The sequence below is a fragment of the Drosophila montana genome, unplaced genomic scaffold (genome assembly GCF_035044405.1).
Source record: "Drosophila montana isolate Dmon_TW-CO22-7 unplaced genomic scaffold, ASM3504440v1 contig_3733_1, whole genome shotgun sequence".
Lineage (NCBI taxonomy): Eukaryota > Metazoa > Arthropoda > Insecta > Diptera > Drosophilidae > Drosophila > Drosophila montana.
The window spans coordinates 5,217,699-5,278,646 of NW_026998620.1; the positions used below are offsets into that span (position 1 = coordinate 5,217,699).

The window sequence follows — 60,948 nt, forward strand, 5'->3', positions numbered from 1 at the left end:
CTAAACTTTGGCCTTGTTTTAAAATTTGCATGTGTGAAGCGTATAATAAGAGTTTGTACAACAAATAGCTGCGAGACATGCGGCATAACATTTTATTATATTTTCAAGCATTTTCCCCTTGGCTAACTTAATTTCTATGCAAGTTTTTAGCTCGCCAGCGACGCTGGGAGGTGGCTTTATGTTCGGCTAAAATTTTAATGCACATACACAAACACAAATACGCACACACATACAACACATACAACCACATACACGGAGGCGCATACATTTGGGCATAATGAATGTGCAGCAACATTTTTGATGGTGCCCACTGACAACAATAAATTACTTTTGGCTTTAAACGAAAGCCATTAGCATAAAACTCGGCATCATCAGTAGGAGTAGGAACAACAAAAGCCAACCAGCAGCATCCTTTTAACGCGCATTCTAGGCGTATGCGCAATATTTATCTGGCTCGAATTTTAGCCGACAATTTGCCAGCACTTACATGATTAAACTGCGTTGCGCTTGTTGGGCGAGGCGAACTTTTCAAATATGTGAACCTTTTAATTAACTCGCTTGGCTCAAAGTGCGCCGCCCACTTTTTTTTTTAATATGCGCACACACTCGCTCTCAGCCATGCATAACCAAATATTCTTTTTAGCGCGTTTTTATTAAGCGGTTCATAATTTCATGCAATAAACTTGCTAATTGCGCCACGCTCGCTTCCTTTCTTGGCACTCAGCTCGACGTGCTGCGCCGCCCTTTCTGTGAAGTGGACAGCCGGCCAAGTCTTGAGCTCACAAAAGCAGCCAAAAAGCAAAAAAGGAATGCAACTAAGATTTAAGAATCGCCGAAAATGTAACACACTTACAGACTTATAGCTGCTGAGTTGAATTAGCTGCAAAACAAATATGGCATACAAGATATATAATCACAAATTTAATACAACATACCATTTAGTGCGCAGACTTAGTATTTGTTCTGAGTTAATCAGCTTAGATACGAGATAAAATAAAGTATATGCTTTTGGTTTGACAATGCGTGTTTTGTGACAAAATCATAATACTTTCGGTAAGGGCATAAAAGATTCAAAAGCTGAAGAGCAGCAAAAAACGAGCAGGACAGTGCCAGAAAATTAGTTGCCCCAAAGTGTTTTCCGTTTTTAATATTTCCTAGAACTTGGTAAAAAGTTTATGCCGACCACTTGGCTACGGCTCGTGCTTGGTCACTTGCTCAATTTCCGTTTTTAATTAAATGAGCCATTAGATTGAGGCTGCACAATGCTATTGCACGCTCTTAGGCATTCACAGACACACACACACACACACGTACATGCACGCATGTGCGCACAAGTGCATGTACATTTTGGCTTAACCAGCCGTTTGAGCCCGACCTGGTTGTGTTTTCACATCGTCTGCTAAATTGCGCGTAAACTGCGCGCCAGTCGGTTTAAAACTTTAAAATTAATTTTCAGGCTGCTTTTGCATGGATGCTCCAGTTCAGTGTTTTAATAGCTGTTAATATTTATGAAGCCAACTATGGAAAAGTGCCAACAAACAAACAGTACGAACAACTGCTGCTGCTGCAGACCAGCCGAACACAATTGGCACGCATTGTTTGCCCAATAAGCAGCTGCCAATATTTAATGATGTTATGGCCATAGCATTTTGGGTTCGAGGGTGTTAGCCATAGTGTGCAGTGTTAAGTGTTCAGGTTTCAACGGGCATCAAGCGCCTTATAATTATTGAATTGCTGTGCATTTATTATGCGCAGCTACAACAAATATAAGCGCAACGTTGCAAAACTTTAAAATGCAACTACCGGCTGATGCGGCGTATGTGCAATGTTCCCACAGTAAATGAATAGCTTTGTAAGTTGAGCTCATGATAATGAGCAATAATTATTGCTTCTATATACTGATAATGCCAATTTCATTGAGCGAGCGTTTTAGCTACAAACAGTCTGTGACAGAGCCTGACAACGACACGGAATTCAATCTCATGAACTTTACGCGTAATACAAAGCCACAGCCACCCAGGCATCCTCCCAGGAGCAGGATGCCAATGGTATTAGCAGTAAGAAGATTGTAAGACGACAAACGTGTTCGTGAACCATCTGGCAGAAAGATTCAGGCCTTTTAATAACACCAGCACTGAGCATGCTGACAAGGTAACCCGCTTGCTGTCAGCACTCGCTCCATCGCTTCCGTTCAAAGCGATCCAAGCTCTTAAGGAAATCTTCAACGGAATCCTATACCTAAGAATACCTAAGCCTAGACGGAGCCAGAAGTGTGTTGATGTTTTTTGCTTGTTTGTTGGTTTTTTGTTTTTAGACATGTTGTTAGTCTTTGCGACGTTGAGCGCATACTTTCTTTGTACCCATTCGGCTTTCACCAATAGGATAGTTCAATTTATTCAGGAAGCTATCAAAGCCAAAATTCAAATTCTCCAATAATTATATAAAACTTTATAAGATATCTGATCTCCAGTCACTCTAGTCGTTACAGCGACCGCTTTGCTCAAGGCAGCTGCTACAAGCGTCAGCTCAGTCATCAGCAGTTAGGACTCCGCGAATATTATTACGTACATGAAATAGGAAATCAATGCAGGTCCAAAATATAATACTGAATACAAATGATTTCTTATGACCGGAGCTGCATTCTGTACCCATTTCTTGATCTCGCAGAAAGTCTACTGACCAACTAGAACATATTTTTAACACTCAGTAGCTCTATCAGGTATTAAAGTTCAAGTAAAAGCGTAGCAACAAATTGAATCCATACAACTTTATCTCACTATTTTTATTTGTGCATCAGAGGCGCGAGCTGCACTCACAATAACGCTACTTTGCATCAGAATCCTTACAGTGTCCTTTTGAGATAACGGTTTATTTGGCCAGCAAATAGGATACTCTTACCAAAAATTTAATATTATTAAAAAAAAAAGTAACATGCACTTATATCAGCAACATGCACTTGCGAAACTTTATTGCGTTTATAAAACTATCCGAAGGTTTTTCTCGCGTCCAGCCAACACGCGTCTATATACAGTCATACGCAGTCTATTAACTACAAACCTAATTGTAATATAGCCAAAGGGCCATTCTAGCTACAATAAAGAAATTAATTCTGTTTTGACTTATAAAAAATAAACAACATGTTTCTTATTTATTGACTGAATAACAATACATATGACAGCATTGTACTCGTTGACAAAATAAACAAAAGAAAAATGTTAATTATTTTGAACTATCATTCATTTTATTTTTGCTTGTTTTTTTTTTTAAATATATTGTTGTTGCTTTTTACTGTGAGAATAATAACAAATTAAATAAACTAGTATTGCTGTTGGTTAAGCCGACGACTTTTCGTTTGGTAGTCTAAGGCTGACATCTTACCTGTAGCGGCCCTTCATTGTTTTAGCTGGTTTTCATACAAACTTTGATCACTGTTTGCATATCCAATTTTATCTTAGTTTTCAATCGCAAGCCAAAAAAAGCTTTATTTCAGCTTCGTAGCTTTCACGGCTTGTATTACGCATTATTATATTGCTCACACTATAATCTCGTGATGCTTATAAAACAAATACTTTGATACCTTTATCTTACAGGTTTTATTAAAAACTAAACTGTAGAAAATTATCATTATATTATGTCCAAATTGCGTAGCATACAAATATAAAAATGACCACATCCAATATTATCAAAATCTTCAGCAGGTTGAGTTGCAGCAAATGCATTTGCCATATATTAACATCTACGGAGAAGTTTGAATAGCTTTTTATTGAAAAGAAACTAATCTGACAGTTGCTTACCATCCTGTTCGAAACGATCTTGCAGCAGCGGCAGTTCCAGCTCCGGAACCAGTTCCCGTTTGTCAGCTAGTGGATAATCCCAGCTCAGAGTGCCAGTAGCATAACCAATCTGATCTACGCGATCTATACCAATTAAAGCTATCTCCAACGGAGCTGTCTGCGATGTTGTTAATTAGTACTCGCCTTCTAGGCAGTTGCTCTACGCTTCGGCACATACCTGCACCAGAGACACGTGCATTGTCAGCGACAACAGAGCTAGATTCAAGCAACACCTCAACATGGCTATCGAAAATGACAGAGTGCTTATACTTAGTCTGATTGCGGCGATGTGAAATATTTTTGGCCAACAGCTGTGTAAATATTTAAAAAAGGTGTTTACCCACGGTCGATGTAGGCTGTGTATTAATTCGAGTAGGTTCTTTTGATAAAAATTTTATAAATTTTAATGAAAGCTGATCTTTTGTTGCGTGTTAAAGTCGAGAAGTTGAATCCAGAACTTGTGCTAGAAGTCATCATGGAAGCGGCGTGCTAAAAGGCGTTTCCAATTCAGTCGCTGGTCGCAAGGTTGTTGGGGTTGTTGTTGTCGGCACAGCTGTTTGTGTTGTTGTTGTTGTTGTTTTGACACGCCAGCTGCTTACTGTCCCCAGCTGCTGTAAGTTACTCTTTGGCGTTGTACTGCGTTGATCAATGTCTATGCTGCCATCATTATCGCCGACGCTAAAGCTGTCCACCAGATTCAGCAGTCCCTGAAATGCACGAAGAGCTCACTATTTACCGGCACCATCGATTGAGCTACTTGCATTACCTGCCTGAATTGCTGCCACAGGCCGTCGAGCGTGTCGGTTGCATGTTCGAGAGATGTTTCCATTTCATCAAAAAATCCCGACGATGATGGCTTCATCGTGGCTGTTGCTGTCTCGGGGCTAGAGCTGCCTCTGCGCTGGCTGACAGGCTTCAGTCTAGGAGCGTCTGCCTTGCCGCCAAAGTATCGGCTTAGCCCACTTATTGCTCCGCCTAGGAAGTCATCGTTAGTACCATCATCCGCTGATGCTGCTGCTGTGTTGCCTGGCAGCTCAAAGAACATGCCACCGACATTATTGGCAACGAAGCACAGCGAACACAACCAGATTAACAGTCTCATGTTAATATTAATTACAAGTGCAGCACAGAATTTGCTGGCTCGTGCGACAGCCGTCAGTTGTATGGCCCAAATGTCTAATGCTTGGCAGAAACATTGAAGTTTTGTTCGAGCGTTGCTCCACTTGTCAATAGATAACGACAATGGCACTAATTGAATGCAGCTGTGCAAATGTGTGCCACAGTCGAAGTAAAATTGGCAACGTTATTTGGAAAGTCAAAGCAACACAATGACTACGGATATTCCAGAATCACGGATGAACAAAGCAAAGAGAAAGCATATGCTCATACATAGACTCAGTGTTAAATTCCTGAATACCTAACCAATTCCACTATTGCGCTTGTTCAATTTTACAAGTCGTACGGTCAATTCGTTGTTTCTCTTGTCTTACCCTAGAATATGATAAGAGGGTATAATGAAGATGAGCAGGTGTAACAGGACATGTCCCGCTGTCTGTCTGATGCTACAAATACTAATTAAAAGTTCTCATAATCATTGAAAATTTTTCCATCTATAAATATCTTTTTCTTTTGGAGATATTTATCTATTTAACACACAACTCAAAAACATATTTTCGATTTTTCTACCTCCCGCTTTAATTAACCTTGAAATATAAGTCCAATATTCACAAGCTTTCTCGAAATTGTGAAAAACATACTGAAATTACCGCTTAACTGTTTTGACCAAAATACTTTTTTTTTACCGATCGTTTATGAAGTTCTCTATGACGTGAACAGTCCTATGCTGATCAAAGTTTGTCATATATTGGAAAAAAGCTTGCTGATAGCTTGAAAATCTACAAAGTTTTTTACACAAAAAATTAATTTTCGATATATTTATTGCTTGATACAAAAAGATGAACCCATGAAAAGAAATACGATGAAGATTTTAAAACTAAGTTTATTAAATAACACATTTGTCTATTTATGTATGTATATAAGAAAGTACGTACTAAAGGCGCTCACAGCTTATTACAGGGTGTCTTCCATTCGGGTACCTTTGACTTATGCACTCTTCGCTGTTTTTTGTTATTACTGTGTACAAAGCAAACAAAGACTAACAAAAGCTATATTTTTCAAATTTAAAACTATATTTAACGAGTAGCCATTGCCAACTAGCAGATTTAATAGTTTTTGCCAACTAAGCTAGCTATTACAATGTGAAACATTAATTTTTGAATGGCTATAATAATATCGAGCTGGGGAAATACAAATTTAATTTTAACAAGCACACACACATGTCGAAACATAGTGTATCTATAGATACACTTTAGTATATGTGGTATATGTGGTATTGCCTCCTCCAGGCCTGCGCACTTGTCTTTTCATAAATAGCATTAATTTTGTGATATCTCTGTGTCGGGCTAATTGCCTCTAATGCCGTCGACAGCCACGCTTATGCGCCACTTAACATAAGGAGAGTGGTAGAGCGATGAATATGACATCGGGGCTTTGATGTGACTTAGACAAATGCATGAGCTGAAGCCTGTGGCTGTGCCAGATGCAACCCGGCTTAAGCTTTGGGGTGTGCCGACAGCGGCTCAAGTGCATCGAATTGTAATCACGAGAAAAGCATTCATTAAATCCAAGCGTGCAGCCAAACGTTTTAATTTACTCACAATAAAGCGGCAAGTGGCAAGTGGCAAGTAGCAAGTGACGGGGCGTATGATAGACGGGGGCAAGCGTAAAAGGATATGCAGTTGACATGTAGAACGGCGAGGGGCTAAAAGTGCATTATGCCCCTAAGTGAATGGCGCTGATGTTTGAGTGAGCTTCAATTCATATGTAATTGCATTGATGCTGCTCATGAGCTGGCGTCAGCAGCTCGCATGTCAAACAAAAGGAAATTGCGCGCGCAAGTGTGTGTTATGTGTGTGTGTAGACTTCCGTTTTAATTAAACGATTGGGCAGCAACATTGCACGCTTATTGAACCTGATGGCATTTGCTCGAGCAAATCAATTGCTCATAAACTGGCTGCAAATACCTAATAAAAACTAAACTCGGCAACAGAAACAAAAAAAACGCAGCCAATGCCATAACATGGCCCGCGGCGCCTGCTACTGATCTATGGTGCTGCAAGTGTCACATAAATTACAACCGGAAGCATCAAAATGCTGTCAAGTCGCGTCGAGAGGAGGGACTCGAGTTGAGTTGAGTTGAGCTGAGTCGAAAAGGATTTTCATGGCGCATTGTAGCAAGTCAGGCCCTAGACAGGCGGCTTGGCGTTTAGTTTTTCCCATTGGCACTTTGTCTTCATCAGCTGGTGGCGGTCTTGGCGTCGGCCAGGGGCAGGGACTTACGGGCGCACGGGTGCACGGGTGCACGGTGGTCACAACAAGCTCATCATTGCCATCGACGGCAACATCATCTAGCTCGTCGTTGTCATCATCGTACATTGCTATAAACATCAATTTAGCAGCGAAAATTGGTTTTTTGATAGCTACACACGCACACACACACACACACGTATAGCATGTGCATGGCATAGCTTCATAGCTGAAGAAAAATTGTTTTTCACGTTAAGTGACAAGCAGCAAAGGCAACGAGAGCTCCGTCTTATTTTTCGTCTTGGCTAGTAAATTTTGTCATGTTAGGGCATTCGACCGGAAAATAATATTCAAAAAATAAGACACAGCATATAAATAGTGTATATATGTTCTCTGTGTAACGCTCTCCATATTATTTGGGCTACTTACAATGAAGGGGTTGTGGACATAGCCTAATAGTGAAAGGGATTTAAATAATTCGCCTTGTTGCTAGGTTCCAGGGATGTGTCCTTTGGAGGCGCCTTTCATTGTCAATACCCCTCAATGTAAATAGAGATAGAGATTAGAGAGATAGAGACAATTCTGGCTGACAATAAACGAAATTGAATTGATTAAAAAAATATATGATTTGGGTCTAATTAAATTGCATTCATATAAACTTTTGAGTATACATTAGTTGTAAAATAGTCTATGGTTGCAGATGTAAGCTTTGATTTGATACTTCACATATTAAGAAAAAGAAGCAGAACAACATGGAAACGAGTTGATGTATATCATAAAGTATATCAGGAAATGGCGTGGAATTGAAACATAAAAATTCGGCTCAAAAGGGTTTGTTAGAACTGAAGCGTGAATGACTAAGGGCAAAAAGTATTAAGAAAATCACAAGCAGCAACTAGTGTATGATAGTTTGAAAGCCCTAAGACTTGACTGACAACAGAAAATCTAGAGTTGACTTGAGTAGGGTGACAACCCTCAAGACCTGATGCCAGCCAGAATGTTATACCAAGCCGCTGTCATCAGATGCCAACTAAAGCAGGCATTTGCCACAAACACACGCGCACTCATACAAACATATATAGATTAGTACCTAGACAGACACATTTCAAAAAGCAAGTTGTAAAAGTGAATGCAGAGTGGAAATTATTTAAATTTATGCCGTAAAAATAAAACCACAAGAAACCACGCACGACGAATGGAGTAAAGTGCACAGCGCGGGCACAGCTATACACACACACACACACACACACACACACACATACACACACACGTACACGTCCACGTTCACGTATGTGTGTCAAGTGAAATTCGCTTCAATTTAATGCAAACCCTCAGCAAATTGTCATTAAAAGGGGCACACATAAACAAACGCACACACACACACACACACGTACACACACAGTCATGTACGGGGAAGACTAAACCGTAAACAGCAACGCCATTTGCCCGGCCATATTTATGACGTGAACGACAAGACAAAATGGACTTCCGGACGGTAAAGGAGGCAACGCGCCGTGGGTTTTTGCATTTTAATAGACTGACCCAAACGCTGTTAAAACCGCATGCAAAACGCGAAAAATGCTACAGCCAACAGCGAGTCACATGTGTGTGTGTGTGTGTGTGTGTGTGTATGTGTTTAGGACATTTGCAATGCAAATTTTTTGTAAAAGTTTAAAAATTTATGCCGCTTTTATGGCACCTGCCGAGCGGCGACCTGCGACCTGCGACCTGCGATCTGGCATCCAGGCAGAGGACCCAGAGTCCTGGCGCTAGCCAGACGGGACCAGGAAATTATACACTTACTAAATAGCAAAATAATTTTTGGCATTTGCGCTCCTCATTTTTGCCCTTTTCATTCTCAGCTGCATTAAATGCAAATTTATGCCTATTTGCAGCAAGAAACTGTAACGGAACTGCCTGTCCCCCCCATTTGGCTGTTTTCGTTCCATGCTGCCTGCTTGTTAAAATGCCATAAATTAGAAACAGCCAAGCACTTCGACTTCCACATCCAGTTCGACTGACTCCGGGTCGGACTGACAGTAAACGGTGCTGACTGTTCGAATGTTTTATCAAAGGGCCAAACGGCGCATTGGCAATGCCAAAACTATTCCAAAACTATCGACTCTTGCCTTGTGCATTCGAGCAAGTTGCCGTTTGCAACTTATTGTTGTTATCGCGCTTTGCACTTGTCTGGTCTTCTTTTTTGGCTTGGAAGGCGGGCCAAAAATCTGAAGGCGACACAGCAAAACTTGGCTAAATACAATTTATGGGCACTGTTTTTATTTCGCCCAAGCTCGACATGTTGCTGTAAAATGAAATGTCAGCTCGCAAGTTGGCCAAGAACTTCTGTCGTTTGACCAAGTGCTGCCAAATGTGCACATAATTAGCCAGTACCAGTTGGCGTTTGGAAATTTCTGTTGCCGACTTATGAGCGCCCGCTAGCTGACCATGTCGGAGGCCGAGTTTATCCTGACAGCTATCCTTCTGGCACAGTTGCAGCACCATTTGCTTAAAACGCTCAATAAAACGATTTATGTTGCGACAACAGAAAACCTCACAGTTTTTGCCGCTTGCCAAAATTTGTTTAAGGCACTTCTTGTCCTTTGCTATTCGCTTCGCTTATTATTTAAGGCAGTTCATTTGTGCAACATTGTCTTAACTTGCCACTTGCCACTTGCCAGTTGCCAGTTGCCAGTTGCCAGTTGCTATTTGCGGTTGGTCTTCGGCGCACATAAATTTTGCAGTGGCCAAGGGCAGCAGCCGCAAGCAAAGATTTGGTCACAGCTCGCAAATAAATGGTTGGATCATAAATCGTTTGCCGCAATATAATAAAACCATAAGTGCAACATAGCTAAACATGACGTGCAACATGCAGATAGATTGCACAAAAACAGCCTTCTGATGGCCCAGTGTAAAAAATTGCACCCAGGCCAGCCCACCCATCGAAGCAGCAACAGACGGCGTCACTTGGGCGCAGCCGGAGTTTGTGGGCGTGGCTAATGCAAATCACGTCGCAAGCAGCTGCGCAAATGTTGCGGCAATTGCTTGCCCCTGGCATCTGTGCTGTCACCTCTTTTCCACACAGAGGCGCCTGGTGTATGCTGCAATTTTTGTGCATTCCCATGCATATTTTATCATTTATTTGCGCTCATTATAAAATATCATTATTAACAGGCTACTGCAGCAAATATGAATAATTAGAACGCTGCCGGCAGCTGACGAGATGCACGTGTTGCGCACATATTTGAATGCGCCCGCAGTGTTAATTTATTTATTCAATTCAATTTATTTAAATAAATAAATATAAATTGAAAAATTGATTTCATTAAACATTTACCTGACATTAATTGTGAGAAATATCAGTGAGCAAATTCCTTTATTATGTCTTTTTAGTCAATTACCTGGTGTAGTATGTTGTATTAAAAAGAACCAATGTTTGAGATGTATCAGATATCCCTCAGGGCTTTAATAAACATGCAGGCAGAACGTTCGCTTATAGAAAATGTTTTCAATATAAGAACTAAAGGCATTTCAAGGAACACATATTCTTTCCTTCGACTGAGTTGCTGACGAAAACAATATTTATTTACCTTATATTCCATTTTATAGGTCTAGGTTTATACAGTTTATTAATGATAATTCCAACATTCAATCATACGTGCTTTAAAATATGTATTTAAAAAAATATAATTATATTCCACATTCAGCGTTTTGTTTAAGATTACGATTTGTTTGTTGTTTTTAATAATGATAGGCTATTGTTTTATTTACCTGGAGTTTGTTGCTTCAATGTATTAACTAATCAAATGCAAAGTTAAATTATAACAATTGCATTATTCAAATGACTGATAAATGTAATTGCATAGTCATCATTGAGCATGTATAAGAGCGACTGTCGAGTCGTATAATTATACGGTATACGCGATATTTTTACGGCCGTCAGCCGCAACGTGAACGCTGCCAGTAGATGTCAGTGTTCGAATTGTGGCGTTTGCGACAATATGTGGGCAGTAGATATGGCAATAACCATGCCCACCGCAATGCCTGCCTTTGCTCGGATGTCATGCGTCACAAAAATCGAACACCGATGCTGGCGACAGGCGCAATTTTGGGGCTGTAGCTGTAATTGCGTTAGGCCGCAACAGCTGGCTGGACGAGTGAGTGTGGGGGAGTGTGTGTATTGGTGTGTGTGTGAGTTAATTGCTATGTTCGTAGCTGCCATACGGCGAAAGGCATGAAGCGCGTTTACATCACGACCATGTCACATTATGTATGTAAAATGGCTATGGCAAGGCAAAGCGTTCGGAGCGCACAATGAACTTATCGCCGGCTTGGACTTAATCAAATTTTCCAGCACAAAATGACAGCCAAGCTAAAATGGATTGGGGCACGTTTTACAGAAAACTCGCTGCATACTTTGGGGCACGCTTCATTTAGCTGAAAACTGGCTGGCAGTTAAGCGAAACGGGCGGCAAAATGGTGAGCTTGGAGCAAGAAGTCAACGTGTTGACACACTTATTTAACAGCTGACCCGCACTCGTCAGTCGCCAGGCCAGGCCCAGCCCACTTCAGCTTGCCCCAGCGCGTGCTTCATGGCACTCCAGCATCCCACTTATTTATTTTTTCGTGCGCTGCGCGTTGCCTTGGCTTGTTGCACGCTTCACGCTGGCGCTGGCACGCGGCGCATAAATCAATGGCAACGATCTTTACGTGCCTTGGCCGCCACTCCGGCAGCCCTGGCCCGCTGTCAGACTGCCCACGCTTTGCCATCTTTATTGCGCATTGTGGCTTCCGCTCGCCGGATGTTTGTATGAGAGTGTACATTGCATTTAAGTTGAAAATGTGGCATTAAAATGCATTTCGCTTTCAATTTTGCCTCGCACTTGCGTTATAAGTATTTTCATTAAGAGTTTTCACTTAAGACATTTGGCCACGTTTTATTTAACTCACCTTCACTTCACCCCTTCACTATAAACGTCATTTACCTAACATAAAATACATTTATTTTATTATTGCTTAAGGATGCTTCCGTCCGACACACACACACACACACATACACACACGCACTCATCATGCAAGGCGAACAAATTCATTAATTTTAACAAGGCGGACGTCCAGAACAATAACAGCAACAACTTGAGCAGCAGCAATTCGGTTTGGCGACATAAAAACAAATGCATTTACGATTGCAATGCAAATGACAATGACAAAAATAAAAAATTATGACAATATGTTTTACACTTGGGCACATGAATACCCTCTACCCAAATGTTAACAGTGTTCTTATACTTGTGTTAATTATTAAACAGGGGCATGAAATAAAAAAATATACACATAATTAGCCGTAAATATATGAATAATCAAGCTGTGGTTGTCTATATTTAGAAAGCTGGTCAACAAAATCCCGTGTTCGAGTATCACGATTATGTTTCTTCATGGTGTTATCTTAGCCAAGCTTTTGATATGTAAGAAACTATGTTGATAGTTTTCAACTTAACCCAATACCCCCAATAATAATAAAATAATGATATGAATAATAAAAGAACATGCCATAGTAGTAACATTAATTAAGTTAGTTTTTATTTATAGTTAAATTGAGTTTATAATAAGCTACAATAATTAAAATAATATTAAAATAAGAATCATTTATGCTTTGTATATATATATATATTAATTTTTTATTAATTAATTTTTAATATTATTAATTTAATTTTTTTATTAATATGTAGTGTACATAAAGTCCTAAATGATTGAGCATTTTTTTACAGGGTACTTTACTCCGATTAACATGAAGTACTCTTAAAAGTATGTATTTGTGGGAATACATATTTCATAATTGAAGTAGTATACTCTACGCAAGTGTATTACAAAACGCTGCGTTCATATGTATGGATGGTAGATCATTTTGCATCCGGCATCCAACAGAACAGAAACATGTGTTTGGCTGACGTTTTGGGGTGGCGTAAGCTGTTTTCACATATACGACTTCCCCACACAGCCACACTCCTAGGCCAGAGCTTCAGCCGCTGCCCCAAACCTCATATTCGATGAAATGCTGCAAATGCGCTTGTCACTGCTGATCCCTTTAGCTGTTGAATTGCAAATTGTTTGTGTATGGCGTCAGGCGTTTTGTTTTTTGTTTATTTATATATATATACTTTTTTTTTGCGTTGTGGAACTTGTTTTTCACTACAAACTCTGTGACAAAATGTCCGCCAATCTGTCACTGCAGCTCCCAATTTTTTTCATGCTGAAATTCGTATGAAATTCAGTTGTAGTTTTTCTCTCTCAGCTGTTGCTGTTTGGGGCTGGTTCTACAAATTCAAAAGCACAGCAATTGCAAAAACTTCATAGTCGACACAAAACATTAAACGGCAAGGGTATCTATAGTACCGCCGGAATAGTTAGTCTAAGAGATGAGTTAAGATCAGGCTCAATTTAATGGTCTGCCAGTGTAATTGGAATTTTTAATTGTTTGCATTGTGCATTAAATACTTTGGTGTATTCTTTTTTTGTTTCTGTTTTTGTGTTTCTTTGTTTTTGATTTTGGCCATCAGCTTTATACCATTTGCATTTACATATGCGCATTGCCTGCAACGAATTGTAATTAATTGAAATTGTGTGTAATACTAAACTTGCCGGAAAATGCTGGCAGAAAATAGATCAATGAGTAACTGCATGGGAATATGTGCGCTACAATGCGTATGTGATTCAGTTTACTTATGCATATATTTGCAATTTCACTATCGTATGACAAACTGCAAATAATGAAATGCAAAGCACATTAATTTATAGCCACGTTTATCTGTTGCAGCTGCTGCTGTTTCATTATAAAAACAAAAATCTGCATAAATAGTTCCTATGGGAGGGCGTGCGTGTCACACTCTCGGAGGCCAAGCAAAAGCTATGGCAAATTCACGTTAAACGAGTTTGATTTTGCCAAAGGCTCATGATGTCCATTTTCCAAATATGTTAGATGACCCAGGGCTGGTCTATTCCTATCGGTAAGTGCAATGCACAAATTGCGTGCCGAAATCAAATCGAAATAAAATCAAATTGCAAATATTTATTTTTATCCGTGGCACATAATTTTGATAAATATTTAGCGAGGTGCGCAGGTCTAGACCAACTATTTTGTAGCCGTCTCCCAGTCTCTTCCCTCTCATTTAGCAAAATTAGCTACATTAAAATTAATGCGCCGAAAAGTAGACTATTAAAAATTCCAAGCCAACTTTATTACAGACACAAGGGCAATGTTGTGTCGTTTGCATTTATGTGAGTTGGTTATTCAAACAGTTTACGTTGGAAATAAACAGAGACGTAGGTTGAATGCACATAATAGTTGGGTTGAAGCAAACTAAAATGAATGATACAAATCGTTTCAATATTAATGAATTGTCGAATCTTTCGCAACTAATTTATGCTAAATAATTATAATCGGCAATATAAATATTGTATCATATATTCTTTTTTGCAACCTTTGTGCATTAGAAAAACAGTTTGATTGGGAGAATATTCATATAAGCCCACAGAGAAAAGAAAACTTCGTAGGAAAAAAATTTTTTTAACAAATATTTTTGGAATGAAAGGCAAAAATCCAACAAAAAATCCCTTTTATTCTTGTTAAATGAATGCCTTTCTGTTGAATACTTCTGCTGAGATATATCTTTTCATATCACTTAAAAATCATGCTCAAAAATATTCTTTTAGGGGGATACAGAAGACTTGGCGTATTTCGGGACCAAAATCCAATTTAAGGACTTTGGACAGTTGTTATTTAATGAATCCCTCCGTGTTCTGGTCGACGCTGACGCCACTGGCCATGACAATTACAAAAAAACACACAATCTCGAATATACAGACGCACAAACACATACACAGAGACACGGATGCACAAACTAACACATTAGACGGCGTTTCCTTTGCCAAAGGAGCGGCATAAAAGTTGCTTGACTTCATTTCGGGTCGTCGACGTTGCCGACGACAACATCAACAACAAACGAACCAAAAGAAACAGGCAGGCAGGCAGGCAGACAGACAAACAAACAAATAAACTGACAGACACTCGTTTCCGTTTTCAAACAAAACAGACGCCATATTTAAAATTCCAAACGGCGCACAACAGAAACAACAACAACAACATCAACAAAATCAGTAAGCAAATGAAATAACAGAGAATTGCCGTTTGCACAAAACTTCTCGCGCTACTTTTCCCAGTTTGTTTTTCCCAGTCCACACACATTTCAATTTGTGGGTCGCGCTTTGATTTTTGAGACGCGGCGACAGGTTCATTGCATGGCCGCGGCGCTTGGGAAATACGCATCCATGCTGCTTGCATAGAGGCTAATTGGTGAATTATTAAAAAAAAAAAAAACAAAACAAAAAAAAAGATGAAACAAATGAAAATCTAATCATGCTTCACGGTGCACAACAATGGAAACACAAAAGTTCTGAAAAGCACACGCATCCGCCACTAAAATGCCGCCCACACAGATCAGAATCAGCATTCGGCTTCAGCTGTTGGCATTTGGTATTTGCCATTTATTCACAACGTGTAGGAGTGAAAACTGCTGACCTCCTGGGCGTTATTTCCGTGGAACAGAAATTTAAGATTTATTTCAGATTTGCATGATGAGATATGTACGAGAAGTGGGCTGGCTGTAGTTCACACAATAGACACGTAGGCAAATAAAAATGCCTCCGGTGTTTGTTTTGCTCTTCAGCTTAGGTTGTATATTAAAATGATTTATGGGCTCCAAATTGCTACACAGGCAGAAGCGTGAAAGTTGTGCACTAACTTCATGAAATATGCATTTCCACAAAAATAATAAAAAAAAAGTTAACCAGAATTCATCGAATACCCAATGCTTTACAAAGGTCAGAAGATTAAAGCTTGCAAAATATTTTCATAGTTTGAATGCCAATTACTTCATCCGTCATCTGCCTACAGCCTAGCTTTGACAAAGACAAAAAGCAAACCTAAAAACATATTCAATTTTATTCTTACTTAATTTTGTTAACTACAAAATCAGCTCAGCATATCATCCGTATGTATGTATATGTAAATGGTTTGTGCTGACTGACTGACTAACTGGTGACCAACGCACAGCCCTGCACTAGTAACCTCTAGTGTGGAAAATCCGTAAAACCACCTGTATAAAACACGTTTTCAAAAAGTTTTAACCGAGTTGAGTTGAGAAGTGTTTCACACTTTTCGCAAAGTTTACCCTTACTTGGGGGAAATGGAAGTCAAATATTTGGTAGGCGCAGTTTCGAGATTAAACTCATCTCAAAGGATCTTCATGACAATTCATTTAGGACATTAAGACTACAGTTTAAAGTTTTACTCAGCAAACAAATTGGTAGTTGTATTTTGGTACTAGTTTCCGCCAATCCAGATTCAAAAGTTAATATTGTACACAAAGGATTTAATTTTAAAAGGCTGGAAAAAAAACAACAAAACAAAAAAACAACAAAAACATATGTTTATTGTGTTATTTACTTACTGAATTCTTCTCTTTTTTCATTCCTTAAGCCCGGATCTCAATATGTTCAACGCATATTCAGTCTTAAGAAGAAATGAACGTTAGTTAAATAAAAGCCAGGATTAAACGCAAAAAACGACAGTCCTACTAAAGTGCCTTAGATCTCAAGATGCGCTTAAACAAATATGAATGATGGCTTAAGTACAGCGAATACTCCTCGCAAGTTATCATATCGCAGTGCGAAGGCATTTAAAAAATCTATAAAATAAATTGACCGACAGGACGGGCGCCACACATGCCAATAAAATATTTTATCAGATGTACGTGTTGCTATTAGACGTTAAAGCATCGACACCATTTTTCCCCCTGGCCAGCACGTCACGCACGCATATCAAATGACGGCGTTGGAGTGTTGAAAGCTGTGACGAGACTAAAAAATGGAGCGACGACGAGGTGGTGAGCTGGGGGCGTAGCTAACCCTTTTTATGGCTGGTCAGTGGAGGATCTGGTCTTTGATTATGCGTCGTGCGGCCATAAATTTATATTGAAAGACGTGCGTTGTTAATCAAATTAAAGTGTTTGATTAAATTTTAAATAGAACGTTGTGAGTGACTGCTGACAAAAACAAAAAAAACGAGAGAAGAATTAATTTGTGAGCACGTGGCGTATACACGATATTCAATTAATTTATGCGAGCGAATATCCTGCAAGCAACCTTTCGACCTTTCTCATAATCCTACATACCTCAAGGATTCGCCATGCACTACAAATATCCAAAACGTGTCGCAAACTGCGTGGTTATTTAAAACACGGCTGGTTAAAGCGTTGCGCGATTTAAAGTACCAAACGGGCAGCCGAAGTTAAATAACAATTTCACTGCTCATTAACCCTAATTTGTATGTAAATTTTGGGGAGCCCTATTCGGCGCCCCTTTTCTCTTGGGGCAAGCAGCCTTGCGTCCGCCATTTTTAAAGGATTTCAGCGACCGGTTTGTTTTAACTAATGCACACGACAGACAGCGGGCACGGGTACAACATCTTTTCGGTAGTCGACTTTAACTGAAACTAGTCGAGACTGCTCACTTACAAAGTATTTCGCTCCAAACTATTTATGAACTAGATCCCCAGATTATAGGGCAAAAGTGTCTTAAGCTCTCCTGGCTTGCAGTTAACCATTTACTTCTGCTTATGAGTGCATATAATAACAAGTAATATTTATCTATTTGCATTAAAGCAGTCTCTTATTAATATATATGTATATTTATATGTATATGTATATGTATATGTATATGTATATGTATATGTATATGTATATGTATATGTATATGTATATGTATATGTATATGTATATGTATATGTATATGTATATGTATATGTATATGTATATGTATATGTATATGTATATGTATATGTATATGTATATGTATATGTATATGTATATGTATATGTATATGTATATGTATATGTATATGTATATGTATATGTATATGTATATGTATATGTATATGTATATGTATATGTATATGTATATGTATATGTATATGTATATGTATATGTATATGTATATGTATATGTATATGTATATGTATATGTATATGTATATGTATATGTATATGTATATGTATATGTATATGTATATGTATATGTATATGTATATGTATATGTATATGTATATGTATATGTATATGTATATGTATATGGATATGTATATGTATATGTATATGTATATGTATATGTATATGTATATGTATATGTATATGTATATGTATATGTATATGTATATGTATATGTATATGTATATGTATATGTATATGTATATGTATATGTACATATATGTATATGTATATGTATATTTATATGTATATGTATATGTATATGCAAGTACAAAATTGTTACTGTGCGATACGTGGTTGGTGGCACGTTACGTATTCTTCTCGCGCCATCTTCCATTAATTCATCCGCCAGCAAATAGACAAAAGGCCTTGCAACAAAATGGACTTGCGGCAGTCATTATTGGGATGTTATTGTTGTTGCAAGTGGCAGAGTATAAAACAAAAGTGAGCATTAAGCCAAACAATAACCAACAGGCAGGATGGCAAATGGAAAAAGACTGAGAGGGGGATAAAGACAGAGGGAGAGAGAGAGAGAGAGAGCGAGAGAGAGAGAAACAAACAAAAAATGGCAACGTTCGCGGCGCTCATGCAAATTCAATAAATTAAGGCAACGGCCATTAATTATATTTTAAATTACAATGGACATACAAACAAACATGGGTAGCTTGTGCTTTTGCCCAGCCTGACAGAGAGAAAGTTGCACCCATTCAGCGGGCAAATTGTCGCTTTTTATCTCCATGCACCACCAGAGCGACAACAATGAAAGCAACAAAAACAACAACAACAACAAACTGACTGTCCAACTGGCAGCCCGCCTGACTGCCACTGAGGCCATTGTTGCCACTGGAAACCACTTGGATGGCGCCATGCAGCCATGCAGCCAAGCAATATGAACAAAAAACGAAAACAAGAAAAAAGAAGAAAGAACTTTAATAGCAACTTCAACTTCAGCTGGGCAAAAGCTGTTGCAGCTGCCACTGCTGCCGCTGCTGCTGCTCCGGCTGCTGCTGCTGGTGCTGGCAGGTTCAGTGTGATGGCTGCTGGCCCATTAGCAGCGCGTAAACAATGGCCAAGGCTGTTGACAATGGCGGCGTGCCATTAAGGCTGACGTAAGCCGTTGACCGCTGACGCGTTAACTGCAGCGAGCCAACTTTTTAATTGGTTTTAAGGTACAAGTTGATTTCCATAAGGCAAAGATGGGTTCAATTGTTGTTGGATTGCATTTTATTCGTTTACTTTTTGGGTTTTGGCCGCCTGCCGCGCTTTGGCTTTTTCTTAAAGGGTCCCAGGCCGCGTCGCACCATTGTGCCGCGCCACCAGGCCTGCAATTTGACAGCGCACTCCATGCGATGCACCTGTAGTTGAAGCAGGCGCTGCTCCTCCTCCTTCTTCGCGGAATACTCGCGCACAAACTGCAAATGCTGCGCGTTCAGCTCGCGGTGATGCGCTAGAGATTTGCTCTGCTCCAGAATGCGCAGCTCCCATGCCTCAGATTCACGTTCGACGCGACGCAGCTCGCTGATGTAGCGCTGCTGCCAATATGCAATCTTTTCCTTCAGGTCGGCCAGCTCGCGAGTGCGAAAGGCGGCGAGCTCCTGGCTGACGCGCTCCTCATGTTTCAGTCGCTGCTTGTAGTCGAGTATGTCGCGCAAATAAGCCCGCTCGGCATTTTCGCCCCAAATCTTTGCCTGAGTCACGCGTGCCGTCTCCCAGCGCTCCACCAGGCTGTACTCCAGGTCGTTTACGCGCGATACACACTTTAAATTGTACTTGGCATCGGCAGTGCGCTCCTCCAACTCCCTCAGCTTGGCCACACCATCAATCTGAAGCTGCTCCAGTTGCGCTAGCAGTAGCTTTATCTCGTCCTTGGATTGCTGTAGCTGATTGAGTGCCACAGATTCTTCGCTATTACTTCCGCTTAGTGCGCCAATGGCGAGCTCCAGGCGACTTGGATTTTCAGTTTCTAGCTCCTCTTTGGTCATGTAGAGCTGTTGGTTGGCGGCCTTAAAAAATGCGCGCAATGCATCTATATCATTTTCATATTTCAGGGCATTTAGCACACACTCGTCCACCGTGTCGGCCTCCTGATCCGTGTCGCCTAGCAGCGACTCCAACCTGGGCAGCCTTTTGCCAGTGAGCAGAACTCGCCCAGACATCGCCGGCTGCCCAATAGAGGAGCTGCGTCTGCGGTTTTTGCGCGGCAACGGCGGCTTTTGCATATTCAAACGGTGCCAGCGCTGCAACAGCATAAGCTTATCAATGGCCGTCTTGTAGGTGACAGCCAGCATCAAGCGTTGCCATTCCGCTTGCTCCTCTTCAGTCAATGCAGTCACCAGCGAGGCTTCCATTAGAACTGGCTGCAAGCCGAGGCACAGCTACTTGACTGGTTTATCGATATCAAATATTTGACGTTGTCATGGCTACTGTTCGTTCGTTGGCCAAAAGTAATGCAACACTCTCTCCCGTTCAAAGTCTCTTTGTCTCCTTCTGCTTGGCCAAGCGCCAGTAAGTATGCTACGCATTTGCTCTCTTTGTCCTCTTGCCCTGCGCTTACGTGCAAAAATGCGAAACTCGTACTGGCGCCTTTATAGGACAACGGCAGCAGCAGGAGCAGTCCCTGAATTTATTTTCCAGCTCTTGTTCTGTATCCTTTGCGGCTTTTCCTTTGGGTTCATTCACTTCTTGGCTAGCCAACTAGCATGTAAGTCTGCGTCTGTGAAATCTTCTTCCTTCTCTTAACAACCCTCGTTTGCCCTGCTCTCTTGTACGTTTAACCCAATAAATGCCGTGCTGATTGCAACTTAAATTATTGGCACCCAAGACGCCAGACCCGCATTACAATTAAATTATCGCATTAACCACAAAACCTGCTCTCTGCTGCGCGTTGCTCGTCGGTAATTTTTTTACTGTGCCAGCAGCGGCAGGGCAAAAAGTAAGTACAGATAAGAAAACTACGTGTGTGAGACTTTTGAATGCCCTACTATTGGATAAGAAAATGTTACTTTAGATTCATAAGGATTTATGTAAGTTAATTGCCCTTACTGAATTCCGTTTAAGGTTTGACGATTCTGCGAGTTTAAATTTCTCAAATTGAATTGATTTTAAATTATACTATAGAATATTTCGTCATATTAATATATAAACAAATTTTTTACTATTTGAGTAAGCAGTACTTAACATAGTTGAAAAAAATAAATGGGTGAAAGTATAAAAGTTCTCAGTAACTTTTTTATTTTCATTTTAAAAAACATTAGCAATAGCTTCCATAATAATTTCCAGAGCTTTAAATTTTTGTTCTGCTCTACAAATCCCCTTATTATGCAACTAGCGGACATTTCTTCATCATTTTCGGCCAGAAAGCTGAAAGCCGTTTTTCAGAACACCTTCCGACTTGCACTTTGCTGCCAAAGCGTGAAAGGATCACCTTCCGTTGTAGATATTAAAAATTAATGTAATATATGTATCCATTTCTAAGTATTTCCATAATTGTGACTTAGGCTAAATTTAAATTGGCATAAATTTTCAAATTTATTAAGATGACCCATTGCCCTATTTATGCCAAATATCACTTATGTATACATAATACTACTCTAAGCACTGAATCGTAAATTCTGTCATTTGATATATTGAAATATTATATATATTTCACTATAGAAATTCAATTAATTTCTAGTGCTTTGGCCCAAAGAGGCACAATTGCCCTAGAGTTCAGATAGGGGCATTAAAAGGCAACCGCAAATGGTCATTGCAACGGCAGCGTCTATGAATGGAGCGATATGAGAAATTACCCAAAGTATACACATATATATTAATTTAATGCCAGCTACTGTCTTGCGCACACACTGAGAAACACACACACACACATACAGCCATACACATGGGGACTGCATGTGGCGTCTTTCGCACTTGGCGAGTGGCTTCGCTGTCAGCGGCCATTATTTTTAATAGACTGCAAAGAAAAAGTTTTCAGTTTTCTGCTTCATTGACTGCAAATCGGAAAAAGGCGCAGAGTTCGCCTCTTCTGCTGAAATTAAATGCGCCAAAAAGTATGCTGTGCAGCGACTGATAAGCAGAATATACACACAGGCATTCATACATACACACACACACACACACACACCATAGACTCACAAAGTCTGGCATTTGCAGCATAAAGCCATACACATAAATTAGCTTTGGCCAAATATTCAATTTTCCTTTAGAATCCCACAAAAGTTTCCATGCAAATTTTTGGCTAGCACCAAATAGTGACATATACAACCGGAAACTGTGTAACTATAGAATCCAGTTGGACTTAATGCTGGGTTAATTCAGTGAATTGTACTAAGACCTCTGCTAACGATTGCTGGCCAAATTTCAAATAAATATTAAGCTTCAGGCCCAAAATATTTTATGCAAATAAATTTAATAGACTAAATGTCAATCAGTCACTCGCTTTCCGCACTCGTGTCTCTATCAGTGGCTGTCGATTTTGTCGACGATTGCATGTCACTAGCATTTTTCCCTCAAATACATGTTAATATTTTTCGCATTGATATCATATGGCGGTTCATTAGCTCTTGTTGCTAAGCAACAACTATATTTGGTTGGAGAATTATGTTACAAAAAATATAGTTCATTGGCCAATCAAATTGTGCTCTCAAATATTAAGTATTGACAAAAGGAAAACTACACGTTTTAGAAAGGAATAGAAAATAGTTTAGATAACAATTGCAAGCTAACAATTTTACAGCTACAAACTTAAACAAATATTTAAATATAAAGAAAAAAAACAACAATAATAATGGTTATTTATCTTCAACACGCCAAAGATTAAAACACTCTTATTTTAATAATCCGATGTTGGTCAAATTTTGCAGGTATGTAATTGTATGTTAGAAGCGCTGAACTGCGAAGTAATATTTACCAATCGTTTCTATGACAGTTGTATACTATTCTGAAAGGGTATAACAATATACATGTATTAAATTCAATACATTTGTTTATTTAATTGAGGGTCGTTATAGTTAATCATGTTGATGCTGTGAGTACATACTACCCTTAAAGGCTATTCCCTGGTATATGTGTGAGACACACAGCCAGAAAGGCAGAAACATAACCCTATACTCTGCATATCCGTACATAACCAGCCGTACCCATGCTGCCTGCTTCAGTTTGCCCAAAAATTTTATATTGCGAGCCGCAACCACGACACCGTGACGACGACAGCATATGCCAGGCGAAAACCAAGCCAACCCATTGCGGAGTGGGGTAATAGGAGCAGGCGGCGGTGTCCGTGTTCACCGACTGATGATGTCGCGGCTCTGGCCATGATGGTGACTGTGTGAATATGTCAGTGCGTTGTTGTCTGCGGCCGGCAAGTGATAGACGCTACCATTAATTCACGTTCAGGTGCCGCACGCTTGGCTGCCCAACTTTAGTGCGAGTGAGCTTGTGTGTGTGTGTGTGTGTGTGGGAACAACATGTGTTTTCGCCCACCCTAAAGAGTGGATTGCGGGGGTATATGATACTGCAGAAGCTGCGGTCGCTCGTGCAGGCAAATCTCGTGCAATGCATGACAAATGCGCTGGCTAGCCCCAACGATTCTCAGTACTTCGTGGTGGGGCGTGGCAAGAGTTTAAAAAATGCTCACCCAAAACTGACCTACTTGCTGAAAGTGTAATTAATGCACAGCCCATTGTGGTGGTTATTCAGGAGCATGGGCAATTTCTGCAGCGCAAAATCGAAAGTTCGTTTGCCGTTCTCATTACTTGCTACATTGTGCGGCAAAAGCCAAAAAGGGCCAAAGTAAAATCAATAAGGGCAGGTCACTCCGCAGTCTTGTCGCCGGTCGCCAGTCGCCTGTCGCCCAGGCCAATGCCAATCAACCACCAAAAAAACATAGCTAAGAAATGAGGTAGTCATGACAACGCGACTCAATAAACAAATGCCAAACATACATTAAACAAGAAAGAAAGTCAATTTCCGGCACGCCGACGATTAAATACTCTGTGTGGCTTGCTGCTAAGCAAATATGTGAGGAGAATTGTTAAGCTCGTAAGAGCTTGCATCTTCAAGGATGTCCATACCTAAACTAATTTTTCTACCGATTCTTTCCACTCAGCTATAAATATAGTACTCCGATTTTGACTAGTTTCGAGTATTATCCGTATATGCCAAAGTTTCCTTGAGATATCTTCCAACTTGTTTGGATCTCTTATTCCTACGAAAGGCTTCATCATAAGAGACGGAGATGTTTCCTTTACACAATTCATGAAAAAATTATAATACTCTCTAAAAGAGTATAAAAAGGTTCACGCACACACAATGAGCACACACGTGGACACAAACTCGTTTTATTCTGCTATTCAAATAAAGTTGCTTTAAAAATAACTCTCAATGCCGCATTTATTGCGCTCGGTGCCACGCAAACTGTGTCAACAGTGGAGTGCAGCTTAACAGTGGCAGTTGGACGGCGAGAACGAGGACGACGAGTCTATATTTCAGAACGAGATGTTTCCACAGGCCGAGCTGGAAAACTACAAGCTGCAGGTGGAACTGCTTCAGGAGAAACTTCGTCGCAGGTCTGTGAAATTATTAAATAATTATCATTGAATTATTATTAGCGAGAATTCTCCAAAGCGAGGGCTCTCGACTTTGTACAAATACATAAGTGAAGAGGCATATCCCCTCGCTTTGCTTAACTTTATTTACCGATTGTCTTTGCTTCGTAATATTTGAAAAAGTTTCTTGAAGAGCTCATATACTTTCTATCCGACCGATAGGAAAATTTATGAGCTTAAATTTTGCCAATTTTCTTTTCTTTAAAGTCAGACTGGGAAATACCCTGTACAACGATAAATAAGTTGATTTTCTTGCTTTAGCTCTGTGGCATATTCTTTGTTCGTTTTCATAGAAACAGGAAAAGTTATCGATATTTCGAATGAAAGTTTAATTGTTGATGTATAGTACAAAATCAGAGATAGATACGAGACGCTTCTTATTTAATGGAATTTTTATCCAATGTTTCCTTTTCGCAGCGAGGACAATCGCCAGCAGCTGGAGCATAAACTGGACAAAGTACTACAGAAACGCAGCGAACTGTAAGTAGATTTCGAGCTATGCATTGTGCCAATATTGATATCGCCCACTGGGCTGCTTTAGCGAGAAGTGCGTGCGACAGAAATCACGTCAGAAGTACCAGGAATTTTTGGAGGAGCAGAGCAAGCGCAACGAGCGAAACAAAAAGCTGGTGCAGATGCTGGAACGTATCGATGAACAGACTGCTGCCATGTCGCAGCGCAGCGAACGACTCAAAATGATGAAGGTGAGTCACTGCAGCAGTCAATTGTCAGTCTCCCGCTACTTTAATTTATGTCCATGTGTTTGGCTTTGTCTTGCTCTTGGCCATTTCGACTTGCAGCTGCAATACCAAATGTACTTTGCAAAATTGGTTCAGAACCAAACGTTGCGCTGTATACAACAAACAACAGGAGGCACTCCTTTGTCAATTCCTGTCCTAATACAGCCACAAGCAGCGGCAGTGTCGGATCCAACAGTCTCAGCAGCAACGGCAGCTGCAGCTGATGCTTCTGCTCCAGCAGCAGCTCCTAATCAAAATCAAAATCAACCTCTGCTTATTCCATTGACGGCTGCATCGCCACAGCAATGGGCTTTTGCCATGGCCACGCCCACACCCACGCATACTGGTATGTTATTAGCTGCACAAGCAATGCGTCAGCCCATTTATATGCCCTACCCAGATCTGTACGGCGGGGCTGGTGCTGGGGCTGGTGTGAGCGGCGGACAGGCGCTTGGCACCTCCAATCTGTTCGACCTGCGTGCCACATTGCGCGCCCTGGACAATGAAAATGCTGATTTGCCGGAGCGCATGACGCACTTTGATGTGGCTGCTCTGTCAGCGGGTGAATCTCAATATGGCAACGCTGAAAAGGCAGCGCCAACAGAAACAACAGCCACGACGACAACGACGATGTCAACAGCATGCTCACCGAAAGACATGAGTGCACGGGAGCTGAGTAGCACATCCTCAACATTGGCAACATCCTCGTTGACATTTGATAAATTGCCAAAGACGGCAGCGTTGACTGAGCTGCCGGCTGCAGCTGTCGCTGTCGCTGGCGTCGATGACGTCGGCGACCGACCGCAAGAGGCAGCGCAGTTGCGCAGGGAAGGCCAGCAAGGACTGGAGCAGGAAGCCTGGCCAAATTCACGCGTGACTAGAGGCGAGCATGAAATATCGCCAAGTGTCGCTGGCTATAATGAGCCACGCCGGCAGCCACAGCAGCAATATCAGGAGCAAAGGCAGCACGATTTGGACGCATACTTTGGCGAGCTGAAAATCGATGAGCCCTGGCAACCAACAACAGCGCCAACAGCAACAATGGCACGGCCAATGGACCAGTTTGAAGACAAAATGGAGCTAAGCGTGCGTCCCAGCGAAATGAAAACAGTTGGAGGCGGTGGCGCCATTGGCGGCCTCGTTGGTGGCATCAGCAACGATTTGCTTGACGAGGTCAAAGCCAGTCGTGCAGCTCTGGAGCAGGCAGCGGCTGCGGTTGATGAGCAGCTAGCACGAGGTAATCAATTGTCGCCACTGGCAACCAATGAGCCATTCGCTAAGCCCAGAGTGTCGATTGAGAATATTGAAAATGCCATTTACGGCGAACGTTTGACAGGAACAACCACTGCGATATCAGCCAGAGCAGCTGCAGAGGCGGCAGCAGCAGCAACAGCAGTGGCAGCAGCACCAGCACCAAAGCAGGGATTATTTGAGAATTTGGCAACCAACGCATCGCAGTCGCAGCAGTCGCAGCAGCAGCAGCAGCAGAATCAAGGTGAGGGCGAACAGATGAGTGCTGTAGAGGTAGAACAGTTGCAGGAGCAGCAGCAACAGCAGCGACCAACACATGATGGGGCTCAGATCGATTTCGGGCAGTACGATGACAATAGCTATGTGGACCCAGGTGAGCCCAGCTATGCCAGCATTGAGACCAGCCAACAGCAACAGCTGCCGCAGCCGGCAAGCGTCACAGGCGAGCCGCTGTACAGTGAAATCGGAAATCCCGCAGACTATCAGCAATATGTAGCGGATGCAAATGCAGCAAACGATGCCGAAGCTGAGGCTGCAGCAGCCGCAGCACAACAGGAGTACTCCAATATGGATTATAGCAACTACGATGCCGCCCAATATGCTGCCGGCTATGATCCCAATGCCTATCCGGGCTACATATACGATGAGGCAACCGGCCAGTACATAGCCGATCCCAATGCCGAGCAGTATGCCCCGGATGGCAGCTACGCGGGCCAGGACTATGATGTCGCAGCAGCAAATTATGACTACTATGCCGAGCAGCAGCAGCAGCAGCAGCTGCAACAACAGCCGCAGCAAGAGGTACAACAGGAAGCCGCCTATCCGATGTCTGACAACAACAGCGCAGCGGCCGAGCTGGTTTTGCCACAGGAAGTGGAGCAAGCCCCGTCATCTGGAGGGGCTGATGCAAAAACTGAAGCCACTCACTCACCAGTGGCGACCGACACCACCGCCACGCCCGTCAGGCCCACATCGATACTTGCGTCGACAGACAAACAAGCGACGCCTAATGATGCGCATCAGCAGCAGCAGCAGCAGCAAAAGAAGAAGAAGCGCGTTAATTTCGTTGACAGCAGCGAAACGGATGATAGCTCAAGCGCGAAACCAGCCCAGGAACCAACCGCGCCCACAGCCACCCCGAACATTGGTGTACCCGCGGGAGCAGCGACCGGCGCATCTGGAGCCGGCAGTGAAAGCGACTTCGATTTTTCAACAGGCAGCGAGGCGAAGAATTAGAACAAGCGCAAAACACTTCAGCTCTAATTTGCTGCCATTTGGGTTAACCAATGGACGACCAATCGAGCGACCATTCAATGAGACCGCATTCAATTTATGTCCATCGCATTTCCCACTTTTAGCCTGTGCCGCACCTCCCCTCAACGTATGCAGAAGAAAATCGACATACAATGTGGAACAAACATATAATGAACGGAACGGAAACGGAAACAAAAGATTTTAAAAGCTCAGCTATGCTTTGAGCGTTCAATTGAATAAAGAGCTCTATCAAATATTTTAAGGCATTTGAAAAACAATTATCAATGTTCAAATACATTTTTTCCATTTATGAACAATAAAAATAATTACATACAAATACAAATTCAAAATAAATACTTATTTTAAGCTAGCTGGTGCCTTTTCATTTTAAATAAATATTGCCCGCATCTTAAAACTTAGGATTGGTAATTTTTGATTACTAAAATTAGTTTTGAATTAGTAGTTAATTGCTTGGAAAAATCAATGATTTAAAGATTTGTAGTTAAATGCACAGAAGTCTACCGATAGAGCTTCGTGACTCACCTGTGAATTACTTCTCCAGACTTTAGTATGGGTTTCATTGAATTTTACCAGAAAATAAAAAGCCGCTGTGTAATTTAATTCAGTATCTTCCAATTAAACGTGAAAGAATTTTTTGCACTACTTGCTTGTTACAAATGTACATGGCATCAGATCGATTCTACATTTGTATACCCTTATAGAATTTATTAAGATTTTGTCAGGAAATATATATAACAAAAAAATATAACACTAAGGAGACACAAAAAGCACATATATATTCGGTTATTGATTATTATTTAAAGCCGAGTCCGTCAGGCAGTTAATATGTTAGAGCTGCTTTAGGAATAATCGGTCAAAAGATAAGTTCTTCTTTGAACAATTTTTTAATTTTTATGGTTCACTCCATATCGTATAATCTGAGGCAAAATCGGGATTCGAGTTTTGCATGGAAAAATTATCGGGTTTTCCAGATATTTTGACCAGCTCCACAATTCGCCTCGCATATCTGCAAAGTAGTAAGCCCTGTGTCTACAAGGGTATTTAATTTTTGTTGCTTTAAACCATAAAGGTTTCTCGGCTTACATTTTATTATATTGCAACCTGCGGTGCACTTAGCCATACGCAATATGCAATACACAATATTGTGAGCAGTTGCCTTGTACGAGTGTGCTGGTATGTGTGGTATGCATTATAATATTGAATTTTCAGGCTTATTAATAAGGTTTACAGACGCCAGGCTGTTAATTGTCAGAAGTGCAATTGTCACTGGGCTGATTGTCTGTCAGAGAATCAGCAAAGTTGACCAACATATCCCGCAGGCAATGATGCTATTTAAATGCGGCGATCAGCGAAAGCCAGGACGCGTCGTACATATGCGTATGCCAGGTACAGGGCTGGGAAACCAATTGGGAGGGAATACAGCTGACCAGAGTGGCCCACTTAATTGACATTTGGTTAACAAACAACAATATGGAGTATGTATGGGGAAAATTCACGAGTAAATAAGAATATATGTGTAAAATATATTCATATATAATTAGCTTAAAGAGACGCAGACATAACAAGATATTCATATGAAACTGCATTTTAATAAGACACATCAAAAAATGTCTCGTCCTCTGAACCATTTCCATCGAGTATTTAATATAGTATATATTACCCGCTGGCGAATGGAAAATACAAGTAATACTGAAATTTTTTGTGTAATTCGTGCCATCTTCAAATATTAATAAAATCGGTCTAATGACCGCCGCGCATTAGCCATACTCCCAACTGTCTTGTCCATTAAGATCTTACCCCGGTTCTTTAAAGCGAGCGGCCCAATCACATTAAACGCTAGCTTAGAAACTTATTACTGCTCAATAAACAAAATAATTATAAAAATTAATGCTATTTCCACTTTTGACTTATCGCTTGTAAGTTCAGCTCTCAGACAGCTAAGCCCCAGAGGTTGACGTTGTTTTTGATGTTTTTAACACAAACTTTGGCCACCGTTTTTTCCCACTTGCCATATTTTGGCAACATTCTTATCATACAGTTAATGAAGAGAAAAGGAAGATAGTAAACGCATTTTTTACGATTTAAGGCAATGTTGGTAGCCGATCTGAGATGAGAAAATGCCTTTATTTAAATGTTTTTTTTTACCGAACCACATATTTACCAGAGCATTATTCTTCAATCTACATAAACTACATTAACTTTCAATATTTTCGCACTGTTCGGGAATATTTGTTTCTATATAATGGTATAATAGGACCTCATATGGCAATATTAGAATTCGTTTTAGCTAATGGAGATTGGTTATACGATATATACAAACTTGGTATATTTATGTCAACTATTATGGTTTCTGTAAATAATTTAAAATGTGCAAGCCGTAGCCTTGGATTCGCACCTGGTACTTTATGCTTCAGTTGGTTCGATGGAAAAACATTCGGATTCGTTTTTATTTTCGCTTTTCGATTAACTCTGGAAACCTGTTGTTGACATTTTTCTCATCAATTTAAATGTGGATGAAAAATTGACTTTGTTTTTTATCATATATTGTATTTTCGATAATTGTTGCTCATGGCATATTTTGTATTAAGTTTTTACGGTATTTTTATATTTTTTATAATTACTTTTGAAGTGAAATAAAAGTTGCTAATTTATATTTATTTTTGTGCAACTTTCTGTATGGATGGAATATAATTAATACACACAACATCAACACGTGCATGTCATATAGGATATTAAACGGTCTTGAAGTATTTAAACAATGTTTGATATTTCCCTTCTTAATGAGCTGATCATTTGAAATGGGCCGAAAGGGTAAAAGCAAAAACAAGAAAAATCTCGAATGTCAGAAGGCTTAGAGTGAAACTTGTTTCACAAAAATTCGTAATTAAATGTTACACCAGAAACCTCAAGGGTATTTTGCAAATAAAATTGAAATGGACCACAATTAAATGCTCTCAGTCAAACGAAATGCAGACAAATTCTCAGCGTCGCTTTACTTCAAATGAAAAATTTCAATGTGGACGGATGTTTTGCGCCAGCCAGTGGCAGTGGGAGGCCGAAGGTTTGAAATTCGAGCCAAAAGACAACAACAGCAAACATTTGAGTTTATTTTGTGCTCAATTTACATGTACAGCAATAAGTATCGCAACAGACGCTTTTTGAAATTTAATCCGAATGCTGAATAAGTGGCGCAGCAAATCTAAAATTGATTTTGCCGAACATTAGCATAAACATATAGCCTATAAGGCGTTTATCAGACCAATATTATATAGATGACTTATGCGAATCTACGCTTAAGCATAGGTGACAGGTATAGAGAGAGGCAGACAGTGAGATTGAGACAGACGGAGAGTCAGCATGTGTTTGTTTGCTGGCATGTTTTAACAATAAATTGCAAAGCAAATCAAATCAGCACGTCGCAGGTATAAGGATAAAGGATTACGAATATAGCTTCAGCCACAACACGAATAATTGAGTGCTGCTTATTTATGCACCCCAGGCAAGCAACTGAAGGATAGACAGAGAAAGCGCAAACGAGTACGAACAGCAAGCTAACCGTACGGTGAACACCCCACGGGAGCCGAGAACCGAAAAATACATATACATAATCAGTGCTGAAATTCAATTTTGAAGTAAAACGCAAATCGAGTAGCGAAATTCTCAATGCCGTGCCACTTTGCCAACAGATTCTGGGTGCAGAGGTAGTACAGCGAAAGAAGAGGGGAGGGGAAAGGGCTTTGGTGTAGAAATAAAGAAAAAAGCATACACGAATATGTTCGTGTACTTTTGTTGCCAAGTTAGGCAGCACAGGGTACACCATTTGTGGTACACTCGGCGTATAATTGACATTTATGCAAATGACTTGTTGGGCCGCGCGTAGTTTGGGTGTGTCGTCTATGACAATATTTATACAGCAGCTACAGCATAAATACCAACCCTTTTTTATTTTTACGGAAAATATTTACATACTATGTAGCGCACAAAGGAATATTACTCCGATACCAAGAGAAACTACTCAATTAACTAAGGGACCAGCTCTCAATTAAGCCTTGGAACATTAATAAATTTAATTTGTAGACCTGCTAACAATACACAAATAGAAACTACTATAAACATATTGATTTCAATTCTGAAACTTAATTCAATATAAAGCACAAAGTTTACCTTCGAACAATTCATGTATTCCAAGCAAAAGTACTCGATGCATTGAAATTGATTAGAGTTCGAGTCAATTAAAATTGCCAGTTAAATATTGTAATCAATACTTGTTACCGACCGCCCCTGGCTTCATATACGATTTCAGTTGAGCGTCTCGCTGACATTAACGCTAATTGAAAACATGAAATGCGATATATCGCAGCATAGACAAACAGACTGTATATGCGTCACACTTGGCGTATACTTATTCTACCTGTCCTACCCCCAAACACGATTAGTGCACGTTCAAGGCCCTCCGACCATTCCACCCAGCTCCACCCATTTTGTGCCGTTTTCATGGTGAAAAGATAACAAAAGTTTTCGCTATTTTGTCGCGCGACAACACAAGAGTTTTCCTGCGTTTTTCCGCCAACTTATTATTGTTTAAATATTTACACTACGAAAGGCAGCCCGACCACGCGGCGCTCAGAGAGAAGCACCTATGCACGCCTTTGCCGTGTGCCGTCTAGTCAACATATTTGCGACAAGTTTGAGGCGCCAAAGTTTGCGCGACACTCCTTGGGGCTTGACATTGTCACGTAGTTGCCTGGGCACTCGGGTGACTTTGAGTGGTTGTGGTGCCAGGAATATGCATATGAATGCCAAAGTGGTTGAGGCGCACAACTCACAACTCACAGCTGGCAGCTGGCAGCTGGCAGCTTTGGTTATGACAGTTGCTGTCGGTGACAATCGCTGGCTAAACGCACGACTCCTATGTGAGGCTTATTGCTTAGTTTGCTATTAGTCCATTTGCCCTTTGCCAGTGCAAATTATGTTGATGCTTTGGAGGGCTGCTGTATTCACACAGTCGTAAACATCACGTCCGTCACGTCTCCCATTCGTTCGTTGCAAACACGTCCAGTTTAGTCATAATACCCTATACCCATAAAAATGAATCCAATGAATGACATACCAATCGGAAAGTGAATGTAACAATCGCATTGAAGCATGCGAATACCATGCATAACATTTTATACTTCATTAGCAATAATCTGTCCGTATCTTTGATTTACTCTAAAAAGTTAATTAATCATACCCTTGGATAAAAAATACATGTGCACATATTTTCCTAATCCTTTTATTAGCCCTTTGTGAATTATTTCCATTGCATAATAAATAAAAAAATTACTAAAAGTGTGCTTTCTCCTTTTCATAAAAGCTTAGGTAACTGATATTACGCATTTCTTTGTCTTTCCTTTTTATGCCCCTGGGAACAGGGTATCCCCGAGCCGAGCATACTCGGTTGTCGTATGCAAACTCGTTATAATTTTTTTTTGATTGTTTGACTCCCCAACTGCAAGCACGTATGAGTGTTTTACAACGAAGCCAAACATGGCTAATAATCAACATAATGTTTTTGAAGTGCTGCAAATATTTGGTAAGCCCATTAACATAAATCAGTTGCGGCTTAAAACCTTCACTAGCATAAATCCACAACATGCCAAGAAACCTACGAGAATGAATGCTATTATTATGCCTATAGCCCCACAAATTGCATTCAGGCAGATTCACTTTCCTAATGAGCAATGAGCAGAGGCCAAAATTTGTTAAGGAGCTTCAAATGCATAGCAGGTCCTTCAGCTCACACTAAATACATATGATTATTTAGCTGGCTGCATATTTGGATATCGGAAGCATACGTTGCAGTTGAAAACAATTTAACAAATGACTTTTACTATATATGTATATTTGCCAGTTGGATTTAATGCGGCGTTGCTCAACCCAACATTTCTGAATGGTCTAATTAAATAAATTCAAAAAACTACCACATCATTGTGCCTTCTGTTTCCGACTCGGTAAAGTGTGATCAGTTAACAAATTAAATCAATCTTGAAACGGTTCAGATTTAAGTTACTTTATTTGTTTTGCTATTTATCTGATAGTTGTTTGGGAGGAACACAGCTTGCTTATTTCTGGTGATAATCGGATTTTTGCATTATTGTCATTGTATTACTTAGCCAAAGGAATATTCATGTAACTGTTTAATATATCATAAAGCGACACTTTTGTTAAAAATTCAGCTCTTGCTCCTCAATCTTAGATTTGTCTTGCTTGACAATCAGTGTGTCGGCCAGGTGGGACATGCAGGTAGACTAGGGAAGGGTATAAGTTATCTCTTGCGCTTAACTGGAATATTTGGTGACACTTTTGATATGTGATTGAAATTCATTTGCATTTTTAACGATATATATATATATATATATATAAATATGTATAGTAGTCTGTCAGGCATACCAGTATTCATATTCATAAGCCGAACGCGTCTATCTTCGGCATCAGCACTTGTGATGGCTGTTGATGTGGGTGCCTGTGCGTTGTTATTAATTTTAATCAAAAGCTAGACCTTTGTGCGCGTATTGTGCTGCCTCACTCTGAGGCAGCTAATATGTATTGTCTCGTTGTAACATTGAAGAGACACAGGCGGCATTGTCTTGAGCCTGCCAGCCGCAAATGTAAGTTATACACAGAACGCACAGCCTTAAGCTGCCGGGCTGGCAGTCCGAAAGGCTCTTCTATTGATAATATGCTTAACCACATACCATCTACAGGGTTTGCGGGTTTTTCATTTTTATTGTTTAAGCTTTCAGCACAGATTGTGCGCGTATTATTGAAATCCCCTTTGTGCGCCTCGAGCCACTGAGACACACACAAACACACACATACACATACCTACAGACACACTTTACTACCACACAACCACTTAAGCTACCATTGTTTTGCCCCGCTTCCTCCAAGGGATTGGGCTGGGCCATTACCCGCACTTGATTTGTACAAAACAAAAGCCGTGTTACGAATTGGAAAGTTATTTGAAAGCATTGATTGTGTATCAATAGCGAGCAGTTGGAAGTCTTCACAAAGCACGAGCCGTTACTGTCTCGAGCTCCGGCACGATTGATATTTTGCTTTGGAGCCAGAGACAAAAGTTTCAAGCAAATGCCGCCAATATTTGGCATTTTAGCAAGTTTTTTCTTTGTCGATAAGAATATGTTTATGGATTTTTCTTTTGCAAAAAGAATTTATCTGATGCTATTAGCAGCAGACGATTCTAAAAATTTGTTGCTTTTATCAATTAGGAGGCCAGGAGTTGCGATGATTTTACGCCTGCGTAAAAAAAATAAAATAGGTCAAGCTAAAAGAAAACTTATGTATATATATAAGTTTATATAACTAATAAGTATGTATAACAAATGTTATTTGAATGCAACACAAGTCGGTTACTAATTTTAAAATAAAAAAAAAAGAGTTTAGAATCAAGTGGAATTTATTCATATAAACACATACACACATACATATTCATTAGGTTTAGTAAAGCGATTATTAATCCATCAAATAATTCTCATTTAAAATGGACACCCACGTACAATACTTGCTGCTTGTCGAATATATGCACTCATTCAGATGCGCCCACACAGAGATGGACGGACGGCAATAGGTAATTGAACTCTGGTGTTGATGACGCCTAACAAAGTATTTGTAGCTTTTTTATTTTCGATTGAGACCCATCTCAAAAGTTGGCTGCAAAGTTTTGGGCTTAATGAAGAAAAAATGTTATTTTCATAACAATTTATTTAAGTGTTCAAAACAAACTCCAAAACTGTTATTTATATTTTGTATCTACATTAGGTTCAATACATTTTTTATGACCCTGCTCGAGTCCAATAACAAGGCAAGAGCTGAGCGTGTACCTTTGCCACTTGGCCCTCTGTTGTTGTTTTCATACAGAAACTGTGAAGAACAAATTTGGAATGCATCTTTACAGCATCAATAAAAAAGTATTGCTAATCGAATATTGATAGGCAAAATATATTAATGATTTTGAAAGCTATAGATAGGATATGTACAGAAATATATCCGCCAAGAATATACAATAGTTTTCAAAAATTGGCGATCTGCCAGTTGCCTTATCCTTTTCTAAGCATTTATGTATGATCACATTGCTTGGGTTCTTTGTAGTTTTTGTAAGCATAAATCAATAAATATTTAAATATAAAAGAATAGACGACTAGAAACCTATATCTTCTCAAACTATTACAATATATAAATATATTCAGTGTCTGCTTATGCTTAAAGCCTTTCGTGTTGCCCAGAAAGTGCCGCCTGTTCAGTTCGCCAGATACATATGTCACAGTAACGCCAACAAGACAAATACACAATATTAAAGTAAACATGTTAAAACCATAAAAACGCAACTCCACTATAGAGCGCAGGGGGTTTGAGTGCCTTGAGCAGGGACGAGGGGAATGTGTGCAAAAAATATTGCTAGAAAGCGGCAGGGCACAACAAAAACACGCGCCAGAGAAATCATGTAGAAAGCAGTCGCCTTTACTTATATGCATGTGTGTACACACCCACACACACACATAGAGTTGTGTGTGCGTTTGTGGTTGGGTGGGTACAGTGGCTGCCACGTTTGCACAAGCTCTAAGGCAATATTTTTTGCGCAAGCAACGAACTGGCGCACAGTTGACTAATGCACAACAATGGCGACCATCCAGAGCGAAGACCAGGACCAGGACCAGAGATCGAGGATTCAGCTGGCAAAGGAAGAGGGTGTGACGAAATATGTGAAATCATGAATAAACTGCCATGTGCACAGCATTCAACATTCGCTTGGCTCTCTCTCTCTCTGCCACTGCCATGCTTGTTGTTTATGCAGCTTTCTTTCTGCTTTGCTCCTTTGTGCCAGCTTCCCTTTGGCCGCTTTTCAATACTGCCTGCTGCCTACGGCGCTTGTAGGCCAACGGTAAGTGCATCATGGCAAAGAAGAGGCGGAACGCTTCTTTCAATGCAACGAATCCAGCGTGGAACTTGACTTTGTCGCGGACCACATAGACTGGAACCTCTCACTTTGCGCTTTCGTCAACAGCGCGTACTGCATGGTCCACGTCAGCGCCCAACTGAGTGTGGCCAAAGTCATAAGTCATCAAGTGCAGGATAATCGAAGGCCAAGCCGCATAGCACAATCTAAGCCAAACTGTGTAGGTATACCAAAGGCCGACGACGATTAGACGATTTCAGGCATGGGAGGAATTGTTAAGCACGTTATTGCTCTTTAGTGAAGATATCACAAGCAAGTAAGAGTCCGACAAGGATATTCCCAGAACCTTCCTCTACCGAAAAAACACATTAGGTGAAAGAAACCTAATATGTGCCAGATAGTTACCCATTCTTATTATTCTATTAACTAGAGTATTTTTCTAAGTAGAGCATCGTCTACTTAAACTGAAGTTACGCATTTAGTCGCTGTAATCTGTAAATGCAATACATGCTGATGTTCATTAACACATACATAGGCACACATGCACATGAGCACTTACCATAAACAGATTTCGCTTGCTAAGCTTTAGCAGAAAGAATATACTTTTGACTTTTTCACATATTTAATGGGTAAAGCTTTATAAAACATCTGCTCGCTCCGAACTCGCATCCCCTTCAACCAAACGAACTAATTGCCATCGTCTTATACCTTAACATCGCGCTAACATTCCGTTTGAACGTAAAAAAACGAACTAAAATAGCTGCACAAACACATAGCACAGCATACAATACAATCGCAATCGCAATTCTTTTAAAAGAATTCGAAGAGGAACATACGCATGCGAATGTGTGTGTGCACATGTACACATTAAATCTTGCTCTTGGCCACACGTTTTATTATTAAAACTTCTGTGTTCCTTAACCGATCTTGATGAAATTTTCTGCAGTTAATTTTCATGTGCCAAAGAATACTCGTATATTCTCAAAAAGAATTTAGCCTTGAAATCGTGGCTTAAGCTGGTGAGTGTATCCAAAAATTAAAATATACTAAACGAGAGTCTACAAATTTGATTAAAAAAGGGGATTTCAATATCGATGCCTACCAACAGCTTAACAACGCGACAAGTATTCGATAAATAATCACTAGAAGGAACTACATTCATGTCTTTAGTTCATTGGTTCTAAGGGTGCATACATACAGACGGACGGACAGGATTCGATTCGACTATTGATGCTGATCAAGAATATATATATATTGCCGGTTACATACATTTGCTAAAAGTAATTTAGCCTTTTAACCCACTTTCAATGGGTTCAGGGAACAATAATAAAACTTGTTAATGCTAAGTTTTGTTAAGATATCTTGAAAAACAAAAAGATTTGCAGACAAGAACTTAGCTCTTATCGATCTTTTATGCGACAAGAATATGTTGTAGACTGATGTTTCGGATTTGGGCAAGATATCTTGAAAACAAAGTAGTTTTTCACACAAGCACTTGATTACCACCGATCATATTGCAGCTATATGAATTAGGTGTCTGGTCCGGCCGGTTCTGACACATGTACTGCCTGCAAGACAGACCTTTGCAAAGTTTTATGACATTAGCTTTAAAACTGAAAGTCTAGCTTGCACAAAAACACACAGACGAATAGATGGACGGACGGACATGGCTACTTAGCTCTGTCGTTGATACTAATGAAGAATATATATATGTATATGCTTAATGGGGTCGGGGATTTCTACTTCTATTTCATGACAATAGTGGAATACTCTCTACAAGAGCATACAAAGTGCATGGAGTGTAAATAGTGGCGATTAGCATACATATTGATGAGGGGATCGGCTGGCAAATTTGAATAAATACCAACATCAAGCAACGCATTTGTGCATTATTTCACTCGCAGTTTGATGTTAAGTAATGCATGCCCATTGGACACACTGGCACATATATGAGTCACACACACACACACACGCACAACACAATTCACAGCCCCAACACATATGCATAAGTACATATACTTGTGCGCAGGCGATGCTGCATTGCTTGTTCAGCAGCATTGCATTTTGCGTTTGTGTCCTTGCGTGGCATTTTCTACTCTTATTCGCAGCGCTTTTCTCTAGCTTTTCTGGCTGCTGCTGCTGGCCTGGGTCATTTTTTCTGCAGCTGCCAGCTGAGCTTTAGTGATGAAGGGTGCAGCTTAAAAATGAATCATTTGACTTTTTCTTATTTAATAATTTATAAGAATTAGCAGAGATTTGCATTTTTTCCTTGCTCGCAGTTGGCGCTGCAAATTTCTATTTAATTTGAAATTTATTGCAAGCAATTTTCTTTTTGCTTGCTGCGTATCTTTCGTAGCTCTTGCGGCCGCATCCGCACTTTAAAGTGGCCAAACGGCAATGCGAATACAGACTTTCATTTTATATCTTCAAGTTTGTATCTTGTAGTTTGTTGTGGCCGCCAAAACTTTCCCTATTCGGATGCACACTGCATTTGCATTTGGGGTTTGACATTTGAGAGCGACAAAGGCCGCTAAACTGATGCTTCATTAGCAGTGCCAACAAAAACCGACAATAAAATCCCTCTCCAATTGTTTCTCGAACAGTGTCTGGAGTTATATCTCATGGTGTTGCACTTTGTTTGGCTTAGCTTGGCATGCACCCCAAATACGCGTTAATTTTCATCTTCATTTGTCTTTTGAATTTGCATTTGACAGACGAGTTGTGGCATTGCGGCCGTCTCAGCTCCGTCCCAGTGAGGGGGGCCTGGCTTCGTCTTTTATATTTGACATATTTGTTGTTTTTGCTATTGTCGCAACATCCAGCAAGAGCTTAAGTTACCATTAATGCCGCCAAGCGAACAGTGCATCCTCCGAGCTTCATCATAGTACTTGTCCTTAACAGGGACCTGGTCCTACGAGTAGTTGCACGGATGCTGCAGCCATTGCTCATTGACTGAGTTCTTAAGTGAGCTGAAGCAAAAGTTCTTAAATTATTGTAATTTCATGCCAATGCTGAGAGCAAGAATTTGCTGGCAAGCTGAGCAGTCTGTCTGCCTTTCTGCCTGGCCCAGCTTAAAGTTGTACACTAATTAATTAACTTTGCTTGCTTAAGAAATGAAACACAAATAACTTTGACATTTGTTTGCATAATCTAATTACGTATCCATTTTCGCCATAAACGATGTTCAACGAGCCACGTCAACCTTGCACATCTTAGCAACTAGATTCGCCTGCCCAAATCCTTATTAAACTGACTTAAGGCAACACATTCACATCCTCGTCAGATATTTATCACAATTTACACAACTATGCGTAGTTGACTCTTATAACTTGCTTTCTGGCTTGCATTCAATGCAGAGTGGGCGGATCCAGCTAAGGCCCAATTCAGTTGTAAATCAATTTGTTTTAGAGATATGTATAACTCATATTTAGGAAAGTTTTAGATAACAAATAAATCAACGCAAATAACTTAAGATTCATATTAACTATTTGTAATATAATACACTGCACAAATAAATCGAAAAAAATTTGGTAAGAATTGTGTATATTATTTAAATATATCCAACAGGCAGACTCAACTCCAAGTTGATGACGCCAAGCGTGGTAATTAGGTTGCATTGCATTTAAGGTCTCTGGATATTGCTCAACAACAGCAAATTTGCAGTATAATATATTTGGTGGCTTATTCTCTATTCCTTTATATAATATATATATATTCATATATTCATGCTTTTGTATTTTATTAATAGTTCGACTTTTTGTTAATACATCACAATATGCGTGCCAATAATCCAAGGACTTAAAAGCTCATTTACAAAGCGTAACCCTTTTTGCAAATATTTGCAACACATAACATAATATTTGTTGTGTTTAACCCATTTTAAATGTAAGCTCCTTTTGTTAAAAGGAAGCATTTAAAATGTCGAAATGTGTGTATGCGCATGTGTGCTTGGGTTCTTAAAAGTGAGTTTGTATTATTTACTGCTCAGCTGATGACAAAGCGGATGCCTACCTATAAGCAAAGGGCAAGTATTTTGGACGACAAAGGGCCGCATAAAGTTGGTTTTGATTTTTTTGTATTCATTTGCGTTCAGTATGCATTCGATTTGTTGGAAATGTTTTAATCGATTTTATGCAAATGATTTTTTCTTTGCTCTGGCTTTGCACACACTTAAAGCCATTACAAAATAATAATAATAATAAAATTCTAGGTCTGGCTGACCATATACACAAACATAGAGACACACTTAAAATCTGTGCGAACACAAACCGACCCATTCTGGCCACAAATAAATAGTTTTATTTTCCGTTAGAGATGCAAATGTTATGCAAACAAAGAAAACTTCCTAATGGAATTTCTCACATGTCTGACATATGCATAAAACCTTCTAACCAAACATTTCAACCACCTCGACCACTCACTGGACACTTCACATACACATCTCCAAAAACGATGTGGCCAAAAAAAATTGTTTACCATGAAAAGTGGCTCAAGTTTTGCAATTTGAAAGGCGATCGAGCTTTTAGAATTCAATGCCTGCCCCGTGTCAATCCCGAGTATGTAAATGAGTTCCCCCCCAGCCCCCCGTGTGTCCGTGTACATAATGTGTATGTGTATTTGTGTAGGGTAGCAATGCTGTTGCTGCTGGTATTTGTTGTTGTTGTGGCTAAGCGTTTTGCTGCATTGTGGTTTTGGTGTACCGAGCTAATGAGTTTGTGGTTTCCAGAACATCGAGCATAATTGCTTTTAATTGCAATAAGCGAATTATTCAGACTTGTAGCTGTGGTTGCCATAGCAGATGAAGTGCGCCAAATTTCCACTCCAATCATAACTAATATGACTTAAATGGGGTCCCTATCAATAGAGCTCTACCCTGTGCTTGCCCTTAAATCCGATTTTCGAATACTTTCAGTTTGAGGAAAGCAATAGATTCTTTTCTATTGATTGCGACAATTAAAACAATGCATCACACATACATCAATACACACATATATAACTAATCAAGATACAATCGGTTGCATAATAAATTGAAAAGTTCGATGTCTTATCAGGGTGTATTTTAATTGAAATACGGCAATCGCTTAGGAATATCCAATTAGAAATGGTTAATTAGAGAATTCGGCTTTAAGTCCAGCCTTGACGTTGGGGCACTTTAATTACGGCAGAGCAGGCGAAAACTTTTCGGCAACTTTGGCTGCCGGTTTGACAATTGAAACAATTGCAGAAAACTTTGCGTGCCAGCGAAATGCCAGCTAATAGTTAGTCCCCCCTCGGCCAGCCTCTGCATCCCTTACTGTCAGTGCCAGCGGCATCGTTATGCCATTCTCAGAGCTGTGAGTAATGGCGCCTCAAAACGCAGTCGCCACAAAACATGAAAAGTAAAGCCGCTTTTGTTTGTTGCATGTCCCGCTTACCAAAGTGCCAAAGTATGTGTGTGAGTTTGTCTGTGTGTATGTGGGGTGTGATGCCAATTAAAGAACCAAACAAAACCACAATAGGCTTATCACATTTGTTGTTGCTGTTATTCTTGCCAATGAGCAGCCAAATTGAATTTGCTTTTGTTATGGCTAGTAGTAGATTCGGGAATGGGATTAAAGATAAAATGAATATATTGGCAATGCATTGTTATGTTCCCATGAGCATCACACAATTCTTAGGCGGGACAGCTTCGCTGTAGGTCTAGTTAATAGGGTAAAAACCAATTGGCAGCGACAAGTTAGTTTATCAGACTTTCTTGCAGTCGGATCATCTGGACTCATCGTTTGTTTTTTACTTTCCCCACTTTTAATTGCATTCATCAATCATTATGTGCACAGGCAGTCGACTTTGACAGTCGCTGGTGCATCCTTTTTGCTACTTTCCACTATATATCTGTGCTTGAAATCGAAAAAAGAAGAGATTAATATCTCTGATAATCGCCAGTGAATGCCCAGTAATTGATTTATCGATGGCGGGTCAATTGCAGACATTTAAAATAATATGACATAATCCCAAATTTAATACATCGTTTTTTCTTTGAGCTACGAAATACGATGATCAATGAGTTTTTCTTTTTGTTATTTTCAATGGCATCATACGAATTACAACAAACCATTTTACATACCAATAAAATAATAGACTTGAGTTTGAATATGTAATGTTATGTATGGATTTTAAAAGTTTTCCGTAAAAATCATATGGCCTGCTATTCTTTGGTGTTGGGCGATTGTGTTCTCCATAAGTTTCTATAGTTCCCCCGGCTAAAAACGTTTTACATAGCGACAATTTAATCCTTTCGAATCCTTACAAATGACAGCCTACAATTTTCAAAATTTAAAGACAACCTTGCCTACGAAATAAGTTTGCAAATCTAAAACAGAAATATATTCAGGAAAAAAATGAGCGGTGCATAATTCAGGAAATCCGGAAAAACACAGTTGAAATCTGTGCAAATACAGAATCAAGTGCAAATGAATTATATTTTTTCGAAATGTGCAGCAGTTGTTAATTGTGATATTTTTATCAAAATATTTGAACAATAGTTTTTTATTGTTGGTGCTTTTGTTGTGACTTCCATGTTTATTTAAATTTTTGCATGTTTTTGATTACCGCCTGCATACACAATTATTAAAGTGTTGTGACTGTATCTGTATATTGCTAGTGTTTGGCAAACATAAATAAGTTCAATGTACACACACACACACACAGGCACACACACACGTACACACTGAGACGCACACACAATGCGAGGTCGCGACGTTTAGTTCATAAGCGTTAACTATTAATTCAGCAAATGGCTGCCATTGAGCTAATTGGAATCGCTAAATGCCAATGTGATAGCAAAGCTCGAAGGGCGGCCCCAGCAGTTGCTCGGGCTACTAATTTTATTTGTAGCAATTAAATAGCACCCTAGGGTGTGTTTTTGACCTGCAGCGCTCACACAAAGCAGCTAACCCTAGAGTCCCCCTAGTAAATGAGAATTGGCAAATCGATTGGTGAAATGTTAGAGAAAATTACATATCCGATATATATTTGGAATTTTGAACCACCGCCTGGCAGCAGGGCATCAAATTCGAGGGCTTGTAAGACTTTAGGGTTTTGTAAAAGTGCGGTCCAGCAGTGATGACCTGCTCGAGATAGACATTGAAGAGCTCATAGTTCAAGTACTGCCAATTGGGGCACTTGTACATATGATGATGGGGCGCGATATCATCGATGATCCATTCACGCTGCTGTGCTTGCTGCATTTGCAATGGTTCCTGCAACGCGGAATCGGAATTCATGAAATGTTGTGTCACCGTATACGAAAGGCCCACATTGATCGCGGACTGCACGACGGGATTGTCGAGCAGTTCCTTCAGCTCTGGCAGCGTCTGCTTCGTTTTCAGGGAGAGTATATACCAGGCTGGCATCAGATTGAATCTAATGGCTTTCATAAGCAGCTCGGTATGTGCTTTCCGCGCCTCCCAGTCGTACATCATCCAGCGAAAGGCGCTCATAAAGACCTCCATCTCAGAGTTGACGCTGATGATGCTCGTCTTGAGCATGTCATAGATTTGCTCCGGTTTCAGCTGCAGATACTCGATTGTCGCCACTGCAGATAAAAAGAAGCGGCTTATTCGCGTCAGCAGCAGGGATTGCAATGTGCTCGTCTCATAGGGTACGGCCTGTATATATAGCTTGAAGGCCTCTCCCTCGCGGAAGAACTCGATATTTTCGAAGCAATACCACAGCTGGTTTATCAGTGGCGGCATTTTCAGAAAGCGCGCTGTCAGATATAAGTCCACAATCCCTTCGCGCTGGGGCCCTGCGTCCTGCTTGGTCATCCATTCATAGGCCTTCTCAAAGCCAATTTTCGTTACCTCCGGCTCGTTGAGAACTATTAAGTTCGTTGAGCTGAACTGCTTAAAGTATTCCGTGGACACATGCAGCACGGCCAAATGGCAATCAAAAATGTGACCATGCACTTTCACCTGGACATCGGTGTAAATGCGATCTTCCACAACTTTGGCAATAGCAGCCTTCAGATTTTCTTGATCACATATAAGGTGACATTTGATAGACTCATCAAATATGAAACCCATTTCATCGAGAGTACGCGGCTCCAAAGGCGTATAAGCGTTTTCCGGGCATTCTCGGCAACTCTCGGTAACCTTTTTCAGTGTCTTTACATCTCTGCAAATAATTCTTTGCTAGCGCTGCTTGTTTTTTAGCTGATAAGTTTACTTACAGCTTTCCAATCGTCAGTTTGTTATCAGCAGGCAACGTGCAGTCTTCCACCTGCTCAATCGCATCCTTCGCCTTTGACTCGCTCATCGTGTAACATGAAATTTATCTTATTTTGCTTATTTACTATACAAAATAAAAATCAAAGCACACTTGTTTCAGTCATTGATGTTGTTGTTGTTGCTGTTGCTGTCTTAACACAATATTTGTACTATTAGCAGGTTTATTTGCGGCTGGCAAATAGGGCCTGGAAAAACATCACTTGAACTGCATTTAAGCAGCACCTAACACTGCTAGGCTATATACAGGATTTGAAATCCCTAGTTAGCTGCTCGCTTTTAGTGCCAGCTTCGGCTTAAGGGCTTCGCTTGAGTGGAAGTCCGGCATATATCTGTGCAGTCAGAAGGGCAGGCGGGCAGCAAGTGCCATGTGCTGGCCACCTCATCTCGAATCAGGGCAACCACAAATTCCAGTCATTACAGGCAATGACTTTAAGTGAAGGCCGGGCAAGATTTTATGTACCAACAACAAGCAAGCCAGTTCCCCAGTTGGCCGGCCGACCTAGCAGGTGGTGACCACAGGAATGGTGAGGCAGGGGGGAGGGTTGGCAAAAGTTAGCTTAAGCTGCAATTAAGCAATTGCCTGACCATCGAGTGTGTACCCTGGCCTTTGCTAATAGGAACAATTCTATGATATTCAATAAAGCTGCTCCTTATTCATCGACCATAACTGCAGCTGCAACTGCAATAAAGGGCGTCTACCTAAGTGTGGTGTGGGCTGCACTCTGCCTCCGAGATTTAAATGTATTTCTGTGCATTTACTTGCGTTTCCGTTTCGGTTCAGTCAACGCCAACTTAATGCAATATTTAAAGCGCAAGTGCTGCACAATGTTAGCCAAAGTAGTCTCAAGCTCAGCAACAGCTTCGGCTCGTCTCGCTGGTGGTGGCAAGTGCCACAACTTGCGGCAACTCGCAAAAAGCAAATGGAGCATTGCCAGCAAAATAAAAGCAAACAACAAATTTTGCAATCCTTCCCATAGCCAACTTCGGGGCTGTTCGCAAGCGTTAAGGCAACTTTGCGGCGTTTTTTAAGTGGAAAACTTTTGCCTTTACCATCGCGCGAATGCATTGCCTGCAATGAAGCTGAAAAATTGCCTCGGATGCAGCGTGTAAGTGGCTCAAATGTCAGAACAAACGGCCGTGGAAAGAACTTGTTCTGGGCCAGGCTCGGCCTTAAGCAGAAATTCATGAATTGTTTACGTTTCTAATGACGTACTTGATGCTGGACAAATTTGATGTATTCAAACGAAGAGATTATGGAAGATTCAATTGAATTCGAAATTGAAATGCAAATTGAATTTAAGCTTTAATGCTGCTGCAGTGCCATAAAGCCGATACGATTGTCGGTTCTGGGCCCTGGCCAATGAATTTCAAATTACCATAAGCAAAACAATTGAATGAGCAGCGAAAATATAAACATAAACAGTACGCAGACAGCTAAACACAGCTATGTGGCTATATGTTTATACAGCTATACGGCTATAGACACAAGTCTGCACTCACCCAAGCACATGTCGGCGACATCAAAATGCTAATAATCAGCGTTATGCTCGGCCGTTCCGATGTCGCTCATACGCCGCTTGGGCCCTCGGTAATCCCGGCACGCAGCATCAATAAGTCAAACACGTCAATGGCAAGCACTGCTAGGAAAAAACACAATAACACAACAACAAGAACAGCGAACAGCAAACAACAGCGACAACAGCGACAACAAACAACGGCTGGAATGGAGAGCAGAACAAGGGCAAACGCAAAATTTATTGTTGCTCAATGTCGCATTTATCATCACTTTATGCTACTTAATCGAGTCGTCGGCGTGCGTTTTCCTATGCCTTGTTTCCGTTTCGTTTCCAAAAATGTTTCATTGTTTACTTTTCTTTTTGCCTGTGACTCTGTGCGTCAAACACACGCTTATTGTTTTTCCAGCACACACACAGAGTCACAGACACGCACGTGCTTAAGTATTTTTCAGCGTCTTTTTATGCTTTATGGCGCCATTGAATTTTTCGTTTGTTTTCTTATTAAAATATAATTTATATGTGTAGTCGCAACAAGCACAAGGACAAGGCAACGACAGCAGCACAGCATCAATTGTTTAATGGAAAACAAAGCCAACAACAACAATAAGAAATAATATGTCATCAGTTGCCAGTTGAAAGCTAACTGACGGCCATTTTGTTATTTATTCCCACGACAAAGGAATTGTTTGCTGCTCTAGATAAAAGTCCACATATAACAATGTTCATAGCTATTTCTTTAGTGTTAGTTGTAGAGTTATTTTTTGAAAACTGTAAGCGTGTCTTCGGTCTGTCTATTTATTAACTTAGATTTATATGTGAATTACTTATATCTTTACTTCAATCTTAATAATCTTGACTTTTAAACATTAGCTTTAATTCTTATTCACGCTTTTACTACAAGTTTCTACTTTACTTTTAGCTATAAATATTGACCAAATGTTCTATGTTCTATCTCTTTTTTATTTGACATGTAAGTTGCTGGTACATTTTATTTATATAGGGTATAAAAACACGACGAAACTAATTTATATTTTGTTCAATTCAACTTAATAAATATTTCTGCAAATATGTGCATCTGTCAACTCCATTTAAATGCTTTTATAGGAAAAATATTCGCGGTAATTACGAAAATTTTATTTATTTAATTTCTGTGGTAAATGTATTTCTGTATTTATAATGAACATTGGCAAGCGCATTAGAAACGCACCTTATGTGACTCGTTAATACCCTGTATTGGCACCGTATTCATGTGACATAATATACAAAACAAGCTGGTATACCCTGGGCTTGCCCGTATAAAATAAATTCACTCAAATATCTTTGGAAATGAGTTTGAGGATGATCGGATGGTAAGCAACAAAGTTTCCTACAAACTTTTTTCGCGATTTTTCCACAGATGCAAGTGGAATTTCCCGAAACTTCGTCTTAAAGTGCACATTCATCACAAAAGGTAACTACAGTGAAAATTTCAGCTTCCTAGCTCTTACGATTTGGGCTGTGCGTTGATCACCAATCAGTCAACCAGTCAATCAATCAGTCAGTCAGTCAGTCAGGACAAACAGTTTTATATATAGAGAATAACACTTTTATTTATTACTTTTCAAATCACATCTAATATGTTACATTGGTTCACTAACTATGGAATAGCAATTATCAAATATAGTGAACCGGTGAAAATATAATATTTAGAAACGCACAGCTTCATTATTAAAGTTTTGCAAAATTTATCTCCTGCCCTTTTATGCCTTTTTTATTTATTCTACTAAATACTATATGTATTTTAACACATTCTAAAAATGTGTATGTATGTAGAATTATTAAAATTAAATTTCCGGAATGCTGAGCATAATTTGCGCCATACATGGCAACAAAATTAAATACGATAAATAATTAACAACAGCAGAAACAAATTCACACTTCATAAAGTTATTTCATACGCGAACATAAGTATAGTTTATCAATAATATGTTACGTTATAATTGTTCATCGTTTTGACAGCCATGTTAATAACTTATCAGTTCATTTGATTCCAAAGTATTTCATTTTTTATTTATTATTTATAATTATTTTTTTAGAAAACTGTCGGCGTCAACCAATATTCGCTTAAATGAATCCGGGGCAATTTATTAATTAAAATTATGACAAGCGCATACATTGCTACAATTTCTATAAAATGGCCACAAAATTATTATTGTTTAAAAAAATCTTTAATCTTCGGTTCGCCGAAGATGGAATACCCTTGTAGAATTAATGCTTACGGTCTTGCAGATATGTGAGGAGAATCGGCAAACTAGAAATAGTTGAATTTGGTCAAAATATCTTATTAAAAAAAGTTTTTCATGTAGTAACTTAATTTTCGATGGAACACTGTTCGGTACAATTTCTAAATTTTTCTGTATTTACTCTATGTGATGTAATTGTATGGGGTAAGTAAAAAATGGGATTACACTTGTCTCTGGGCTTAAGTACAGGCTTGGCAGGATTATCTTCAAATTAAGGTTTAAAGTTTTTTTTAGAACAATAAATGCATGATGCTGAACTTTGTAACTAATTTTAAAGCTGGAACAACAAAATAGTTAGATAAAACTGCTTTTCGAATAATTGAACTAGGGCGAAAAAAAAAGAAACCTGGATAACAAGTATCATAAGCAATACATAGACAAATAGTCAATGGGAGTTGAGAAGGAGACATCTGCTGTCATTGTGCAGATACACGTCGCAGACACATTTAATCAAAATAAAACTACAAGTTTTTGGAATAGCATAATAATATGTGAATTGTTGCGAGCTCTTTGGTATATTTGTTGTTATGTATTTTTGGATAACAGACAGTCCCGATCAGAGCACATAAATAAAGAGGAGCGCAACTTTTTTAATTAAATGCCAGGGCAAAGTTTCAAGCGTGTGAATCTGTTTCTTAATCAACGCCATGTACGAATATAAGCAAAGTTGTAATGAGTTTATTAATCAGTTATCAGCTTGGACTCCGAGTTGCTTAGCGGATTGTCATAATTTCTAATGAGCAAAAGTCTAGAAGCAGCAGATTTGGAGTGTCCATCAATAATGGTTACTTGGCGTATATGTGGGCTAAAAGCTACAGTTGGTAGAGCAAGTGAGCTAGTTGGTCATTGTCAGTCTTTAAGTGAAAGACCATGTTAAAGCTTTTAAATAGGCGACGCGCCAGCCGCTGGTGACCATGGCGTTTGTTTAGTTGACTCGGCTAGCGGCCAGCCAGCCGGCTAATTAATGTGCAAAGTGTCAATTAATCAATCAGTCGATCGATCAATCCTAGCGGCCAACTTCGATGGAGTCAATGAAAGCCCAGTGCCAGCCATTACTGGCTAAATCCTCTAGTCAAAGGCTGGCAATCTTTGCAAATGTGTATATGTGTGTATGTGTGTGTGGGCAAACGTGGCTTTGTATTGACAGGATAAACTCAACGAGCTGTCAAAGCAGGCAACAGCAAATAACTGGCGACAACGGAAAATCGGTCAAAGAGTGCATAAACACAACACAAAAAAAAAGAAAAGCGGAAAAAATGAAATAAATAAAAGGAAAGCGAAATTGAAGTGGGTGAGGGCTAAAACGTTTTGCCAAAAAGCAATAGGACAACAACAAAAATATATAACCCCGGCAACCCACAGGCAGGTTCAGAGCAAGAGTTCGGTATAAATATAATGAAAATGTTTGTGTAACGCTGCTAGAGACGGTAGGTGGGAGGCGGTTTTGGGTTGGCTTAGGCCTCTGAAGTTGACAAAATACGGCCAAATGCCAACTAATTATGAACAAATTAAACAAACGTGCTAAGACTGTCGAAGTGTGTAAGCTGATTGACGCTTGGCCATGGTATTTTGTCATAGACAAGCAAATCGAAAATGCTTTGCAGCTGGAACAACAACTGCTTGATTATTTTCGGATTCAATTTTCAAACATTTTTACATTTAATTAATTATGGTGCCGGCAAATAATTCAAATATTATGTTTAAGTGCCATTAACTTGGTCAGCATTTGAAATCTCAGCAGACAACTGATCATCTAATTGCGAAAGGTTGTCTAAATTGTTTCGCGTTGTCAAGTTTTTTGGTTTGGCCTGCAATTTAAATGAGCCGCGAATTGCAGCAGCCAGACTAAATTTGAGAGTGTTATCTTTAAAGCAGTTGCCAATTCCACAGGCGGCACAATTAATTGCGCCACATAAATTGCCGGCACCCTCTACGACTTTTGCTCCATGTTTTTGCTTTGCCTGTCTTGATTAATGTCTGACAGACAATTTGGCTCATCAGGTGGCCTCCGTACGTGCGAGTAGGGCATTTTCAAGCTCTGGCATAATTTGACAAATTTTTATGTGCATCCATTTGGCTTGCGCCTGTCGCTATCGCAGTCGCAATTGTTCCAAGACGATGATGGCTTTTGTAAGTCGTGAGCACTTAACAAAAATGGGTTAGAGTCAAATATCGGTGCCTCGTTTTACTGTCTCTGGTCTGAGCGCAGTCAACAACTGCCTTGGCAATTAATGCCCATGTTTTGGCTTTTGCATTTGGCTCATTTAGCAGGAACAAGAATTAGGCGTTTTTTTGGCCAACTTTCGCGTATTCGAAGCAATTGAGAGATTTGTATTTGTATTGAGTAATAGCACTGAGCAGCCTCTGCCGCAGCATCAGCCGCGGATTATATCTCCGCTCTCGCCGATGCCATTGCGCAGACGCGCTCTCCAGCGACTCGGCTCCTGCTCGGTTCGGTTCCTGAAGTGGCACTGTGGGTCAGCAACATGTTGATTCGGCTTGGGCCCATGTGGGTTACACTAGGTTCCATTGAGTGTGTCAATTTGTGTGCTAGTGCCCGCGCCTGAATTTGTGTTTGTGTTTGTGTGCGGCAGCCACAAATTAAACGAATTGTGGCTCCATTCTGGCAACATTTGTTGCTGGCTAGTCAGGGCTTACGAAATGAATGAAATCGCCAAATGTTTGCGGTCGCAGGCTCTTCAGCTGACTGCGAACAGCCACTTGGTGTACTAAAACGTTAGGCTTGCGGTTGCTGAGCCTTTTTTCAAAAGTCTACCAAGACTTGAACAAGAATTCGATTATATTATTTGGTATACACTTTTTATTACACACTATGAGCATTTGAAACACTTATAACATTGAAACATTGATAAAACAATTGCATGAATTTTCTATATAATTTATTTAATAACTTAAAATATAAAATACAAAAAAATAAATAAAATTAAAATATAAATATATCGGTTATTTATGCATGGTGCCCAACAAACTGTTAATTAATCTCTCACAATATTTTATGATTTTTAATAAACTTAAAACTAACCGCAATTGATTTATTTTTGTTTTATGTGAACCTGGAATTTAACATCTCTTTTTGTTGACTTGGGGAGAACGTGACCTGTTACCAAACCAGTTAAATAACATTTATCTTTTTATTAAATTATTTTTTATTTATTTTTTCGCAGTGAGAGTCTGTGGTGGTTGAATAAGCTGTTACAGTAAGTCTCACTGATATATGTATTTTCGATAGTACAAAGAAAATGATTGCATGATCCGGATGTGAGTTTGATATATGTATAACTTAAAGCTATATAAATGCAAAATTCCCATACAAAAAGCAATTATCGATTTTTTGGTTATCTGGATATGGAGCAAAGGGGGTTTGAAAATTAAACAGAGAACGATTATAAAGTTTGTTGCTTAACAAAATATGATCATGTGTGTCAAAATACTTGCATAATTGTCTATTAGGTAGAGGCAAGCAACAATAAACCTTTAAATAACATGCATTCTTATATTTACTACGCGCTGTTTTGATGGGTTTAAAAAATGTTCGTCAATTATTTTGCGTTGCACTTTACAGCCGACAGACAATACAAATCAATTATGAGAGCTGGGCCTGTGTAGGAGGGGTTGTTTTTCTATTCATTTTTTTGCGCTGTGTGTGCTGTGGGAATTGGTCGAACGTTTTGTTGACGAAACTTATCAACAATTCAATTTCAATAAAAACTCGTGACTCCTCGACTACCCGTAACTCATTCCACTGTTCAATGCATTTTTTGGCACATGAGCTTCGGCTCTACGCCCGTGTGTGTGTGTGTGTGAGTGCGTGGGTGAGTGCGTGTGTTGGATGTTGGTATTTGAAATGTCACATCTGCTTCATAGCTTCAAGCTCATCCATCATATGCAGGCAGCAACGCGCGTTTCAGCCTGTCAGCGTTTGCCAATGCAATCATTTTTATTGTGTGTTTGTGTGTGCGTGTGTATGAAATAGAGCGCATAAGCATACCAGTAAACTAATACACGGAGCTATGACTCCATTTTTTGCCACACAGGCAGACATGCCTCAGACAATAACAATGCGCGTGTGTGGGCATATCTCTTTGTGTGCATGAGTGTGCGTGTCAATGGCAGGCAGCATGGCTAAGTCCCGTGAATAAGCACAATACAAGAGTAATTTAAGGCTCCACCAAAAAATGCAGTTTCTAATAGCAGTTTGCTTTTGGCATGCAAAGCACCGGTCATAAAGGATGTTTGCGTCTTTGTTGTAATTTGGCGAGCATAACAAACGTTTACATATCGAATTTGCCATATTTTACAGCCGGCTGTAATAGCTACTGGCCAAGAGTATGTGCCAGGGCACTGTGTCTGGGTCGTGGCATTTGAATGGCAGGCCAAAAAGTAATTAAAGCTCAGGTTCATGCTCGGCAAATGCTTTTGAAGTCTTAGCGATGCCATCGAACAACAATGATTAAATTGTGTTTGCATGTCCTTAGATTTTGCCATTTATAACAATCTCTCGAACAATCACAGACCCTTTAAAAGACTTGCACATATAACGGCTCAGTCAGTTGGGGCCAAAAAGAGTTAAGTCTCCCACTCAAGTAGGTCAACATTTCTAAGACGACAGTTTTGCCTGTCAAACTCAGATATGTATATGTATATGTATATGTGCATAGTTTCACAAAAGCTTCACTTTCTGAAAGCCTCTTAAATCGAGCAATTTAAAGCTATTGTCTCCTCGAAGGTCTCCCCGGGCCATTGCTGGGCGTGGCAGGAAGTAGGCGTTGGTTTTTCAATGATGCACATTTGGTTGTTTTGTCATGTAAAATTGAATTCGCTTTTGTTGGCGCACACACACTACTGCAACATTTAATTTATATGCAGCGCCAGCGAAAAATGGGGCTGGCCGCGCACAGAAGTATGCAACACTCAATTGAGTTTAATTGCCGCAAACATCGCGCTGCAACGCAATAATAACTGCAATATTTGGCATAGTCTACAGCAGGCATTATTCATATTTAAACATATTTATATGCATTATAAACCCCAACAATATTGTAAATAAATAAAATAAAAGCCATACATATGTATATATAAACAAGTGTGTTTTAGTTTAAGTTAATTTTGTGGCTATTATCGTTGAATTTATGAGCATATAATTGCGAATTACATTGGCTGGACGCGTTAATTAGTTAAATCTAGTTTTGATTATTATTGTTTTTGTTTAAAGCATAGTTTTAGTGCAAACTCAATTTTGTTGTCTCAGTCGTACGTAAACAACTTGAAAAGTTTTCATCATTCAAAATGTCTCCTTGTGCCTTTTACTTAGTTTGTGAAGCCTTTGAGCTGCAAAATTAAATAGCAAAGCAAAGTGCGCTGCTGGCAGCTTTTTATTTTTTGGCAGCAAACAAGCCGTGGCTGGCACAGCTTCCGCCTTTGCCTGTCACTGGCATGTGTGGCGCACGGCGCGAGGGGGGGGGGGGGGGGGTGTGACACGCCCGCCCCTAGTGGCCGTGTGGCATGTGCAAAAGTAAAAACGAAGTTGCGAAAAACTTTTTAATATGCTTGCGAAATTTTATCAAAACTACAAAATTGCAGCAAAGTGCCAAGTGCCCTGTGAACGCTAGCGACAGCTACTGCGACTGCAACTGCGACTGCAACTGCGACTGCAACTGCGACTGCAACTGCGACTGTTACTGCGAGACAGCAAAGGGCGCAACTGAGCTAACGGAGTTGGCCAAACAAAACACAGTCAAGCGAAACCTTCAACTCAATTTGGCAATCGCATTTCTTGCTCTACTTCCGCCTATTCAACTTGACTCGATTTGCGTGCCGGCGACCGACAGCTACACGTATGTGTGTGCGTGTGTGTGCTTATATGCCTGGCCCGCCCATCTGACGCTGCCTTTATGTGTGTTTAAGTGGCAATGCAAATGGCAACATTTTGGCGAGCACTTCACTCTTTGCCACTGACAGTTACACGACATTTTTTTGGCCAACTTTTTGTGCTAAATTTAATTGCAATGAAAATTTCCATCCACTTGCAGTGGCAACTTGTGAAAGTTCACTGACAATCGCGCCTCGGGGCGTGCAGCAATGCGCTGTCGGGCTCAGCAGCGCTTTGCCAGGCCAAAAGTTGCAATAGCGAACGCTGCGTGTGTGTGTTTGTGTGTGTGTGTTCGTGTGTGAGATTGTGTCTCTGATTAATTGGCCAAAATTCATTTAACATTTTCATGTCAAAAAAAAACTTGAATGTTGTTAGTGAAAGTTGACAGCAAGAGTGCTTTCAACTTAAACCAATTAAATGAGTCTGCAGCAGCATAAAACAATTGCCAACAAAAATTCAAGAATAAGAAAAAAGAGTCGCAGAAAATGTTAATGACAGTAGCTTTTCTTGTTAAGAAAATGAGTTATATTTTAATTATACATTTGCGGCCATATTTCTCCACTATAAAAACTTTTTGGTGGCTTTCACAGGTGCCAATGCTGGTAGTTGTCTTCGCAAGAGAGTAAATATTGAATCGTGTATTTTCTGTGAAGCGGATGGAAGCACTTTACATTTTTGCCATGGAGAAGGTAATTAACTTAATTAAGGAGAGATCAATAATATCCAGTGTGTCAAAACTTGATCTAAATTTATATTTGGCTTTGATCGAATTTAAATCTTTAAACACTTTTTGGGCAAGATGTCTTTAAAAGGACAAACAATTTTACCGTCCTGATGTTTTTGTAATACATAGTATTGATTAAATGCATATAAGGATAATTTAACTTATAATTATTCTCAGTATCAAGGTAACGCGCACAAGCATACACACACTTCACATGGACTCTCTAGTTTAATTTTTATTCCGTCCGTATTAAAAATCTATCGACTACGAAGAAAAGAAACCAAAAAAAACATACATAAATAACTCGTTTCACTTAAAGTACTCAGAAGATTTTAAATTAAATTCGTTTAAATGTGCCACAAATATCCTTGGTCAACCAAGAACTCAAGCAACACATTGAGTCGCCTTTGGTTTCAAATGTCACATGTGGCGAATATAATTATGTAGAGAGTCCGTTGACCGTCCAATTATTAAGTATACGCCCTCCGCCTAGCACGCCGCACGAAAGCCATTGGGGCACCAAATTAACTGTGTAGCTGTTGCCGGTTTGGGCACGTTGTAAATAACAAGAGACACAATGAACGGCAGGGCACGTGAGGGCGTGGGTACAAAACAAATGCCGACATCAGCATCGGGAGTGTGTAAATCAGGATCAAAGTTTACAGGACATGATTGTAAATTATAAGAGAAGCTCAAGCTAAGCAGAAACAGTGACAAGGCACTGTGATAATGATGATGACAATGGTTCGACGATGATGATGATGATGATGATAATGATGTTGTTGCTGCTGTCGTGCTGATCTGTTGCAAAGTTGAGCCGCACCTGCTTCACCTGTAAGTCCAATGGCAAGAAAAACACCGTGTGCCAAGTAATTGTTGTTGCTCTTCATTGTGAAAATAATGCGCAAAACTTTACACAGCAAAACCAACACCGAAGATAGAAGGTACGGGGCACGGGGCGTGGCGAAGGTCCAAAGTACAACTTTGCTATACAAATTTCTATCAAAAGATTAAGCAAAGACAAACAAAGGAGAAGCAGTGACGCAGCCGCTGGCAAGCACCTTCATACCCCCACCCCGCCACCAACCGAAGACCACCGACCACTTACCAAGTTTGCACAGATAACTTAAAATATCTATCCTGGCCTGGGTATGATGGTTGCTCTCCTCTTGTGGTGAGACCGAAGCTTGTCCTGTAGCTATGCTGTGGCCGTATGACTATGTTTAGCCTGATTTTTGTTTATGTCCATTTTATGTTTTGTTAGTTTGACATATCAGTGACACTTTTCTAGCACGCCCAACATTGCAACAATATTTTATTGTATTGCATGAAAAAGTGTTCATTCTTTCTGCGCTCGCCATAAAAATACAATTTTTATTTTTGCGTGCAAGTTGTAAACATAAATTTTGGATGCAGGCGAACAGCAAGAACGGCGCTGCATAAAATTGAAAAGCTCACAAGTTCTTTTTTTTGCTCCAATCGATTTTTCATATTTTCTTTAAGTCGCCCCCAGCCACAAGTCGAGCAACTTTGTGTTAGCCAGACAAAGGTGAGGGACCAGGTGCTTGGCAACTTTCGACGAACTTTGTTGGCAAAACTTTTGGCCGTATAAGTTGTTAATTTGCGAAAAGTAAAGGCGTTTAACTGTGGTGACGAATTTTGATTGTCTGTATTAAATATCAGTATCTCACCATAAGTACATATTGTTATAATATATGTATATTCAAAAATACTAAAGAACATTTTGTCTTTGAAAATGTAATATTATAATAAAAAGTGAAATGATATTACAAACAACTTTCAGAGCTCTAATCAATAATCAAACTTTTTATTATAGCTCATTTCTACTATTATAGCTAAGATTTTTATATCTTGTGTTCACCAAAAAAGTTAAAAGCTTTAAGAGATGCTGTTATTGCAAATTTGTAGGTCTCGTCTGTATTTAACTGGAGCAAGTTTGATACTTTAACATATTTGTAATTTGGGTTTTCTGTCCAAATAATTCAAATTTGGAAACTATAAAAATTACTTTAGGAATGTCTAGACTCGCAGATGGCAATGAAAATCGTTTAACTGGGGCAGGGACTGGAAAGGGTGGCGATGGTGGACGCGGCGGCGATAAGGGTGGAGGTGGCGGTGGCGGGGGTAAGGACGGGAAAGATGGTGGTGGCGGGGGTAAGGATGGACAAGGAGGAGCTGGCGGTGGTAAGGGTGGTGCAGGTGGAAGCGGGGGCGGAGGTCGTGGTGGCGATGGAGGCGGCAAAAGCAAGGAGAGCGGTAATGAAAATAAAAGCGAACGCGACAAGAAAGACGATCAAAGACGAGGACAAGATGGCGAAGATGGAGCTGGAAGCGGGGGACGAGGCGGGCGTGGTGGTGGTCAGGGTGGAGGTCAGGGTGGCGAAGGTGCAGGCAAAAAGGCGTAGCGCCAATGAAAACAGTGGAGAACGAAACAAAACGCAAAGGGTAACGTTTGTGAAGAATGCAATGGTTGACGAGGTGGTCGGGTAAGCGGCAAGGAGGATGACAAGAGTCGTAATTATTATCGCTGCAGTAAGACTGACTGCAATAGGCAGCGAGATAATAACTGCAGTTTAACAAATTATTTCGCAAAACTTCAATCGGCAAGAGAATGCTGCTATTGAATAATATAAGTGAAATAATACAAAAAAATAAATAAATAATATATAATATAAATAAATTTAAAAACTAGAACACAAAATTTCAAGACAATATCTATCGATTTTGTGGAAAAAATAACATAGTCTTGTTTTACATTGATATAGAAAGATATGTCTTGCATGTCTGATCGACTTGACTTCTTTATATTGGTATGGATGGAATTCAAATTATTACAAGCTTGGCCAGAGCCAATACAGAACGAGCTGGATCAATTATATGCACAAGATTGGATGTATGCATACCTTCACTTGCTGTCGCCCTCGACTTTGTTGTTGTGCTAATGGCAATTGCACTGGCGCCACGACTAAATGTTTGACGGAAGGCCAGGCATGAATGTGCATCTGTTGAAATGACGTTGCCATTGCCTTTGCCGTTGCCGGCGTCGTCTTTGTTGACACAAATCAAAGCAGCTGCGTAAATCTTCATCAAGCGGGCCCGTCGTCGTTGGCGGTCGGTCGGCAAAAACGAGTGAAAAATACGCCAACTCACGGTCAATTGCAATTCAATTAGACGCAATTAGTGCCTAGGCACGCATGTGTTGTGTGTGTGTGAGCGTTTGTGTGTGTATGTATATACACACATAACAGATAGCAAAAGATATAGATACATAGAGAGGATGACAAAGATTACGCAGTTGAAACGCAACTGGAATGAGATGAGATGAGCTGAGACGAGACGAGACATCGTATGATTTTGAGCTCTTCCTTTCTCTCTCCCTCTCTCTTTCAATGCTCTCACAGCAGCATCCGCATTTTCGCAGAAAAAGTATCTCATTAGATGGGCAGCTACAAGGCAACGGTCGCTTAACTCATTCATCATCATCAGGCGGAAAAATGGTCGGGTTTCGGGAGCGGATCGGAGTAACAAAATGCTATAGAGACGCATACATGGCTGCAATACTGCTGCTACTGCTACTGCTATTGCTACTGCGACTGCTGCTGCTGCCACTGCGACTGCAGCTTAATTGCGAAATGACCCGTTGAGCTCTTGTCGCTGCTGCTGGCGCTGATGCTGATGCCGATGCTGCTGTGTTGTTTGCTATACGAGTATGAGCATGTATGTGTGTACGTATCTGTATAAGAAAGCCGTTGGGCTTATGGTGCTGCTGCTGATGGTGGTGGTGATGGTGGTGGTGTGCGTGTTTAATTAGTGCATGGCCTGATTATGTAAGATAAGCCGTAGCATTGCAATATGCACAATGCACATGACCAGGCACCTAATTGGTGAAAGCATCGCGATTCAAAGGTCCTTGCTGCCATTTGTCTTTTGATTTTCCTCCTCATTGGCTAATGTCTATATGTACAAAATAAAACCAGGCACAACGGAAGAAGAAAACACCAGGAAGAGCACCAAAGCGGTTAAATCATAAAATGTGCGCACATACACACACGTCCTCACACATATTTGTGTGTTGTGCTCAATCAGGCGTGCCCAAGTGGAACCGGCAGCTACATCAGTCAGAAGATTGAATTGCAGCCGAGTCATTGTACTCAGCTCAGCTGACAACAAAGCAGTAAAGATGACAACGGGAACAACAACGACAGCGGCCAATAATCACATTATTTGGTATCATTTAATTTCAACATTTCCTCAGCGCCCGCCTTGCTGCCTGTTCAAACACAAAGCGTATTTAATATTTCATGAATTGTTGCACGAACTGAGATACATAAAAAGATATAAATACTGTACCATGTACTTGTATTTATGACTCGTTTACAGTTGCCAAGTCAGCCATAGCCAGCGAAGAGTCTGAGAGTTCCCCAGCCACGTCATCCTGCCGCCAAGAAACATTCATTTATGAGGCATCAGCTCAAGTTGATGGCTGCTCTGCAGCTACGTGTCACTTCAGCTAAAGGCTACAACAGCAGCAACAACAACAAAATGTTGACAGCCAGTTGCGGTAGGCGTAAGCTTTCGCCTCCAATAGGGGCAACTGAGGAGGCATGTCATTGCCAATGATAAGCAGTATATTTACTTGACATTGACATCCATCATAGTGGGGGAGTGGACGTAATTTCCAATAACATTAATATTAGAAGTGTTTAAGTGGCGCTAAAGCTTCAGGAGCATGGCAACAGTTATTACGAAAGTGTTATGATAGTCATAACAACCCGAATGTAATAGAACAACCATTCAATCTTAACTAAACTCTTTAATATTAGTTCATGTTAACTTTAACACAAAATACTTTCATAGTGTCGATACTCAGGGGTCTGATAACTCGATAAGCTTGGCAATTCTCAGAAATTCCTAGAGTTAATTCCTTGACCAGAATTAAAAGCATTCATTTCAATCATTTTTTATCAAGTTGTGCCCCGACACAGTTCCTTAACACATGTTTTCACAATATTCCGTTTCCTGGTTGCTTTTTCCCTCTGCTTCTCTCGTGTGACTTGCACTTTATTTGCCTGTGCGTTGATTATGATACACCAATTTTTTAACGCATATACATCACAAATATTTTTT

The 60,948-nt window shown here is 40.1% G+C and overlaps 5 protein-coding genes and 1 long non-coding RNA gene across 6 annotated transcripts; 2 read left to right on the forward strand and 4 right to left on the reverse strand.

The window, feature by feature from the left end:
- Nucleotides 1–4,242: 4,242 nt before the first annotated feature.
- LOC135436348 (uncharacterized) lies at nt 4,243–5,085 on the reverse strand. Its single transcript, XM_064693923.1, has 2 exons — nt 4,600–5,085; nt 4,243–4,540 (listed from the first exon to the last, which is right to left on the reverse strand). The coding sequence occupies exons 1-2, from the start codon at nt 4,933–4,935 to the stop codon at nt 4,307–4,309; spliced, it is 570 nt and encodes a 189-aa protein (XP_064549993.1). The 5' UTR covers nt 4,936–5,085; the 3' UTR covers nt 4,243–4,306.
- A 14,443-nt stretch (nt 5,086–19,528) lies between these two features.
- LOC135437033 (dynein regulatory complex protein 9) lies at nt 19,529–20,644 on the reverse strand. Its single transcript, XM_064694847.1, has one exon. It carries the CDS (start codon nt 20,642–20,644, stop codon nt 19,529–19,531), a length of 1,116 nt encoding a protein of 371 aa, XP_064550917.1.
- Nucleotides 20,645–24,514: 3,870 nt separating this feature from the next.
- LOC135436973 (uncharacterized) lies at nt 24,515–28,466 on the forward strand. Its single transcript, XM_064694754.1, has 5 exons — nt 24,515–24,859; nt 25,316–25,378; nt 25,440–25,602; nt 25,699–25,828; nt 25,925–28,466. The coding sequence occupies exons 1-5, from the start codon at nt 24,789–24,791 to the stop codon at nt 28,123–28,125; spliced, it is 2,628 nt and encodes an 875-aa protein (XP_064550824.1). The 5' UTR covers nt 24,515–24,788; the 3' UTR covers nt 28,126–28,466.
- Nucleotides 28,467–42,615: 14,149 nt separating this feature from the next.
- On the reverse strand, nt 42,616–43,283 carry LOC135436901 (uncharacterized). The gene is made up of 2 exons (XR_010437623.1): nt 43,224–43,283; nt 42,616–43,140 (listed from the first exon to the last, which is right to left on the reverse strand). It is a non-coding gene; the product is annotated as an uncharacterized LOC135436901 (long non-coding RNA).
- Nucleotides 43,284–44,091: 808 nt separating this feature from the next.
- Nucleotides 44,092–45,489, reverse strand: LOC135436871 (ectoderm-neural cortex protein 1-like). The gene is made up of 2 exons (XM_064694635.1): nt 45,330–45,489; nt 44,092–45,274 (listed from the first exon to the last, which is right to left on the reverse strand). Exons 1-2 carry the CDS (start codon nt 45,413–45,415, stop codon nt 44,113–44,115), a joined length of 1,248 nt encoding a protein of 415 aa, XP_064550705.1. The 5' UTR covers nt 45,416–45,489; the 3' UTR covers nt 44,092–44,112.
- A 12,347-nt stretch (nt 45,490–57,836) lies between these two features.
- LOC135437037 (uncharacterized) lies at nt 57,837–58,226 on the forward strand. The gene has a single exon (XM_064694856.1). It carries the CDS (start codon nt 57,837–57,839, stop codon nt 58,224–58,226), a length of 390 nt encoding a protein of 129 aa, XP_064550926.1.
- Nucleotides 58,227–60,948: the final 2,722 nt, after the last annotated feature.

Coding starts and splice junctions, on each gene's coding strand:
- LOC135437033 (XM_064694847.1), bottom strand. CDS start 20,644: ATGGAAGCCTCGCTGGTGACTGCATTGACTGAAGAGGAGCAAGCGGAA.
- LOC135436871 (XM_064694635.1), bottom strand. CDS start 45,415: ATGAGCGAGTCAAAGGCGAAGGATGCGATTGAGCAGGTGGAAGACTGC. Junction 45,275..45,329: donor AAACTGACGATTGGAAAGCT/GTAAGTAAACTT, acceptor AATTATTTGCAG/AGATGTAAAGACACTGAAAA.
- LOC135436973 (XM_064694754.1), top strand. CDS start 24,789: ATGTTTCCACAGGCCGAGCTGGAAAACTACAAGCTGCAGGTGGAACTG. Junction 24,860..25,315: donor CAGGAGAAACTTCGTCGCAG/GTCTGTGAAATT, acceptor TCCTTTTCGCAG/CGAGGACAATCGCCAGCAGC. Junction 25,829..25,924: donor AGCAGCGGCAGTGTCGGATC/CAACAGTCTCAG, acceptor TTATTCCATTGA/CGGCTGCATCGCCACAGCAA.
- LOC135437037 (XM_064694856.1), top strand. CDS start 57,837: ATGTCTAGACTCGCAGATGGCAATGAAAATCGTTTAACTGGGGCAGGG.
- LOC135436348 (XM_064693923.1), bottom strand. CDS start 4,935: ATGAGACTGTTAATCTGGTTGTGTTCGCTGTGCTTCGTTGCCAATAAT. Junction 4,541..4,599: donor TGTGGCAGCAATTCAGGCAG/GTAATGCAAGTA, acceptor CGTGCATTTCAG/GGACTGCTGAATCTGGTGGA.